The sequence below is a fragment of the Mus caroli genome, chromosome 1, assembly GCF_900094665.2.
Source record: "Mus caroli chromosome 1, CAROLI_EIJ_v1.1, whole genome shotgun sequence".
NCBI classification, from domain to species: Eukaryota; Metazoa; Chordata; class Mammalia; order Rodentia; family Muridae; genus Mus; species Mus caroli.
This window is the reverse complement of record NC_034570.1, coordinates 84,236,437-84,298,322: the sequence shown is the minus strand read 5'-3', so window position 1 is coordinate 84,298,322 and position 61,886 is coordinate 84,236,437. Positions and strand designations below refer to the sequence as shown.

Here is a 61,886-nt window from a genome sequence, read left to right as displayed (position 1 = left end):
TCTCTCTCTCTCTGTGTGTGTGTGTGTGTGTGTGTGTGAGTGTGTGTGTGTGTGTTTAAACCCAAGCTAGAAATTCCTTTCTATTAGTGTCTTTAGACCATTTACATTTAGTGTAATTATTGCTGTGTTAGAATATATGTGTACTCTTTCTCTTTCTGCAAAGTTGTATTTTTATTTCCTTGTCTTCCAGTGGCATACTTGAATATTTTTGATACCATATTTTTTCATTTCAATTACCCAAGTAATGTAAATTTAAGGAAAAATATGAATCTGGTTGTTAGCGTTTACAGTTTTTCATAGGTGACTTTCCTCTGTGCTCTGCTTAACAGCAAGACTGTTTTCCTTGAAGTGCTCTGGGTGTAGATGGGAAATATGGTGGCTTGTTTGGGGACAAGAAAGTTTCAGAGAAGTGGAAAGAGTCTCTAAGTCTCCTTCTTGGGAGGTCTCAGCTCCTTGCCTGCAGACTCTAAAATCTGCACAGTCTGGCATCTTTGAGGTACTAATGATTTGTGTATCATGGTTTTTATCTGGAATCCTTTTTTCTTTATACTTTAGGACTTAAATTTTCTTGTGTCTTTGATTTGAGCAGGAATTGCTTTTGATGACTTTATCGCCCAAGTTCCTAGAAGTAGAGGATTCAGATCCTTTGCTTTTCTTCTCGGAACAGAGCTGAGAATTTTGTTCAGGGCACTTTCATTTCATAAAATACCCAGGAAATATGAGATTAGAGTAGAGCTTGGAAAAGAAAGAGAAAGCAGAGGACCTGGTCCAAGGTACCCCACTGAGCTGGACATCACTGTTGACCATGGAGTTGTCCTGCTCTGGGACCTGGACTCTGTCTATCAGAGTTGCTCTAGATGTGTGAACTCCCTTGCACTAACACCCCTGGATGTGTCCAGAAAGGATGATTGTCAAATGGCCAGGAAGCTCTAAGCAGAGAATGAGTAATGCCAGGTGGTCGGGTCACACTTGTCCTCAGCCAGTTCCTTGGTAGTCACTTGAAGCAATGGATGGCAAGAAGTTCTTCATTGTTTTAACTTGAAGGTGTACAAGAAAAGTTTGTAGTTAAAATGTAATCCCTGAAGTCACACATTAATAGTGTCAGTGAGTGATTGGGGTTAGATGAAGGCACGCCTTTATAAAGGCATTGTTGGCTTCTGAGAGAGAGAGGGAGAGGCACACACAGAGAGAGAGAGAGAGGGAGAGAGAGAGAGAGAGAGAGAGAGAGAGAGAGAGAGAGAGAGAGAGAGAACACATCCATTCTGTCTCACCGTACACCATCTCTGTCTACCCACCCCAGAAGCTGGGTGAGCACCAGGACCATGGACTTGAACTTCCCAGCTGCCAGAACCACGAACCAAATGAACTTTCTTCTTTTGACCTTGTTACAGGTATTATGCTATAGCTGTAGAACATGGACTGAAGCCATCGAGTACTGTAGAATACCATCACAGGGCAGTGACTCTGGGTGATCAATTCATCTTTCCTCCCTACAGGGTTCCTTTACCATCTGACTTCCTCTCCTTCCTCATGGACTCTGTTCTTTTATCTCCCAGCTTGCCTAGGGTTCACATGCCACCGCTTCCCCCACCCCTGCTGCTCACTCCAGAGTCATATCCTTTTGGCTTCAGCTCTTGCAGCCAACAAGAGCAGCCTCTGTTTCCCAAACCCCTAGAGGACCGTGCTTGGCCCAGCTCATCCTTTTGATAGAGGCCACCCATGCCTGGGCTCTTGGCAGCTAAGTGGTTATCCAGAGTTCGCCTCCCTCCAATCAGCAGAGTGGGAGGAACAGGGATGGCTATGTGGAGATGGGGCTGTTTTCATGGGGGACCAGTGGGCGGGAAGACTGTCCACGTGGAGGAGGAAGACTTGGGGACAGAGAAAGGTCTTCTAATTCTCCCTCACCTTTAGAGTTCCTCAAAACGTACAGTGGGAGGAGATGGCTCCAGAGGTCAGTGGGACCATCCAACTAATAGAAATTCGCAGCTCCTTCCAACTGCTTAGCCTTGTCTGCCTTTGTTTAATCTGTGAATTGCTGGGTCCATTCCAATATGATAAAGAGTCACATTTGTTAATCTTGGCATCAAAACAGCGTTTTAAAAATCTGAACAAAACTAAAAGAGCAGTAAGTTTCAAAGATGTAAGGCCAAGGAAAGGGAAGGAGTATTTTGTGGATAGTATATAAAGCAAGGCCACTGAGCAAAACCCCTGTGGGCTGTGTGAATCTTTTACCCCACCATGGTGGGAAGGTGGGGTGCTTCCATCCAATCTGAACATGAAAAACCATGTAACTTACACCAGCACATGTTGCTGTCATAGGCATGCCCTGTCTAGAGCCATGTGTCATGTCCTTTCACAGGCGAGCACACTGGTGTCTCTGGTCTTACATTCAGCATATCAGTATGAAGTACAGTCCTTCCCACTCACTCATCTGTCAAACACAGCTGCACAAAATCTCCAGGGACCATGTAGCTCAGATCTGGGTGCTAATCTTGTCAGGGTTTCTTCTTCCCTCTGGACATCCATGCATCCCCAAGCACTGGCAGCAAATTATCTAGGGACTCATTTCAAACTCTGTTCCTCCCTGTCCATTATTCATTTTAGGGACAGCCCTATGGGTCGGGCTTGGTTTCCACAATCCCTTCTTTATAGATATGAATTGCTATTTCCTGGTGTTGTGGATCTCATGAAATCACAAAGCCATCTCTGGGCCTTCTTTCCAGGGATACATGGAGGCCTTCCCAGAGTCTAGGGAGGATGCGTGACCCCAGGGCTACAGCCATCCGTGCTCTAAGAATACTACACCCGGCTGCACTTTCCATTTTCCTCAGAGTCATTGTCAAGGTTCCCATTTGGCCATGGCCTCTCAAGATGTCAATGGGTCAAGAAAATTTTCTATGCTTTTTCTTCCTCTTTGTATTCTGTAAGCCTGGCCATTTTTAGCATCCATTGAACTTCTGTTTTTGATGGAAGTGCTGAGTATACATTTGTTAAAATGTTCTGTGTTGTAAGCTGATAGGGAATACAGCTCAAAGGAGTATAGGGTCATGGCTTCGGGAGAGCTTTGATCCCACATCAGCGGTGAGGCAAGCACTGAGAAGCGCTAGGTGTCCCGCTCTCCCTGTATCCCTGGTGGCTACGTGTGCTGCTCCCAGCTGCTATTGAGAAGGGGCACCATGACAGCAGCTCTGCCCCCATTCCATGCTAAAGAAATTGAGTCGTCCCCAACAATAGTTCCAAGACTCCTTACAACTCCCTTCTTGTCCCTTTCACTAGAACTGTGCTCCTCAAGAATCATGGTGACAGACTACTCAGCCAAAAAAGCAACTGCCACACCAGCGTGAGGACCCAAGTCTGAATCCTCAGCACTGACATAAAGCATTCAGATGTAGTATTGCCAGTCTAAGCAAGTGCTGGGGAGGTAGAGGCAGGCAGATCTGTGCAGCAGGCCAGCCTAGTTGAATTGATGGGGTCCACAAAAAATAAGGTGGCAGGCCAGTCAGATGGCTCAATGTGAGAGGTGTTTGTTTTCAGTCTTATGAGCTGAGTTTAATACCACTGCAAGACACTCAGGAGCCAATTTGGGCAGCCTTCTCTGCTCAGTCTCATTGAGACCCCATCTTGAGATGGATGCCTCTTGTCATGTCCTAGTCCTGCCTACCTCCAGTTCCATCAACTGTCAATCCCTACAGTCATTCCGTGTCTTTGCTAGCTTCCATACTGTCAGCCTGTCCCCACAACCCCCTATTACCACTCTCTATAGTCTTCTACCCCATGAATCCCCATATCTCATGGGTGGTGTTCCACAAACCCAAGAAACATCACACTTGTGGCATGTGACCTGCTCCTTGTCTTGGGCCATGCTGTCTTCTGGCCACATCCCTCTGGCCTCTGCTCTCTGTTGGCTGCCCTGTAGTTATCACAGCCCTCTTGGGCCACTACACCAGCTTCACCTCTGAGTCTTGCCGCATGGGTGGTGGCCAGTCATGGTGTCTTTTGCTCTATAGTCAACATCTGGAAACGTCACTAGACTTACCACGAACTGGACAGTGTTGGGATTTGAATCCCTTGGATTGTACTGTTTCCTAAAGGACATTCACCCAAGCTCTATGTGTAACCACACCCCCCTCCCCCAGTAAAACCTGAACATCAAATAGAGCTCTATTGACTCCATGTCCCACCACCTGCCTCTGAGTCATCACCAATGTCTTTATCTTCATATTCTGATAGACAGACCCTCATGTGGGACACTTCTCTAGCCTCTGGCCTCCTCTGGTGACACACAGCAGGTACCATAGGGCTTGAGCAGGTTAAAAGCTGTGTATTCTTGCAAGCCTGTTGTCCCAGGAAGGAGAGTATCTGTAAGCCATATGTCTCAGGGCATGAGGCTTTGCTCACAAGAGACAGTTTGGAGCTTCTGCTGTCTCCTGGCCTTGGACTTGGCCAGGCCTCTCTAGCAGTGGGTCCCTGAGCCTTCTCTGTTTCCCCAGCACTGTGAAAGGAGCCAGTTTTCTACCGCACACTCCCCACCATGGTTTACACCACGGATTCAGACTTCTGAAACTGTGAGCTGGGGTGAGCATTTCGTCTTTCAAGTTGTTTCCCCTTTTTTGTCTTTCTGCTTGTTTGTTCATTTGCCAAAGTGACTCAAATCAACACACTTTGGTTCCTAGGCCTGGGTCTGCCAGCACTGGTGTTAACACAGATGAGCACTGCTGGCTTCTAGAAGTTCCTACAACTATTAATATGTGGAGAACCAAATGCATGCCTCTCACCCTTCCTCGTCCCCTTTAGAGTGGCAAAATATTTCATTTCTGCGACCCTCTCAGCTTCCAAGCGTAGAGATGAGGACAGAGGGGACACGCGGGGCTGTGCAGGCCTCTTTATTGTTCCTGGGTGTGGAGCGTTATACACAACGCGTGGCAGTCACTTAGCTGGTAAAATATCTCAATAAATAAACAAATAAGCAACATATACACTGAACAGGGAATAGAAAACACGGCTAGCTGAGCAGGCCATGGAGAAGTAAAGAACAGGAGTATGCGGGCAAGAATTCCAGGCTTCCTCGAAACAGTCACGGGAGGTCTGGGGCGGGAGGGATCTTGGGTTCTTGTTCTGAGAGCCTTGGTCCAGTTTAAACAGGTTCTACAAGAATGCATTTCTGTTTTATTTAAAAATATACATTAAAAAAGGCACTTAGAGGGAAATACAATCCAATATATATCCTTACAAATGCATTCCTGAAGCTAGAACTTTCCAGAAAGATTCCCCCAAACTAAAACCCAGGAGGAAAATCCAACAGTGAGGAGATGAGGGCACAGAAGTCACTGGCAGGAAGGCTGATGCCCATCCCCTGGGTATCTCTGAGGAGGATGTGAACCTGGGTCTCTGTCCCCTGCCAAACACTTGGGCACTGGGGTCATGAGGAGCCACGAGGTTGTACAGGTGCCGAAAGTCACAGCCGTGGCCGCATCCAGTTCCGCGTGCGCCTGAGATGTGCAGGTGGGTCTGGAAGAGAAAGAGAGGGGATGAGATGTTGCCACATTTGGCACTTGGGGAAGTATGACCTTTATCTGAGGGAGCCTCAGGCTGCAGGTATGGATGGAGAGCTGGCTCTGTTTTACTTGTGCCACTCCCAATTCCTTCCCTCACAGAAGCTGGGCAGGGATGGACCTCAGTTCCCAGGCCCTGGAAGGCTGCTGTCCACACAGCACAGCACAGCACCATCTTCTTCTCAGGGCCACACACTGGATCCTGGGAGAGATGCTCACTTTAGCTTCCAGGGTGAGGCTGCTGAGAGGCTGCTGTTGATGGTGGCTGTCTAGGGTTAGGAGGGATAGGATGAGCATGCAGGAGAATGGACAGCTCTGGGGAGAACTGTCAAGACAGACAGATTTCTCTTTGTAAATTCTTAGGAGTCCATACTTAAATGCCTTGGAAAATAGTGATAGATCCCGAAGAAGTTGCATTAAATTGTGCAGAAAAATCCTATGAGCATTACAACCAATCCCTGCCCCCCAAAGTATAAATTCACACTTAGAATACCATAACCTCAATGCCTGGATAGGTATGTGATATGTGTGCATAGTGTATGTGTGGTGTGTGTATGTATGTATGTGTGTGTATGTGTTATGTGATGTGTGTGTATAGTGTATGTGTGGTATGTGTATATGTGTAGTGTGTGTATCTGTGTATGTGTTATGTGATGTATGTATATAGTGTATGTGTTGTATGTGTGTGTGTTATGTTTTGTGTGTACATAGTATAAGTGTGGTGTGTGCATGTATGTATTATGTGATGTGTGTGTATAGTGTATGTGTATATGTGTGTGTTATATAATGTATGTGCAGTGTATGCTTGTGTAGTGTGTGATGTGTGTATAATGTATTATAGTATATGATGTGTGTATAGTGTGTGCATGTGGTATGTGATATGTGTGTACTAATGTATGTGTGTGATGTTGCTTAGTGTGTGAGGAGTGTGTGTGTCACATGTGTACAGTGAGGTGCGTAGCATACAATGTACTGTATTTCTTGCTCCCCCATCTGTCAGTGAGATCCATGACTTTCCACCTCTACAATGCCATACAAATTATTTTTAAGCCATGTGAAGCGATGAAAACTGGGCCAGCAGGGCTTGATGCCAATGCCAGCTTATGAGCTCTGCTGTCACGTGATCTGGTGTATAAACCTTCTAGGGGTCACTTAGTACCACCCCTACTGGTGCTATCTAATGGTAGCATTTGGATGTGGTTAGCAGGTCAAATGTCATGCTCATGGAAGACACTGTAGTTACATGGCACATACCCATGAGCCCTGGGGCAATTCCCTTACACATACATATATGGGTATACATAGGCATCACATATGCACACTTATGGGTGCTCTGCTCAGCAGCAGCCTACCTTCCCTTAGTGAAAGCTGATTTTGAACCCAGCATCCTGGAGAGGGTGGAATGGAGACAGGCAGGGAAAGGGCACCTGCAGGAGGAATGCCCAGGTCCTTGAGGAGTCTGGAGGTTTTGACAACAGATCTCCACCACTCATCTTTGCCCACCTCAAGCTCACTGAAGATGGAAGTTGGTTGGTGAGCCAGAATAAGAGGGGGTGGCCATGAATTCAAGTTTGCTTTACCGCTGCACGGTGCCCAGAGCGAGGAAGACATGTGAGTTGGCACAAGCTGCTGCCAGGAATCAGCAACATGCTGAAAGTCTCATTCAGGTGGGTAATGACGCCACTAAGGGAGGGAATGGCCAGGTCAGAGCCATCCTCGGGCCTGCGGCAACAGCAGACACTGCATTTGACTTGTTACTGGCGGCTCAGAGCAGCACACCACATTGCCACTCCTTCACTGACCAGTGTGCAAAAGCCTCAGACATTCAGCAATACTGTTCCTGAGACCTGAGCTCTGAGAGGTGCTTCTTAAAGCTCCAGAATGCTTCCTCCTTCTGGAATCACAACAATCTAAAACATCTAAGATTTTCACTAAAATTAGGCATGCGCACACACACAGGGGCACACATACATACACAGATTCACACACAGACACACAGAGACATATATGCGCGTGCGCATGCACACACACACACACACACACACACACACACACACACACACCCCAACATGTGTTTGCTTGCTATCTCTTTCTCCCTCCTTCCTCCTTTTTTTTCAAGTTCAGAGCACTCCAAATATTTAAGCCTTTTTAAGTGGTCCTGGGCAGAGAGTCAAAGGCTGCTCTATTGGAGAATGTGGTTATAATTAGATAATTAATAGAGGAGGGGGAGGAGAAAGCTAAATGGAAGCCTTCCTCAGTGGGAGGAAATAATTACAATGGCTTTTGATATCTGAGCTGAGCCAGCCCTCCACGGGAAGCACAGGATGGTCCATGAAAAGCCAAGAATGGCAGGGGCTGTCCCAGTAGGGTAGGCTTTGGGGGTTGGCTTCATCTGCCGGAGGGGCCTGGGGCTCAGGCAGAAGCAAGTGGCAGGTTCATTAGTCTTCTTGACTGAGAGCCTCCTGGCCTAACCCCCTTGATGTCACCTTGACCCCCACATGTCTGTAGACATGGGCAAATGTAAAACATCTGGGCTCAAGATGGCCTCCCCACTGAAGGGCTACCCAAGCCCCATGCATGGGCCTCCTGTGGCTCACTCTGGCTCTGCCTGGCTCGAGCAGGCTGCAGAGCTGCAGCTGGACTGAAAGCAGGGTTCAGTGGTCCCTGAAGCAGACTCCTAGACACTAAGAAGTTCATAAGGGCCTCGCACTGGCCAAAGGAAGGCATGCCACACTAGTGAGTCTCCAGCAAGTGAGGCAAGGAGAAGGGATGGGAGGTGTCTGTCTGCCACATGTCTGTCTTTCCATTCATCTCTCTTTCTGTCTCCCATTCCTTCTTCCCTCCCCACTTTCCTGCCACCCGTGTGCACATTCATCCACCTTCTAGCATATGTGCTGAGTGTCTGGCATGTGCAAAGGATGGTGCTAGTTGCTGAAAAAAGCAGAGAAAGTGTCAGAGGATCTGACTGAAGAAACACACATATAAACTAGACCACAGTGGGAGACGCTGAAAACCGTCTTAAGGATAGACCATGGTTGGGATGCTGTAAATCGTCTCAATGAAAGTGCAAGCCAGGTGCTGCTGCAGAGGAGACTTACTCAACTGTCAGAAGAAGCACAAAGTACACACGTGCATGTGCGTGCACCCACATACATATGCATACACATATGTGCATACATGCATGCGTGCATGCACGCACACACACAAATAAATACATCTGGGCTTCTCATGAGACACTCCAAAAGGTGGAAGGGAAAGTGACCACAGACCATGGGTGTGGCTGTCATCTATAGTACAGAGAAGTCCAGCAGGCTTCCCTACCTTGCTTGACCTCTTTGCCCCTAGAATGAGGAAAGGATGAACTTTTGGCTCCACAGTGCCCTAAGGCCTGTCAAGTTTGTCCAAGTGGGTAAACCTCTGCCAGTCTGTGCCTGCCTTCCTGATTTCTACTTCCCGTACTGACACCCTGCTAGCCCTAATGCCAAGACCTTCTTAACTCCTGGTATTCCAATTCCACAGAGGTTGGGGAAATGGAAGGCTGAGTACAGCTGGACTAGAAGATGAGGATGCCATCAGACTACAGGGATCCCATTGCTCATCCAACTTGGGGGAACACTTGGGCTTCTAGAGAGCCTCATCTTCTACCTGGGGCCCTTCCCATCCTGAATGCATCTAGACACAACTTCTGAGCTGCCCACACCAACTACCAATGGGTGACTGGAGAGAGGGGATGGACAGCAGTCAGGAGTCCCTGAACTCTGAGTGAGCAATGATCAAGGAAGAGGACACATCAGGTGCACGGGGCAGAGACTTCCATGAGGAGCACACACTAGCACCTACTAAGTGGCCCCGGGGAAGGAGGTGCTTCACTTTGAGAGACAAATAGCAGGTTGGGAACTATCAAACAAGACTCCGAAGCCACAGAAAGCTTAGGGATGATGTGGTTCTAACCAAGGAGGTGATGACTGGACAGGTAGACCTTGAGGAACAAGCCCCGGGGTCAGTCACTGCTGAGAAGCCTCCCTGCCCTGAGATGGGCATTAGCCATTGAGGAGAGAGAGCGCAGAAATATTCTTCCAGCCAATAAAGAGGAAGTCTTCAGACTAAAGCAGGGACTTGGGTCTGGAAGGAAAACTGAACCATGCCACAAAGAAATTTCTGGATTCTGAGTAATAATAATAATAATAATAATCCTATGGGATTCAGACACAAAAAGAAAAAAAACAGTCAAACCCTCAGTGGCCTCCCACCCATGTCCCCTACCTGACAATTCTATAATGTTTGGAGCCTTGATGGGTAAAGGTAGATACTTTCTATAGGGAAGCTATAGGACTAACAGGAACCTCCTTGGGTATCCAGCTTCTGCCTCCATAGTATGACTGGAGATGACAGTACATTACCCACACTGCCAAATGGAGGGTGGGAAAGATGGGAAACTGCAGAGTCACAGTGGGATGGGCTGGGAGGCTGACAGGCTCTGGAGCTGCCTCCTGGGCTGCGGTACCCCTAAGCCCTGGCAACCCACGTTGTTTTACACCTTGCCAAAGTTGCAGCAGGGAAATGCCATGAGCCAGCACTCAGGCTGAGTTGCCCCGACCCCCATTTTAGCATTGCCTAGGCTGGCCTCAAATTTGCCAGTCTCCTGAATCCCAAGTACTGGGGTTACAAGCATGAGTGAGCCACCACTCCCAGATGGCCATTCTTTTCATGATTGCACTGCTTTCTCTACCAAACTCAGCAAAGAAAACTCAGGACAGGGGGATGGACCCATGACTAACTGCTGCCTAAAATAACCCGCTTACCCAAGGTCCACGTGATCCATATGAATAGGTAAACCTAGGTCATGGGATGTAACAGAAGCCACAAGCAACAGTAATTCCTACCTGTGTGATGCCAGCTATTCCAGAGTGCAAGCAAGAGAGGAAGTTTTCTATTTTATTTTATTTATTCGTGCCTGTTATTTTAAAGCCTCATTTTTAGAGCCCTTTTAGGTTGACAGAATGGAGATTTCCCATCTATACCTATTTTCAGTCACAGCCTCCCTCCCTCAAAACACAGCCAGACACCGAGGCAACTGTACAAGTACCAGAGGAAGGAACACTGACACGTGCAAACACTGTACAGCATCAGCAAATCTGCTTGGGCTTTTGTTGCTTTGGTCTGGCTAATGTTGTAGGTAGGGTTTCAGTGTGTATCCCAGGCTGGCCTTGAACTCTCAATCCTCCTAGCTCAGCCTTCCAAATGCTGGGATTACAAACATGAGCCTTGGTACTGTTTTTAAGGACTAGTTCCAAATGACCTAAAATGTTAACTTGTGGGTTCAGAATGAATAGCAAGCCATAAGGATGGAGGGCTGGTGCAAGTACCTACTTCATCACACACAGAGGTCAGGAGGAGAGATCTGTAGCCAGACCTTGGGCTAAATACTAACATCTACTCAAGAATGGGGAGGCCTTGGGGATGGGGTTCACATTCTCTGGGCAAAAACACTAAGCAGGACTATGACTGGACCTACCTGGAGGGTCATGGACCTATTGTGTGTGCCCTGGAGGTCATGGAGACATTTTCTGACAGTGCTCTGGCTAGCCAGGCTGCCATGGTGGTAGAAGTTCTGGAGGGATGGACTCTATCTCCTTCCCTAGCTGGGGCCCTATGCCAGCTGTGGTGATTTGAATAAGAATGCTCCACGGGCTGATATCTTTGCCCCCCTAGTCCCCAGTTGATGGAACTATTTGGGAAGGATTAGGAGGTGTGGCCTTGTTGGAGAAAGTGTCACTGGGATGGGCTTTGAAGTTTCCAAAGCCAGCACTCCCCTGTCTCCTTCTCTGAACACTGCCTGCAGATCAGGATGGGAAGCTCTCAGCTAGCGCTCTAATGTCATGCCAGTCTGCTTCTCACCATGATGACCATGGACTAATGCCGTGAAGCTGTAAGCAAGCCTCCGGTTAAACATGCTCTTCTAAAAGTTGCCTTGGGCATGGCGTTTCATCACAGCGATAGGACAGCCACTAAGGCACTTGTCAACAGCACATGACATGCACTTAGTAGCTGTCGAAAAAGGGACACAGTGAAGAGACCAGAGACAGCTTAGAACAGCTTCCACCATGCCTGGTGAGCAGTGGCTACCGACTTCAGGAGGCCTGGTAGGCCTGGACCAGGGTGGGCTGAGGGCAGCTCGGGTAGAGGGATTAGTAATGGTGGAAAGACAAACTTTGCAATGGCAGTGACAGCTCACACTGGGGAACAGTGGGCCCAGGTCCTGTCTTCTGGCCCTCATACTCGGTATTGTAGGGAGCCAGGTGAGCCTCATTACACTCAGCTGTCACCTGTTAGAGAAGGACAGTTGGTGAAGACCACACTGACATTACTAGGCAGAGTGAAGACACTACTGAGCCGACCCTCAGGCCAACCTTACTCCCCACCACCCCAGGGAACCTCTAAGGCCCTGAGACCAGGAGGTGATGCCTGTGTGTGTGCCTTCCCAAAGCTGGCAGTCAGAGTGTTTTCCTCGCCTTGACAGAGAGGCAGAAGAAACCCTGGGCTGGTGGTGCCCACCAAGCATCCCAAGGGGCCCAGGATGATGGATCATGCTCATGGTGAGCTGCCTGAGTCTGGATTCTGCAACCCAAAAGTAGGCACAGTGGCTGCAGAGTGTGACCCAGGAGGCTCTCAGTTGTCACTTGGGACCCCAGAACTACACCTACATGGATCAAAGTTCCCAGCTCAGCTAGGCTGCTTCTGAGCATGCACAGTTTGGCTGTTCCTACCAAGTAGCAGCTCAGCCCCATACAGAAGGAAACTGAAGCTGAGACCACCTCTATCACACAGAAGCTTAGCATAATGGCAAACACAAGACCATGGACATTTTGCAGTTCCCTGTCTGGGCCTGGCTCTACCATGACCACCATTCTAAGGTTGGGACAGGTCGTTTCAAAGATCTCAGACATTTAAGCTGTGGGTTTCTCAGGACAGTCTCTTTATGGGTCATGCAGTAGACAGTGCTGGCCACCCTCAGTGATCACCCACCCACGATGCTGGGAACAAGCACCAAGTCACCTTAATCAGCTAAAAGGGCTTCATTTCCTACCGGGTAAGAGATTCAAGGAGAGCTCGGGGCCTCTGAGGGGAGACCAGCTCTGGGCAGCCTCAAGCCTCCTGCCAGCTCCAAGCTACACACAACACACACACACACACACACACACACACACACACCCTGTCGCTGCCTCCCCCAGCAGGCTGTCATTTTGACAAATACATGTGCACAGACAGGGAAGAAGCAACGTGTTTTGCTTCCAAAGGCAAAATCTTCTTCCAATCCAGATCCTGCAGCCAACTCAGCTCAGAGTAAGGCAGGGCAGGGCAGGGCCGGGCCGGGCCGGGCAGGTCGGAGACATTGAATATCTGTAGTAAAGAGACCACCTCACAAGAACCGAGAGCCAGCTTAATCTGGATTCTTCCGGTGCTGGCAAGTTAGGAGTAATGATACTGGGTACTAGAAATTGGGTACTGGGTGCTAGGTGCTAGGAGCTAGGTGGGAGTGATCAGTGTAGATTTATGGGACAGGGGTGGGGTGTGCAGCAGTTGGGCTTCCTTCTCTCCTAGACAACGTGTCTGCCTGCACATACTTCCGAGAGGCCTCGTGATGACTCCGGTGGTGGGAAGGTTATACAGGTAAAGTTCAGAGCCACAGGAGTGGCACCAAACCCCTGACTCACCACCAGTCTGAGGCTTCTGAATTAAAACAGTAGCTGAAAGAGACCTTTCGGGGAGTTAGAAGATGGGGGGTGGGGGGCACTTCTGTGAGATGAAGGATGTCAGTGGGCTCTGGAGGAGGGATAGAGACAGGCTGTTCTTTCTCTGAGGCAAATATACATTGCCAAGCAATGGGCCTTCTGGGACTCATTTGTTTTTATAGTTTCCTCTGGGTGGCTATGCCCAGGCCCCTCACAGGAGATTTCTACCCTTCAAAGGGCTATTGTAGCACTCACCTACCTGAAGCAGCAACTGTGTGGTCTCCTTTGTGGGCTTCTGGTCCTTGACTCTAGAGAGCTGGGCCAGAGCTTGGCTGTGTATCTCATCAGACAGTGAGGAGGCTGTGGCACTAACCATAGGCTTCTACAAAGCCAGCCAGAGCAGAGACCAGGAGCCACCCTGGTGGCAGAAGGGGTCCTTTAACCCTCTAGGACATAAGGCTTCTCTACCACCCTGTGATGACCCATGGATGGCATTCCATTTCCTCCCATAATCCCAGATTGCATGTGATGCTACACAATTCCCCCACCCCCAGGCTGTGGATGGGGTAGGTCATGACTGTATGCTCCACTTTGGGACCTGCCGCTCTGATCCTGCTGCAGCTGGTGTGGTCTTGGAAAGGGTGAGCCCAGTGCATCTGTGCTGCCGAGACCTCTGTGTTCAATGGCTATTTCTGGGTGGCAGTATCCTGGCACTTTTGGACCCTCAAAAGAAAATCATTTGCAGGAAGAATTAGGGTGAGGTTGGGCAAAGATGGCCATATGGGTCTTCTGAACATCTGTCCCCTCTCTAGTTCAATGCATCTGTCTTGGGCTTGCCCTGTGCGACAAAAGGGAAACCCCTTATTCTCTTCATCATTCCCCTTCTCCATTGGGCTTGGCTGTCTCCTTCAGGGACTCCAGGCTGACTTTTTGGAATGATACCCCCAACTGGTGGTCCCAAAATAACCAGAGAAGGATCAGGTTTGCCTCTATCTCAGGGTCACTGCAGGGTCATTCTCTATCCACTGCCCATCAGTGACCCCACATCCCAGGAGCTAACTCTGTCCCTTTGTCCATCTCATGGGAGCTAGCATGGTAAGGTCAGACGCAGTGTCCTGCTGGCTAAGCCTTCCTATTTTACTGGTAGCCCCCTGCTCAGTAAAGCCTGCCTTTTCTTCCTCATGGGCCATCAAAAGGCTGCAAAGGGCATTTATTCCCTCACATCCGCACCACAATGAGCCAGATCACCAGAGGAGCTGAGCCCTTTCCAAGCCCCGCAGTTTTCACATCCAGGAACGACTCCTCGAAGTGACTTACGACTTCCTCGGATGCTGCTGAATCAGCTCCCAAATAAAACCCAGGGGAGAGAAAGGAGGATGAGAAACAGCTCCATCCCAGCCGAGTGGTGACAGAGGCTCCTTCAGGGACCATCTAATCAGACATTGTCGTCTCAGAGACAGAGAGAGCACAGGACACAGGTGGGCTACGATGGGCAGCCAGAACCCAACTCCTGGCCGGAAACACCATTTCGTGTGCGAGGCACAGGGCATGCAAGCATACACTCTGGGGCATTAACTCAGCAAATGCATTCAGATGACATCAAGGAACACCCGCCTGCCCCGCACACCAGCACCAGCTCAACAGAATCTGGAGGATGGTTGCAGGAGGGCTCCCTGGGGATGGGCCATGCAGAGATGACTGGGATTGTCCTGAACCAGCTCGCTGCTCGCTTTGGGGACAGATAGTACAATTCATTGCAGCAAACATGCCATAGGTATTTTAATGAAGTACTGTGGTGCTATGGTGCTGTGCTGTGGAGTCAATATGCATTACAAACACACACAATTCCAGTGTAGCACTGCAAGTTCTTGAGAGCCCTCAGCACTACCTGCACAGAGAAACAGGGCTTAGCCAAGCATGTGAATATGAGGCTCTGGGGTGGGCCAGTGTTACTTTGGGGAGGGGCCAGAGACACACGGGACTACATATGACAACCTGGAGACAGTGGTGAGTGTTGTGGGCACAGGCATATTGGATATGCACTGTAGAGCTATGTCTGGCAAGGACAAATGTGACCTGATGGTGAAAGAGGGATCCCTCAAGGGCCCAGAAACCTGGGGACACGAGACTCAACCAGGCCAACTGGGGAATCACAGAGGCTATACGGATTAGCTCACGCAGATCCAGGAGTTGCCTAAGCTTCCAAAGCAAAGCAGGTCCCTGGGTGTGTGTGTATGGGAGACAGTGGGAGGAGGGGGAGGGGGAGGGGGAGAGGGAGAGGGAGAGGGTGCAATATAACCATCCTCGTGAAAGCCAGGTAACTTACTGTGTTAGGATTTGATTGTTTGTTTGTTTGAGACAGGGTTTCTCTGTGTAGCCCTGGCTGTCCTGAAACTCATTTTGTAGACCAGGCTGGTCTCGAATTTGAATCTAGAGTCCAATTCTGCAGCTCTTTACTTCCTGCCTATGATAGAACTCACAGAGCAAGCTGCAACAGGGGTCTGGGAATGAGCAGACTTGTAAGGGATCAAGTGGAACAGTGGGAAGCATACAGGAAGGAGAACAGGCAGATAGCAGCCCAGAGGACTGATCTATCAACACAAGCTAAAGGAGGACCAAAGCCTGGACCATATGAGCTGGTGGGGGTGGGGGTGGGCAGAGGATGACCTAGGAATAGTCTCTATATGCAGGATACAACAGAGACAGTGCCTAGACACTGGTAGGTGTCCCCTTGGTCCTTTTTAGATGCTTTATTTGGCTGAGGCATGCAACACTCTCACCAAGCAGGTGCTTGGGGCCCTCATTTTAACACAAGCCTCCCTGAGGTTCTGCAAGTCTGTGCACAGCTTCAACGATGAAGTGTGGAGGGGCAAAAAGCAGGGAGGTGGAGGCAGGTGTCCAGCAATCCTACACAGTCACACAGTGCTCAGGGACACCGAGTCAGGAGAGCAGGGCAAGGGTTCTGTGGTCACTTCTGATCAGATGCTGTCACCTCAGGCCACTTGAGTGAAGTAGACAGATCCAGAAAGATGGTCATAATTGCTATATTTTAAAAAGTAATATGCCTGAATCAAATCCCACATTTATAAATGGTGAAATACTGAAACACATTTATGCATTTATTTTGCTTTCCAAACGGTTTTGAATTTTTCTGTATTTTCTTAAACAATGATTTTTTTCATAAGTAAGAGGCATCATGAGTGAGTGATAGCACATATGTGCACATCTCTGGTCCTATTTCTAGAGAAGAAAGCCTTGCTGGGTACCAATTATGGACTATGGGAGGCAGGATGCTCCTGGACTCCAGACTAATGCAGGGAGCCGAGGCGAGAACCATGGACCATGGGCCTGCTAACAGCAAGGACGACCCCCTGTGACATCAGTGTCAGTTCCTTAAGCACCTGCTTGGTTCTGTGAGGATGGCTGTCAGGGTGATCACCATCACAGAACTGCAGACATGGTCATGCGGATGACAGGCAGCCTTCTGACCCAGCAAATGGCATCCTCGATGGTCTTGCCTCCCTGGCCAAAAATGCCCAGGACATTCCACCAACACCAAAGGTCAGCTTCACTCCTGCAGCATCTCCTTCAGTGCCTCCTTCATCCATCTTGTTTGATGGTATGCACAGGGGTGGGATTGCCCTCCCTGGGCCTCCATGGAGGCCCAGGCTTCATCAGGCCCACTTCCATGTAGGCATCTCTTCACTCCTGCATGCCAGGCAGCTCAGGGACAGATCGGCACATCTCCCTCTGCAATCCTTGCCTCATCTATAAATTGGCAGTGTAACCTTCCCAGAAAGTGAGGAGACACCTGGCATCTGGCTGGTGCTCACAGAGGATTAAGAATTTTGTAACAAACAAGTTCCAGAGCAGTTATTAACACATGAGGCCACCAGCCCGTGAGGGAGGGGAGATGCTTCAGGCCACATGCACGGGCTTCTCTGAGATTCCAGGTACCAGGTCCTTCCTTCCAGGTACCTGGTACCTGGTACCTTCCCCGGAAGGGTTATGTAATATTAGAGACCACAGATGTGTGAACACAAGCAGACTCCTCTGTGAAAGCCATCACTCAACAACGCACACTGGCCAGGCAAAGCTAGCATAGCATTCTGCCCTAGGCCCAGAGAGCAGGGGCTGATAGGAGAGGTTGTCTGTCAAAGAACACAGCAGAGACTTCTATGCCTTGCCATCAGACATACTTGACACATAGAATCATCCCTAGGTATCCCAGGACCCGCCAGAGAATATCAACATTTGTGGACTCTTCAGTCCCTCGCATGAAATGGAACACTATTTTCTAACTACACGCACATCCTGCTGTAGACTTCAGTAAAAGAGGTTTCTATGCTTTAAAAAGAAAATACAACATGCCATAGAAAACAATCTTTTTCAAATATTTCCAGTCCTAAAGTGGTAGAATTTGTTTATAGGCAACAAGTACATACATATATATACATGCATGTGTAAACATATGTGTACTGCATGTGGACACCCATCTATATAGAAACACCATGTATAAAGGCATGTCTACATTCATGCATAAATGCACACATACATGCACAAACATATGTGGACACACACATTCACATATACACACACTCACTTGTGCACATATAGATACATTCACATGTGTGGCATACACAAAGACACACACACACAATTTCCTCTATAAAAAGGGCAACTTTTGACTCAAGTTCACTCTGGTTGCTATTGACTGAGTACACGGTTTGGAGTAGGGATTTTAAACTCATGTAGTCCTAACTGGCTCACCATCAGGAAGTCAGTGTGAATACAGGTAACAGGGTCACCAGCCAGACCCAGCATCTCTTCTTGGCTGGCTTCCACATTCCTCCCTCTCTGCCCCTCTGGGACTCCAGGGATATCTACTTGTCTGCTGCTAGGAGGAGGGTTGCCTGCACTGAAGCCAGCTGCAGCTTGGAGAGTGGGGTGTGTGGGCACACCCGAGGAGGGCATTGGGTTTTCAAAGAGCATGAATGGCCACTGCATGTCTAAGGATACCTCCAGTTCTATGCCTCTTGTGGACTTGCCCTGGGAAGTCATCTGTGGGATTCTTAGATGCACAAATGTGTCCTTGCATTGTGTCTTCCTATCGAGGGTGATAATATTCCTAAGTTTGAAAGTCAGAGGTGACTTTTATTTTGAATTATAGCAAAGTTCAGGGCTCGAGATACCAAACAAGATCTTGGAAACCAGCAGAGTGGAGGTGCCTACTTCAGCCTCCGCAGGCTCACTACAAACTTTCTGGCAGAACCCGGCCTGATGCTTTCGGTGGGAACCAAGCCTGTCCTAACTGCCCATTAAAAGCTTTTAATTAAGACTTGAACTGCATCTTAACATCCCAGAGCCAATTCTTTTGCCAAGACAGACCCCATGAATATGCAAAAATGGTTTTTAATGTCAATTTTATAAGTGGCTTCAGCCATCTACTTAAGGCCTTGATCCAAAAACCCACCTTCCCGCCCCATGTCTCTTTAATCAAGCTTGGTCAGTAACTAGATGTGATGCAGATGTCCTGTGAGGCTTTAAAGAATTCAGGTTGAATTCACTTTAAACAAAACACTGCCCTGCAATCAAATAAAAAGGATGAAAGTAAACCAAGAAGAGAAAAAAAAATCAACAAAACCCTCACCCGAGGCAGGACTCTGAAAATAAGCTAGTAAATGTGAACCACAGATAAAACCTTGAAATCGTGCTTATGGAAAGTGCAAGAGGAGGAGAACTTTTCGGCCTTCTAATCTGTGCTTCTTTAAGGAAATTTGATCTCGGAGAGCTACATCCACTGCTCACATAAAGTCCTGGGCGAACCTTGGAAGAGTTTTATAATTTGTGAAAACTGTAGTAAGAGGTGCCTTCCATGGCTGAGCTCCCGGGACGTGGATTTGTAACGGCTTGCTTTATTCAGCTCTCCTGGAGGATATGCATCTCACCCATCTCACCGAGCGAGCGAATGCAGCGACACAAGATTTTTTTTCAGGAGGAGGTGATAGACAGCAATGCATTATGGGATTGCTTTCCATTGCAGCGGTGCGGTTGCGCCAGGGTGAGTTAGGCCTCGACACAACAAAGTAAAAGCCCCTAAATGCTAAGGTTTAGTGCTGCACTCACTCAGTTCTGGCTTATTAGGGTTGGCACCATTCTGCTCTACACAGTCAGGCTGGGACTCGGCCGGACTCAACATCTTACGGCTGTGCCATGTATCATTTTCAGGAACTAAGGGCAGCAAGAGACATCAGAGTGATGCATGCCAGTTCTTCTACGCTTTAGCTGCAAAAGACCAGCAGCACTTCCTCCCAAGGCCCATTGCTTGGAACCAGTCACATGGCCCCACCCAACGTCAGGAATGGGGGTGGGTGGGGTATCCAAGCATGTTCTGAGACCTCCTGACAGATTTTCCAGCCCAAGCCTTCCAGGGTAACAGCGGTGGGCTGCCAGCTTTCTGTCCTCCTGCTGTGGCCGTGGGGATGAAGCTATAGAAACAACATTGGGAGTTTCTGTGTGACTGTGCTTACTGGTATCCGAGCACCAGTGCTGACCGCTTGCTCACCTTTTCCTACCTCCCATTCCCTCCCTCTAACTCCTCTGCCAATCTCTTCACCGCCCCCCACACCCCCTACCTCCTGGACATCAAACAACAAGGCCAAAGCTCATCACATTAGGATGGAGGCATGGAGTCTTACGAACACCTCACACCCCTGACAACCAGAAGACAGCCCAGGAGCATGCTTGGGATACAGGGTAAGGTGAGCTCATGATGGGAAGACAAAACAGCCAGACAGGGTCATCTCTTGCATTCCTCCGGCATCAGAGAGTCAGAAATCCTGCAAACCTTGTCCTGTGAACAGAGATGGCATTTTAATGTGTTGCAAAGAAAACACATTCTCCTTAAATAGTCTACCTGGGGTTTAGGATGTTGTAATTGGTTGGTGGAAGACACAATGAGCCATGGGAAGAGCTAAACCACAGGCCCTGCGGTGGTTAATCCATAGTCCCACTTCACTCTCAGTCTGGAACGCAGTCACCAGAAGGACCAGACAGGCATAAGATATGGGGACCATTCTGTTAGCTTACGATGGAGGGTCACTGACAGTCTTCATGGGGAAACCCCCAGTGGTTTAACTTCTAGGCTGAAACTCTGATCACAGTTTACAGATCAGCCCCCTCTCAAAGCACACCGGAAGTGAGAGGTGTCTCAGTGGTAGGTACCAATCTCCAACCAAGACTCAGGCTTCCCTGAAGCAACAGAGGCCAGATCTTCAGTCTCCTCCATTCACTATAGGTCACAGGCCAAATCAGCTTGCAACTGTCAGGGTTTTTTGGTGAGGCCCCTGGAAGAGGCTGTTAACCAGATGAGCTGGGCCCTTGACCCTACAGAGGCCTGCCATAGCCCAGGACATAGAACCAGTGATGCGAGGGGGAATCGGGTACTGCTCTAAAGCCCAGGTCAGGGAAACCCAGAGATGTGGGGCACTGCCTGGCAATGATGGCTTAGCCTTTGACCATCTGCCTGATTTGGACAGGATCTGTGGACCCCCTGGATCAAAGAATAGGGAAATGTGATTCCCAGGGACAATGTGCCTTCAGTCCCATTGAAGTTGTACATGACCTCCACAGACAAGCTCCTAGCTTTGCTCTGCCTTCACCCATGCTGTCCCAGGAACCTAGATGGACCTGTGAAATGACGGGTGAAGGGGGAAATGTTCAGACAGAGATCTTCCTCAGGGAAGAGTAAACTGTTGGCTGAAAGCCCACCCTGTTTTGCTATGCTAACACTGGGGGAAGGGACTCTTTTTTTTCAGGGGACATTTCTAGCACCTTAATCTCAGCCATGTATGCCAGCCCCCAAACAGAAGGACTTACCCTGGGGCCCGTGCAATGGAACCTCAACCTTGAAGTCAGCTCATGAGTCATTCCAAGCTTAGAATCTTGTTTTGTATTTAACCCTCAGCATCCTAGGTAGGGCAGTTTCAGAAGCCAGCTTTGAAGGTCAGTGTGAATACCAGGTAATGTGCAGGGGAGCCCCTGGGCTGGGCAGAGCCTCCCACTCCTCTGTCTGGGGAATCATAGGATCTCACTCCAGCAGCATGCAGCAAGGAGACCTGAGGTGACCCTGGGTACCAGGACCCCAGAGTAGAGGTGAGGATGCACAGGTGGCTATTTGATGAAGGTGAGGCCCACACATCATCTCCCAAGCACTGTAAGTATCCACAGTGCCTTCCTTCTAGGGAGGGACTAGGCTGCCTGGCTTCACCCTAAGACTCCCGAGAGGAACTGAGAGGTTGGGCGGGGGGGCAGGGAGGGATTCAGATAAGCAGAGTGATGGGGAGGTTGAAGGCAGCTAATGCTGGGTGAGACAGACTGAAACCAGAGCTGCCAGCCTTATCAGCCATCAATCACTGAAGTCCAGCTGATTCGAAAGGGAAGGCCAGCCAGTTATGTGCATCACACAGAGGCAAAAACAACAACACCCTTGGCCTATCTCCTCACAAGGATTAGCATCTGACTCCTTTCCCAGGGCCCTCTCTGATGCCCATGGAGCCGGGAACACATCTTATTCATCTCCCTCAGTGGGCTTGGGACTCCTCCCCTGCCAGGCTTCTAGAAAAGTCTTTGCCTTTGGTGCTAAATGTTCCCCCTGATACGGCTTCAAAATCCTACACCTTCTGGCTCTGCTGGAATTAGGAGGCAGGGAGTGCTCAAAGCACTGGGCAGTCTCTGTCTCACGGTGTATATAGCTCTGAGTATCTCTATCCACGATCCCTTCCCACTCTGTCTTTTCTCTCCTGCTTTTTCCTGTTTAATGTCAAGTAAGCCAGCCAGGCTCCTCAGGGACCCACAGCTGCAGAAGCAAGCAGGAGTGGATTTTAAATCAGTAGAGAATTTTAGAAGTGAGTCAAATGGAAAAAAAAAAGCTGGTATGTGACCCTGGGGTTCTGCTGCTCCCACCCAAGTGCACAGCATCCACCCCGTATGTGGTACCCTGTATGTGTGGATCTTTGTGTGCACAGATCTCTGTGTGTACAATGTTCCCACTGTGGGTATGGAATCCTATGTGTAAACAACTCCCACTGTGTGTGTGGATCCTCCCCATGTGTGCACAGCTCCCACTATGTGCACAAGTCCTTGTCTTTTTGCAGCTCCTACTGTGTTCATGGATCCTCATTTGTACATGGATTCCTATGTATACATACATTATCTTTATGTGTATAGACATCTATGTGTATAGATTTTCTTGTGCATGAATTTCCCTATCTGTGCAGACTCTATATGAATTCTCCTAAGTGCCCCCTGTATCCCTTTGTACTCGTACAGAGGATGACATATTACTCACAGAGCATTTCCACAGGAGGAAAGGATCAGAGGGGCCACCCAGTCTAGACAATAAGACAGGAGTCAGTAAGCACCGGAGCCTCTCCTAGGTGCTCCCAGCACTGCTCCAGTGAGCAAAGTACAGAGAAGGCTGAGGCACAGCTCAGTAGTAGGGCACTTGCCTAGCATCTGACTCCTTTCCCAGGGCCCTCTCTGATGCCCATGGAGCCGGGAACACATCTTATTCATCTCCCTCAGTGGTCCTGGTTTGCATATGTAGCCTCTCAACCTAGATTAATAAGTAAATAAAATCATTAGAGAGTGGAGACTCAGGTGCTCCAAGCCCTTGCTTAAGTTTCTAGAATTAGCTGAAAAGCCAAACAAAGGAAAAGAATCACAGAAGGACAATACATCCCTCTCGTTCCTAACTAGGAGGACCAGTGTTGGGAGCTGTTTGTGAAAGCTTGGCATTTACTATCTGTCTGGAGGCTTTGCCTTAGCAGTCCATTCTGGGGGGAGGTGGGGGAGGGATACACCTGGCTTAGGAAAACCTGATCCTGGGTGTCCCAGCTCTCTGGCAGACCAACTCAGAAACCATGGTTATAGTTTGTTTTCAAAAAACCTTTGTCCTCGGAGGACTTTCAAAATTGAGTTCTTACCTCTGGGGACTCCAAACAGACCCCCGCCATCCCCTCATCACAGAGTAAAATCAGTCTGGAGGCTGTAGCACTCTCCTGCTCCTGCAGCTCAGGAGTCTTGAGTGCTTTTACAGACCATCAGCTCCTGGTTGGGAGGCAGGGTGTAGAAAGAGGCACTCAGTCAGGAGGCTGACTGTGGGAGCTGTTAAGGAGGCTGGGATGAGAGCTACGGGCTGCAGTTCCTACATGCCTCCCGAGGACTGTCTGTTCTGTAAGGCAGGGCATCCTGGCACAGTGAGGGACACTGGGTTTTTGTTTCTGCTGAGGCCACAGCATGAAAGTAGAAAACCAGGCTGATGTATTTTCCTGCCTCCTTTCTATCTGATGGCCTTGAAGGTTCTCAGAAGTTGAGTCAGCACAGGTGGACTCCCTCTTCCTCACCCCTGAGCTACACAGGGGCTGGAATTCCATGACCGCCAGGCCACACCAGAGAGCTGAGTTCATCTGGGATAGTGTTGTGGGCTTGGAGCAAGACAGGTCCCAGAAAAGTCCCTACATCAGGCTCTCTATATGACCCTTCAACAAGTGGTGTGGTAGGGTGTGTGGGGATAGGGAAGAGGGGGCATTAAAGGCTGGCATGGCTGGGAATCCCAGGCCCTCAGAGGGAGACCCTTCTCCTCCGTGGATCTGGAAATCCCTGCACACCATCTGAAGGACTCCATAGCAAAGCAGCTTGCCTGGTCTGATGCAGGGCGGAGACCCCAAACTTCCCCAACCTTGCTATTCTCTTCAGATAACAATGTTCCTGGAACCTACCTAGCCCTCGTAAGAGCCCCAAGAACTCTCTTCTCTGGGACACTACTTTCTGGTCCAGGCAGGCTGAGGTCATGACTGAATGAATGAATGAGCAAAGGAAGGAGTGAGCAGGTGGTTGGGACAGTGGTGGGTACAGGTAAAGGGAGCCACCTCTGCTGTCATCAAGGGGCAGGCTCCCTCAGGTGCGGCTGGTGAGAGTCGAGCCCTGGGTGAGTCTGGCCAGTGACCCACACTTACTTAGCATGATGCTAAATATGAGTAAGGATTCAATATGTCAGTGGCCTAGGGTTGTATCTGAGGCCCTCTCTCTGCGAACACACAGCTTGCAGCCTCCCCAGAGAACCCACTCTTGCCAGCTTTGAAGCAGACCACCTATGGTCACTGTTCATCCCAGGCTCTGTTTACTCTGCTCTTTATAAAGCATCTCTGTTCATTACCTGCAGCAATCCCTTCCTTACCCCATCTGCACCAGAACATAATCCTCCCTTTGCATTTTCAGGGAGCCTCCTGTGAGTACTGACTGGCAGACCAGCTCCCCAAAGCAAACACCAGCACTAACTGGGCTCCTGGTCCTCATGGGTATGGTTTTCAGACAGGCATATTGGTGTAGATCAAGGGCCATGGGGAAGTGGGAGGCAGGATGTCTAAGGTACTAGGGTCTGGCAGGGAGGGCACACATGAGCGAGGTTTGTCATGTATAGCAAAGGGATTCTGACAGTTGAGGATACTCATTCTTGGGAGAATGGCCCAAGACTGTCCCTCACTAGCGGAGAATCCATTTTCAAGTTCTTCAATAACTAAATTTACCAAGACAGGGCCAACCCCAAGCCTTTAAGAAGCTGAAGCCAGGTAAGGCAAGATTAGACCCCAGTGAGCGGAGGGAGCCAGGCAGGCTGTATTGTCTCGAGATGGGTGGCTCACACTCTGGCCTTTCTGTGTCTGGGGAATCTCCTCCAAGCAACGCATCCAGTGTGGTGTGGTCATAGGAGACTTGTTGCATTGTGACTTCACGTTTTATTACCTGGCCCCTAGAGTGAGGTCACATGCTCCTACATTCAACACGCCCCTCCTTCCCGCTGTCTGCAACATTAACACTTAAGCATTCAAAGGCAGTCAGCTCCAGAAGGTGGCCTGCTATAAAGAGAGGTGCACAGACTCCCGCTATGAGGCCTGCATCCTTCTGTCTCCACTAAATTTGTCCCGGTGGTCACAGGGAGCCAGCTACCAGAGACTGTTTGAGACTTAACTCTGTAGTCGCTCTTGTTCTTGGAGGAGCGTGCTCCTTGGGTGGCTTCTTCTAATGGAGCAGACTCTGCAGCAGGGTGGAGAGCACCTGGGAAAAAGATTGCCCCCCCCCCACTTGCTACATCAGAGCCAAGGGGCAGGAGCTGACCCAGATCCCTCCCAGCTGGGCTCTGACGATCACCAGAGCCCTGCACACCTAGCAGGTCTATGGATTCCCATGGCCTTAAGAAATTCTGCCTCCGCTCCTGATGGGTGGGTGGGAGGCTGCCTGCTTATGCTTTTCTGGATGCTCTAAGGGACTATTTGCTGGCTGCCATTGAACTGAGGCTGGGGGGGGGGGTTGTAAGGAAGGCCCAGTGTGAGGCTAATTGTGCACGGTAAGGTGAGCTCTGACAGAGCAATGGTGGCCCACTCACACCAAAGAGGGCTAGGTAAGGGCTAGGAAATGTCGGGGGTGGGGAGAGCACCCAACACAGAGCTTACCAGCCTCTCCTGGCTGTCCTTACCCTTCTGTCTGCTGAGTACCAGCCCATCATACTGGGACCAGTGCAATCCTTTCTACCCAAGGGTTTGCACTGTCCCTTTCACCCTAAGCCAGCCTGTGACATGACAAGTATTAGCTTTCTCTGGAGGACTCCATGGCTCATGCCATCCATTTTCTGTTTCCCAGGATGCATCCAGGTGTTTTACAACACACCCCTGAAACAGCATCAGCTGTAAGAGACAGACCGCTCCTAGTTTCTCTGCAAAAATCTTGGCACCTCTGTTGTCCCGACTCTCAGAGCTGCCTGAGCACAGTCTTGCCGCTTTGAAACTGTTATCTATGTGATTTGGTAAAGAAATGACGTGCTCAGCGCTGCGTTTCCACACATCCCCACTGTAAGCAGAACTGATCCTTCAAGGTCGTGTTCTGCTGTACGCCCGAGAAACCTGCCCCATCCCTCCTCAGGCAGATACAAGATAGTATCTAAATTTTCTTCTGTGTTGTATCATTTTGTCTGCATGCACATGTGTGTGTATGTGTAAAAGCCATAGGATAAACCAGGTGTCTTTCCTCAGGCTCTACCTACCGTTCTTTTGAAAAAGGGTCTCTTACTGGCCTAGGGCTCACCAAGTAGGCTAGGCTGGCTGGCCAGCAACCCCTAGAGAACTACCTGTTTTCTGTTCCCAGCACTGGTGCCCACACCACCACCACCACCACCACCACCACCACCACCACCACCACCACCACCACCACCATACTTGATTTCTTTTATTTTAAAGTGAGTTCTGGGGGGTCTGAACTCAGGCTGCCCTTCTTGCAAGGCAAACACTATTTACTGGCTAAGCTATCTCCCTAGCTAGCCCTAGTCTTCATTTCTGTGGCTGGCATCTTTTTGGCTGACAATAAAGAGCACTTAGCTATTGCTGATGTGCATAAGAGAGTGTTGAACTCTGTCCTAGGTAAGAGCTGAGTTCCATCACAGCTTGCTCATGGGTTCTACGGATTCTGAATAACACTTGTGTTGGTGCTAGGGCGGGGAACAGGGCTCCTGAAAGGCAACTGTATCATCTACAAATATTTATTTATCATCTACTGTTTGTCTTCAGGACTCCATCAGTTTTCAGTTTCCATGGAACTACTTTATCTCATTATTATTATTTTTAGATTAGCATGCAAGGTCTTAGAAACCACTGTGGCATTTTTGAATGAAGTGTGCTTTGTTGATTCGCTTTCTCCCTTTCCATCCCCCGTGGAATTACTTTAAAAGACAAAAACAATCTTGCCAGACACCCCTGCTGACTCAAACAGAGCCGCTTGCAGGGACAGGAAGAGGCTCCTGTTAGAAGGCTGAGGTTTCAAGTAGCAGAGCCTGCTGCAGCGCAGAGTTGCCACCCAGAGCTTCAGGGCCCTGAGTTCACCACAGTTACTCCCTTTTCTCACCATGGAAGTGCTGACTGACAGAAGTGATCAAAGAACACGAATTCATCACACGCTCTTTAGCACATTTTGCCAAAGTGTTACAAACTTTGTAAATATATCAATGTTAAACTACCTTTTTGTCCCATACAGAAACCCTCTTATTTCCCCAATGATGATATATTCTTTAGAAAGATTAATACATTTCTTTTTCTTGCAAATGACCTAGAATTTAAACTTCTGAAGAAGTTGATTTCTCTTGCTTCTGTCAGGTCCCTTGCTGGCTTCGGGAGAAGCCAAAGTGAAGGCTCTTGTGGGCCCACAGGCTTCTCTTTCTCCTGATGTAGTTTCTGCTATGTTGACACATCCTAGGGAAGACCTTTGTTTCTGCAACTGCTGCTGAAACCCAGTTCTGCCTAATAGCAGTGTACATGGGCTAGAGGAATCAGGACTCAGCTAGACACAGGTTCTCCCAGGTGGATGTCTATCATCCATAAAGCTCCTGCTTACCATCTGCTCAGGCTTCATGCATCTTATGCATGTATGTATGTATGTATGTATGTATGTATGTATGTATGTATATGTATGCATGCATGCATGCATGCACGTAAGATGTTTTCTTTTTTAATTGTGTGTATGCCAGTGTGCATGTGGGTATAAGTGCCCATGGAGGCCAGAAGAGGTTGCTGGAGCCTCTGGAGCTTGTGTTTTTGATGGTTGTGAGCTGTCTGGCATGGGTGCTGAGAACAGAACTTCAATCGTCTACAAGAGCAACCAGTGTGCTTCACCGCTGCACTTACTTTTGAGATAAGGTCTCACTGTGTTTCTGAGGCTGGCCTGGTCCTTACTATGTAATTGAGGCTGGCCTTGGACTTTATTTATTTGCTGGGGGTGTTTTTGGGTGCACATATGCATGCAGTTGTGTGTGCACATGTATGTAAGTAGGACAGGTCAGAGTGTTCTTCTTCAGTTGCTCTCTACCTTATCTTTTCAGACAGATCCCTCCCCGGATCTCTCAGTTACTTTTGAGCCCCCGGGATCCCCCTGCCTCTGCATCCACGGTGCTGGGATTGAAAACACTTTCACCACGCCACTCAACTTTTGCGTACAGGTTCAAGGGGTTGAACCTGGGTCCTCATGTTCCTGCAGCAAACACTGCCAGCCGAGCCAGCTCCCAGCCTCTTACTTTCGTGTTCCTGCTGGGATTGCAAGTGAGCACCAGCACACTTGGCTGTGTCTCCTAATAGTGAGCCTCTTGGCAGTAGTAGTAGACAACAGTTAGCTTGTAAGGGGCACAGATGACCACTAGGTTTCTTTTTTTCTTTCCAGAGTTATGGAGCTGGAGACCTGAACTCTAACCTGAAGCCTGGGCCCTTCCTGCATCCATTTCCCTCCAAGCCCCAACAGACAGTGCTAGAGCCCATGACCAGCCACCTCCTTTGTCTGTCTTTCTCTATTGCATCAGAATCTTCTAAAGTAAACTTTCACCCAGCCAGGGCTGTGCAGGGCCAGAGGGCTTTGCCAGGGATCTGTGAGGTAACTTTCCATCTGTTTATTTATGCTTTGCTACTTGGGGACAGGGGGAGAAAGGCACAGGGACCTAGGAGTCCCAGAAGCTAAGCAGAGTGTCTGACATCATGGGAATTTGTATGGCCTGACTCACACTGTCCCCTGGTGAGGGAAGTTCACAAAGTGCCTTTGGCTCCTGTGTCACCAGGAATTTGCAGTGTTGCAGCAGCTGGAAGCCCAGCCCTTACAGATGGTATGAGATCCCACAGTTTCCAGCCACATGGAGCACACAGCCACGGGGACCCTCTAAGGAAATGTTGGTCAGCATCACAGGGTTTTCCAAATTCCCTCTTTCATCTCTTGGCCAAGTCTACCTTTATCCAGTGGTGGAATGGCTGGAACTCTTCTGTCCCAGTGGGCAGTACAGTCAGCGGGGTCCTGAGATGACCTTTTCTTCTGCTAAGTCCTGAAGGGGACATCCCCCCATCCTGTCCTCAAGGCTCCTTGAGGGACTTCTGACTGCCATGTTTCAACCCAGTGAAGAAAAATGGAACTGAGTCCTCTGTGGCCCAGGAGAGTGACAGATACCAGCTGCCCTGCCTCCCGGTTTGCCCTGTCAGATCAAACCATCTCAAAAGAGGTGATGCCAACAACTGTCTTCCATAGCTGGCCCCTTCCAGTGACAAGAACACTGTAAACCCACTCAGGCTATGATAGGCTGTGGTTCTTTGTCCTAGAGCCGGTGCCTTTCCTGTGGATTTCATTTCTGCTTCTCTGAGAAGTTATGAACAGAGTCTCTGTGAGGACAGTTGGTCACGGGGGGGGGGGGGGGGGGGGGGGGGGGGGACTGGTGTGATAAAGAGAACGTGAAACCCAGAACATAGATGCGAGGGTCCACTCACATCTGGAGGATATGTCAGGGAGTCCAGTGCTATGCAGACCCAGTTGATACCTGGATCACCGTGTGATACAACAAGCTTTGTGGACATCCAGAAGCATGATAGAAGAGCATACTGTGCTTATAGCCACAGTATTCATGAAAGTCAAAAGTGGGAAGCTGGCATTCACAGACCAGTGACTGTATAATGCTATACAATATGAAATATCGTTTAGCCTTTAAAAAAAATGAAATCTCGGCATAGCTGTAACCTGGGTGGACCATGAGGCATATGCTAACTGAAGTAAGCTAGTTACAGTGATAAATCCTGTGGAATTCCTGTCATAGGAGGTCCCCAGAGGCAGGAACTAGAATGGCACCAAGAGCCAGGGCAGGAGATGGGAGTTAGTGTTTAATGAGGGTGTAGAGGCGGGTGCTTCTGACAGTTGTTACAGTGTGCGATGAAATTACTCACCTAGCAAACAGTGCAAGCTTGGTCAGTGCCCCAGAACCACACACCTAAACACTGTAAGGATGGCAACCTTTACATTGTGTTTTATAATTGCAAACACGGAGATGTCTCTGCCATGGTAACTGGAAAGCAAATGACTCATGGTCAGGGTCTCAGCAACAGGCCTTGACCATCTTCACGCCCTCTCTAACTTTGGCATCACATCCTTAGAAGAGTCTCCAGTCAGAGTTCCTGGAACAGTTGTAGGTGTTCAGGGTCAACTTTGTGTCCTCGAGTGCCAAGGTCAGCCCAAGGGAAAGCCAATTCTTTTACCATCTGAACTTTAGTCCAGGGAAATGGTGTTCTAGGTAAGACCTGGCTAGGCCATGGTCTGTACTGTAGGGCTGGAGCCAAGGCAGTGTGGAGGTTTGGTGGGTCAGGAGAGTGACTGCATGGATGTCAGGTCTCCTAGCAATTTCTAACCTGAATCAGAGCTACTGATTTTCAAAAGAGAAGGCTGAGTCTGTACATCAACCAGAGGCTCTGTGTGCATGAAGAGAAGGAGAGGCATACCCAGGGAGCAGACATGGGGTGCCAGCACATGCCCACAAAACTTCTAATATTTGGACAGTTAGCTCAACAGGTGACCAGTGCCGCCTCCATCTACAGAAATCTTCATGGCATGGACTCATGACCTGATATACACTGGGGACAGTTTAGAATGGCCAGTCTTACTGATGGAGTCAGGCTCTTGGCCCTTGTGACTTTGGGGTTTGTGAAGTGGGAAGCAGGCAAGTTGTTCATCCACAGACCAGTGACTATGAATAATGCTGTACAATATTAAATATGATTTAGCCTTAAAAAATAAAATCCTGGCATAGCTGTAACCTGGACGGACCTTGAGGCATATGCTAACAGAAATGGCTCTCAAGCCTGATGGCAGAGACAGAGGACTGGAAAGACAGGGCTCTTAGTTCCCTCTGGGACGTCTGTGATGCTCATTTGATGTCGCTGTCCCCAGAACCAGCCTGGGAACAGGTTCACTGCTATATACCGTCCCAGGACCATGTCAGCAGCACACTCTACCCTTGCTGTGGTCAACTGAATGTCATGAACATCATTCTTCCTAACTTTCATATTGTTGGATATTAAAATGCCCAACTTAATCTGTCCTGTTATCTTGTAACGGCAGAAAATACCAAGGAGGGACATAGCAGAGGATGTGCTGCCTTATGTCTGGACACTGGTGACTGAGAGCTTTGGAGCCATTCCTGCCATAGTTGGATGGCCTTCCCCTGGATGCTGGTCTAGACTCCTCCATCCATCCATCCATCCATCCATCCATCCATCCATCCATCCATCCATCCATCCATCCATCTGCTGACAGGTGTCTGCCTACAGTGACTGCCTTGGCAGGATATTCCTTCTCTGGGTACCTGAAGAGGCTCCTCCATGACCAAGCCATCTCTCAAATGCTTGCTGTTGTTTGATTGTTTGGTTTTGCTAGAAGATTCCTCTTGGGGGGGGGGTGAGGTGGACTCTCACAGTGGTTGGCATTTGTGCATCGCTGAAGGTCAGCCGTGTTGTGGAGTATCTCATGGGCTTTCTTTTTATTTCTTTCTCTTTGGAGAAATGTCTATCCAAACTTTCAGCTCATTTTAATTGTTGAATCTTTGGAATTATTTATATATTCTGGATATTAACTCGTGTGTGTGTGTGCATGTGCATGCATGCATGGTGTGTGTGTGCGTGTGTGGTCACTAATCTGGAAGCCAGAAGTTGGCATCAGGTTGTCTTCCTCTGTTCTTCCCTATCTTTTTATTGTTTGAGACTCATTCTCCCATAGAACCATGAAATTCACTGTCCCAGCTGTGAGGTCCGTGTCTACTCTACAGTTCTGGGTTTGCCGATGTTTTCCCCCACATCTTCCTCAGGTTTTATGTGGGTGCTGGGGAATTGAGAAACTCTATTCGCAAATCACAGCAGCAGCATGGACCAGTCCCCCTTTCCCCCCTTGAAACTGATTCTCACTGCTCTAGGAGCCATTTCCCACCCCGTGCAGACCAGTCTTTCTGCTTACCACAAGTGGGACTCAGCTGTCTGTTGAGTCCTCCCCAGACTCATCTTTTGCAAGAAAACACTTCAACCATTTGCTTGCCGTGCGCGGCTGCTGGCAGTCTGCCATCTCACCGTTCCTTAAGCCTCTGTTGCCTGCTCTCAGAACGCTGATCCCATCAAAGTCCCCAGCCCAGGAGACTCTGCCAGGCTAAGCCACCAAACCGCCTCCTCCTTTGTCCTACATATCACCAAATACTATGGTAACACCAGCCTTGCCACCACCCTAGGGAACACAGAACGATTGATTCCTCCTTGTTTTTGGCCTGCGTCCCCGATGCCCACCGACCCCTTTGAGACCTGCCTTCTGCCTCTTGAAACTCACTCTATCATAGACTATTCTAGAGCATGACATCAGCAGAGGCTGCACTGAGAATGTAGCTGGTCACAGATGCAGTCACCCAGGGTTGCCTAGATGCCCATCCTTCTCCTCCACGTCCCAGGAAATGTCTTTTGGGTTGTATCTTGGAAAGGGACCAGTGTCTGCTATGGCTGTACCCCTGAGTGCAGTGGGCTGAACCTCTTGCCCTGCAGGGGCTCCCCATCCTGTTTCTGGAGTAATCAATCAGACTTGAGAGCTTTCCCTTTCAAATCCTGCCTGGATCTGGAGTTGGATGGAGCCCAGGGTGTACCACTGTCAGATAGCATCTCCCAGAAGAGCAGGTAGAAGCTTGGGGCCTCTAAATCAGTTCCTGCCTGAGCTCTGTCTTAGACTGTTATACTCAATGAGTTCCCAGGGCCTTTTCCCCAAGGCACCAAGAGCCAGGTGCAGGAAGCCACAGCTGAGCCAGCACACCCAGACTCCGGGGGCTGGTGTGGGCAGGACTGAGTCTTCAGTGGTCATCACACAGACAGGGAGGTGACTTGGCACTGCTATCTGTCTTCTCAGCCTGCTGTTTCTAGGGGGATCTTTGCTTCTGTTTCATCTATCCTTAGCTTGTTTGCTGAACCTCCTCCACACCAAGTGTCTGACACTGCCTTCTGCTGATCTTTAGCTCTGGCCCATCTCCTGTGGGTTTTGGTCATCCTCCTGCTTGGTCCAGAAACCATACCCAAAGCTCCCCTGGCTTTCTGTGGGATAGTTCCCTTCCAAACCATCTTACACATCCTCCGCTGAGCCTGATGAGGGTGGCACACCCTTATCAGTTTCTAGTTCTCTGCTCTTGGCCCATGTGAAGCTTCACACGAGCACACACACACATGTCCGGCTGTGTGTGGGACTCAGCCACCCCTCTGTGCATGCAGTAATGCCTCAGGTGCTCTCCTGTCCAAGGCATCACTCGGTGCCAGGCCTTCTGCAGTCTGGGGAAGGTGGCCAGATGTGGGTCATAAATGACTCTGGAGCCAAAAATGGCGCTGCCTCAGAGGCTCTGTGGCTCTCGCCTGTCCCAGAGACTGCTGGCCTCTTTGCAAACTTTATAAGCCCCAGTACAGGGGAACCCCAGGGCCAAAAAGGGGGAGTGGGTGGGTAGGGGATTGGGGGGTGTGTATGGGGGACTTTTGGGATAGCATTGAAAATGTAAACGAGGAAAATANCTAATAAAAAATAAATTAAAAAAAATAAATAAATGACTCTGACGGGCACGCGGGATGTCATAGCTAAGGACTATCACTAGAGGGCGTTCTGGGGCCAGGGAGCTTAGGTAGTTACAGTAGATGTCCGGGATGACCAGAGCTCCCCCATGGGTGGACACTGGAAGCAGGTGCTAAAGAGAGTCAGAGGGGTGTTCTAGCTAAATACAGCAGAGCAAAGTCACAGACCGTGGGAATGCCATGTTTTAGGGACCAGCACCTGGATCCCTGACACTCTAGTCTCATGGGCCCTGGGCACAGTATGAACAGGGCATGCTCAAGGTAGCGCAGAAGCAAGACGGGGCATGGCTGGTCAGGTAGGTTCAATTGCTGGGCAGTGGGTGGGAACCAGGGTAAAGGAGTCAACACGTGGAAGGTAATACCAAACGCTCGGTGGGACACAGCTCTTGTTACTCCAGTAATAGTCAGCTCAACGTGTGGATAGGAAGACCATATGAGGAAGAGTTGGGGAGGGTCCACACAGTCCTGCTGAGCACCACGAGGCAGGGAAACCGCAAGTGTTCCATAACTGGGCAGGGCATTTTGATCATATTTGACATCTCCCTTGTCAATCTGACGGGATTTAGAATCACCTAGGAGATGCACCTCTTTGCTTGTGAGGACTTTTCTGGAGAGGTCTAACTGAGCATTGAAGACGTCTCCTAAGTGTGTATGTGGCAGTATTCGCTGGATGGAGAGGGGGTCCTGGACAGAATAGGAAGGAGAAGGGGGCAGACACCAGCATTCATCTCTGCTTCCTGACTATGGATGCCATGTGGCCCTGGCTGCCTCCGGTCCCGGCTGCCACGCCTTCCCCTCCATGATAGTCTGCAGCCTTGGATGGCCCAAAGAAACCCTTCCTGAAGCCGCTTCTGTCAGGCAGTTTGTCACAACAGTGAGAAACAAATTCAACAAGGCCCAGCAGTGGCAAGTGGACCTGTGAGTTGTTACTTAGTCTTACTACACATGGAAAGGCGGTCTGCCACTGAGGGTGTCAGTGAGCCTTCTAGCAGGAGAAAAAGCTGACATGTCTCATTGCCACCGTAGGAAGACAAAGCCCCCAAGCAGCATACAGCAGGTACTCTGTGATTGGCTCTCCCCTGACCCCCAATCTGCAGACATAGATCTTCCCGGACACACGCTCCATCTCCCCCTGTCAGTGAGCACAGGAAACACCTGAGAGCGGCTGACAAGAGTTTAGAAAATGCCAGCAAGTGCCTGGCTGTCCCCAGGTGGGTTGTCACCCTTAGGGAGTACACATAGCAGCTGAGATGGATGGCTGCCTCACATTTGCGAAAATGTATTTTCCTAAGAACTGGGCCATATTTCATAAGGGGAAACAGAATTTTGGGGCAATGTGCTAAAAGCAGACTACCTGGGTTCGCTTCCTAGCCTGTGCCCATTGCTATCCATTTTCTGGGGACCTCAGTTTCCCTGCCTGTGAAATGGAGGAAGTCCCAGCCTCCCTGGGCCTTTTTGAGGATATGTGATGGAATGGTGGAGACCAACTGAGCCTAGAGCAGCCCCTCTGGCCATTTGCCCTTGCAGGGCAATGATGCCTGTGTCCCCAGGAACAACAGAAGAGAAGGGACTCTGCTACCTTCCAGCCAGATCCTCTGAACCTTGCATGCTTAGAGAATCCAGGAGTCTCTGATCTTGCTTTTTTATTTTTTTAACAATTTTTTATTAAATATTTTCTTCATTTACAATTCAAATGCTATCTCGAAAGTCCCTTATACCCTCCCCTGCCCTGCTCCCCAACCCACCCACTCCCACTTCCTGGCCCTGGCATTCCCCTGTATTGGGGCATATAATCTTTGCAAGACCAAGGGCCTCTCTTTCCAATGATGGCTGACTAGGCCATCTTTTGATACATATGCTGCTAGAGACACGAGCTCCTGGGGGGGGGGGGTACTGGTTAGTTCATATTGTTGTTCCACCAATAGGGTTACAGATCCCTTCAGCTTCTTGGGTACTTTCTCTAGCTCCTCCTTTGGGGGCCCTGTGTTCCTTCCAATAGCTGTCTGTGAGCATCCACTTCTGTATTTGCCAGGCACTGGCATAGCCTCACAAGAGACAGCTATATCAGAGTCATGTCCCAAAGGTCCAACCCCACCTCAAATTCCATACTCAGGATCCTGTGGAGGGAGAAGACAGAAAGAGGGGATCCCACCTCCATGGTACTCTGTTACTCGGTGCTCAGGAAGGGGGATGGGCATCAGTGTTACCCAGAGTCAAGGTGCGAAGCCTGGGAAGGCACAGGAAGGGAAGAGTGGGAAGATGACGGTGGTTTATGTGCCTAGGTAATCCAGGCATGGACAACCCCAGAGCAGGTGTCTGTGGTAGTTTATCCTAAGGGTATCCTAAGCCCCACCCCCACCCAAGACCTCAACCCACCAGGACAGCAGCTTCCTGAGTACCCTCTGGTCTGTTTCTGCCTTGTTTGGCTTTTGTTCCGGTGAGGTCCAGCCTTCTCCCTTCTGATCTTCCCTTCCTCGGGCTGACCTGGCTTTTGGGCTGGGTGGGGCGTCCTCAGAGCTGGGAGCCGCCTCCCACCCTGCACCCCAGGGACCAGTCAGACTTTCCTGCTTTGTTTATTCACAGAACCAGGAGACACAAGCTCTGCTCTGAGTCACCCTGCTCCCGGGGCACTGATTCATGGAGGAGGCCCCTGCAGGGGACTGACCCCAGCCATTAACTTCTTGCTTCTTTGAGATCTCTACAAAAGGAATCCGTGGTTTTGAATCAAGGATTAAGGTGCAGGCCTGTGAGTGTGTGACATATTTATGGCGGTGAGTGCTACAGAGGGAATCTGAGCGTGGGAGAGCTTGCCCCTCACCTCTAGCCACTTCCCGCCTAGCTGATGGAAACTCACAAAAATGTCAGTCATTACTCTGAAAAAAAAAGATTTGGTCATCTGGCAAGTGTGGTCCTAGAATTTGCCAGAAGTATGCGTCAAATGTGTGAAAGAAAACAAGGATAACAAAAATTAGATTACAACTAAGGACTGCAAAAGAAGACACAAGATTCAGAGCCTGGTTGCTCTCCAGCTCAGAGAGGGGCTTGGTCTATGAAGGGGCTGCAGAGGGCAGGTCCCAGGAAATGGGATGTTAGGAGACCCAGGTTGGAAGTTAAGCCCACATGGAGTCCCCAACCCTCCCAGGTCCTAAGCATGAACCATACACAGCATCAACTGTAACCTAGGTGCTGAGTGAGTAACCTTTTACCCTACAGAAAGAAGGGCAATACAAACACCTGCAGGTGAGTGGCTACCTTCCTGCTCCCAGGACTGAGGTGGCTTTAAATGGCTGTTCTCAGAATGGTCCAGGAGAGTGGTCAATGAGTTCATTGAGATGTTTTGCTTCCTTGTCTGTTTTCTGCTTGCCTCCACAATCTGCAGCAGCCAGTGACTGGTGTCCTCTCAAATGGCACCCCAGAGGACTGGAGAACACAGAGAGGACCCCAAGTCTTGAGGTTAGTCTGCTGGTGGGAAGATGGACACATGGGGATCTCTGCCCTAAACCTGAACAATCAACAGTCAAGGACCTCACAGAGGATGGCAGATGGAGCTCAAGATATGGCCTCACAGTCATAACGGCATCCCTGTGGTCAAGGGGAACCCGTGAGCTACACTATTGACCTAAGGCAGCCTAGCTAGCACACTCTAGAGGAATGCCCCAGACTAGCCCAACAGTCACTGTGTGAGGACAGGGACAGGGGTGACCCATGGATTGAGGAAGACATGACAATATCCCTCAAAAGGCCACTTTCTGGGTTTTGTTGTAGAGCCTGCAGTACGCTGGGCCAGTGCCCTATCACCCAGCCACCTTCCTAGATCACTTCAGTAGGATGCAGAGAGGATGCAGAGAGAAAGTTCGAATGCAAACCCATCCCCCTGGGGAGCAGTGGCTGAAACAGTGTGGTGACGGCATTGTTTCATGGAGGTGAGCAGAGCAGTTTAGTTGACCTCTCCTTTAGGAATGGGTGCTGGTGGGCCTTCTTTGTCTTTAAGAACCTACTCTGTGTCCATGCACCCAGACAGCAAAGGTGATTCAAGGCATCTATGGGGTATTTAGTAAGCAAGCATGTCCCAGACCCAAGCTCACTGTATATGGTTGGTTTCAGGCTACTTCATTGAGTTACAGTCTGAGGGGTTTTCTACTTTGTATAGTACAATGGAATGAAGATTGGGGCAGGGGGAGTGTTTGCATGGCGTTGCACTGTGTGGTTGTAACCGTTCTGTTTTTGAAATTGATTATTGTTCCCTTCTCACTGTGTCTAATTTACGGTTAAACACTATTGTGCTATCATGGCTTTCCATGGCTACTCCTTAACGGTAATCTTGCTACTGTTATGAACTGTAAATATCGGATATGCGGGATGTCTGATATTGGAACCTGAGGGGAGTGACACCCACAGGTTGAGAAGAAGTTGCAACCACTGATTTAGAAGGCTCCCTAGAGGCAGAGTCACTGTTCAAGGGATCCTAGCTGGGATGTATCTCAAGGGTAGAATACCTGCCTTCCCCAGCAACAAAAAAGCTGTGTGAAGAGCAGTAGCTTGAATAATCTAGAAAGTGTGCTGAGAAGGGATATTTTCAACGTTAAAACCTCTGACTCCCAATGGAGGAGCTAGAGAAATTACCCAAGGAGCTAAAGGGAACTGCAACCCTATAGGTAGAACAACAATATGAACTAACCAGTACCCTGGAGCTCGTGTCTCTAGCTGCATATGTATCAAAAGATGGCCTAGTCGGCCATCACTGCAAAGAGAGGCCCATTGGACTTGCAAATTTTATATGCCTCAGTACAGGGGAACCCCAGGGTCAAAAAGGGGGAGTGGGTGGGTAGGGGATTGGGGGGGTGGGGGGGACTTTTGGGATAGCATTGAAAATGTAAACGAGGAAAATACCTAATAAAAAAATAAATTAAAAAAAAAAACAAAAAAAACCTCTGACTCTTCTTAGGCAAACTGCATGAGTTTTCTCCCAGGCCAGAGATGGGGGGCGAGACTCACTCCCCACCTCCCTCAGTTCTGAAGGTGATCACGTTTGTTCCTCTCAATGAGCCATAACATCTGCCAACATTTAGAGTTTCTTGTATTATCATTGAAATCTCACACTTTCCTTGGGGTTTCTTTTCTGTTGTGAACATGTAGTTTTGCTAATGTTTCCTACTGTGTAAGTCACCATCTAGTATGATTACGGGCTGATTTGATTATAGATATGACTAGAGTATGATTTGTCTAGTTAAGCAGGCCAGAGGAGATGTCGCTGGACACAGACGGAAACAGCTCTATGTTTCTGGAAGCTTTTCCTCATAGCTGTTTGAAGATCTCACTGGATATGAAACATCGGATAGCACTTTCTTCCTGGTTCCTGTTAAACTTTTGATTGACACGTTGTTTGGCCTATTATAGAAGACTAAGCTTTGGTTGGGTGGAAGTCACTCTGTGGGACCTGCCCTGTTGCACTTAGAATGGGCAGCCAGAGGACCTGGAAATCAGAGGGGCCATGGACTGTCACTGTGGGGGACTTGGAGGACAGTGCCTTCAATGTCCTGGTTGTGTTTGGCTATGAGGTGGCAGATAACTACACCTTTACTCAGTGAGTCATTCATCTCACAGATCCCCAGTCCTGTTTCTTTATGAAAGCCATCGCTTTGGTAGCACCATGCATGCACTCTAGTGCTGAGATGTTTGTGGAAACCCAGGCACTGCTGGCCCTAACTTTGGCTGGATTTTGAGAATCTGGGCAGGAACAGCTTCCTGCCCACCCTCGGGAAGCTGACAGCAGAGGAAAGCCACTTATCTTGGCACAGCCCCTCATTCCTCTCTGCCCCACCCCAGGCCAAGTGGAATACAGAGAGATCCCAAAATGTAGGTGGAAACAGAAGGGTCGGCCTGAGGTCCTGGATAAGCTATGCTGTTGGCTTGATGAGAGAACTGGATCATTCTACAATGCAGACACTGGGTGGTCTTGTAGCCCCTCTGCTCCTGCCTGGAGTGGGCTCCTCTGCATCTGTGGGGCTCTAAGCTACAGATAGGTGCTCGTTTGTTCACCAGGCACTGCTCACCCGCACAAGCAGCATACGTGTTCTCTCAGGGATGCTGCTTGTTCCTCTTTGCAGATGCTCAGGAGAGACTCTGCTATGCCCGTCCCTGCTCACAGGCATCCATGTACCATCACTTTCCTCCTGTGACTTCCAAATGGCTCTTGGAGATGCCCTATAGGTGGTGTGCGTCAGGTCAGCACATTTGGGCTTACATGCTCCCTCCTGCCTTGTCCCTGTCACTGTCCCCAAAGCAGGGGGGCTAATGGGAAAGAATGCACTATGTCAGCTTCTCCTTCAGCTACTTGTTCCTAGAGAACTGAGAGCAAAGTCAGTCTTCCCGGTGAGTCCCTAAGAAGAACATGGATTTTGTCCCTTTGAGGTCCCATGCTGCATCCAATAGGGATAGTTATCTGCCACATCATAGACAAACACAACCAGGACATTGAAGGCACTGTCCTCCAAGTCCCCCACAGTGACTGTCCATGGCCCCTTGGCTTCCAGGTTCTCTGGCTGCCCATTCTAAGTGCAACAAGGCAGGTCCCACAGAGTGACTTCCACCCAACCAAAGCTTCGCCTTCTATAATAGGCCAGAAACTATTTCCACAAAGATAGAGAACCTGAGTTAAGTCCCCAAAGCCCACACAATGAGAGGAGAGAACGAACACTCACAAGTTGCCCTCTGACCTCCACACATGGGCTATAGCACACTCTCACAATAGACCAAGAGACAGACAGACAGACAGACAGGTGATTGATAAGATTTTATACATATACATATACATATACATATACATATACATATACATATACATATACATATACATATACATATACATATACATATACATATACATGTGTGTGTGTGTGTATAGTTTCTAAATGTAATAATTTTTAAAAAAGGAATAGTATTGGACCCTGACTACAAAAATACAGAGCCCTCCTTTCAATCCCTCTTGGCTGGGTGGCTGTGACAATGTCTCAAGGACACATGTGGAACACAGCAGAGTTAACACATCTGGGAGAAAGGGGGGAAAGGTGTGAAAGGACAACCTAATGGCTTTGAATGACATAATGCCACCTTCCTGGTGTCCCTTCTGAGGACAGCATCTATGCAGCAGACATGTAGAGATCTTCTATCCTTGCTGTTGCTCCAATGCTTGGAGGGTCTCTGGATCTAGACACCAGCCTGATATGGGTTTCTCTGCAGGTAGACAGACTACTCAGGGTGAGTCTGCCCCTGTCACCAAGATGGGCAATGCAACCTCTAGGCACCCCACTGCCAACGCACCAAGTGTTTCTTGCCCTTGTCAGTGGGTGGCCCACACACTTGCTCTTCTATATCCCATCTGTTGGAGCTCAAGAACTCAGGCGAGCTTTGAAAGCTGAGAGAACTGAGCAGACACCTGGCTTCGGTCAAAAGTAAAAGAAGAGAATGCTACCAGCATTTCTGAAGTACAACTTGGGGACATAGTGGAATACACAGAATACAAAATTGGTGGTTTGAAACACTTTTAGTATTCCATAACTATAGAATCGAATGCATTCCTGTTGTGGAGACACCAGCACTAGAACATTCCAGAACATTTTTTCTCCCTCCATACAGAAATCCCACACCTGTTAGCTGCTCCTTCGGCTTCACTCTCACAAGTCTCTGACAGCCTCCAGTCAGTTTTCTGCCTGTATAGACATTTCGTATAAACAGAGTCACGCAAACTGTGGCCCAGAGTCACACGAGCTGTGGTCCCTTTTCTACTTAGTGCTTGGGTATCATGTGTTTTCAAGATTGACCCCAACCGTATGTGGGTGTGGTCTTACTGCATCTGGGTGAAACTCATGTTATCTGCCCCTTCCTGAGCTGATGGACACCTGTGTTGTTCCCTCCCTCCAGCTGCTGTGAACGTCTCTACACACACACACACACACACACACACACCCCACACCCCCCCACACACGTTTCTGTTTGCACTCCTGTCTTCATGGCTTTGGGTTATGTCTTTGTGATGGAGCTCCTGGATCAGATCGGCACTTAAGAGATTTTGTAACTGCAGGGATATCAGCAACCCACCATTTTACAAGTGGGGAAACTGAGGCCCAGAGAGCACCCCACTACCACCTCAGAAAACTGCAGACCTGGGAACAGGAAAGTGTTCCTTACCCCATGCCCGACTTCGGTGTCTCATTCTAGGTCAGATGTGCCAGACACGAAGGAATGGGTTTTGCCGAAAAGGCCCCTGGAGAACCAGCTTGCTTCCTACAAAGGCAACCAAAGAAAGCCTTTGGTTTCTGTCTAATTAAACTTTCCCAAATTAGAAATATACCACGTCAGAAGTTTCGGAGGGGAAAGACTCACACGTGATTTATTCTGGAAACAATGACTTAAATTAATTGCAGAATCCATTGTGTGGAGTCAGGCCACAAGCATTTAGCCGTCCTCAGGAGCTGAAACTGACTGCTGTGCTCAGGGAAAGCACCACATAGGAGGGACGTATGTGGCACCCGGGGACAGACACGCAGGGAGCTTTGCTTTGTCTTCTACTTACCCTTTCCCTCTCTCTGGGCAGAAAAAGTGAACGGCATAATTGGTGCTAAACAACACTCGCTGTAAGTACAGAGAGACTCACAGCACGGGCCACCCGACCAGGAGCCTAGTACAGAAAAGCCTCAGGATGGCATATTCTGTCATCAACCAAAGTCCTGCCACTCACGTGGAAGGTTGCTCAGCTGGGTGGGCTGGCTCCCCTTCGAAGAGAGTGTTGATTCCGTTTCCTCCTCATCTCCGTTGCCTGCTGGCTTTTGAAGCAACGGTGACCATGGGACTGCACTTACAGTTACTAAATCCAGGAAAGGACAGCAAACCGAATCATGACTTCCATTTCCTCTCATTAGCCCCGTGGAGGCCCGAGTGGTCCTGAGCTCCCACCCAAAGAGGGACTGTTTTCTGCTTAAGGCCATAGAGATGCCGGGGTAGTGGGATAGCACTTTGCACTCAACCCGGGAGGTCCTTTCTGATGCTGCCTTCACTGTCTGGAAAGGGTCTTTTTGCCCTGCCTTGGGCCACTTGAGCCCACTTCTCTCAGAGTTTCCACTCCTGCCCTGAGAATATCTGCTTTCTCTGGCATCTAAGGCCTCTCCCCGAGTCCTGACAGGGTTTTCAGAAGTAGGACCACTGCTGTAGATTTTCTGATTCCCTTTACAGAACAGTGTTGATGCCTGAGAGCAGACAGGAGGCCAAGGCTCCCAGCCTTGCAGAGCGGTCTGCCCTGGGCCAGCCTGGGCTCATGGGACTGGTGAGGCTCTGTAGTGCTATTGTTCTGTGAAGGCGTTGGGACTTGTTCTCATAGAATTCTTCTGAATCTCACTGGTTCTCAAACTTCCTAATGTCGTGGCCCTTTAATATACAGTTCCTTGAGTTGTGCTGAGCTCCACCATAAAATTATTTCATTGCTACTTTATAACTGCAATGTGCTACTGTTATGAATTGTAATGCAAATATCTGACATACAGGAGATCTGATATGCAACCCCTGTGAAAGCTTGGGGGTCGAGACCCACAGGTTGAGTGCGTCTTCTCTGAGGAATTCTGAGCTAAGAGGAGGTGCTGTGGGCAGCAGTGGAGCGGAGCCTGCACAGCCTTAAGTCTTCTGCTCCTTGACTGGAGCTCCTGAGTCCCTACTGTGCTCCACCCCCGTAAATTCTGAGCACTTTTCCTACCTCCTATCTCAATTTTCTCTACTACTTTGTCCATCTTGGAAAAGTGGACTCTTTCTTATTATAAATAGTGGCACAGTAACATAATGAGGTTCCTAGAGACACAGGATGAAGTAAAATTGTCTCGGATCTAACTGACACAGAGCTGCTCACTTTTAATGTACAGTACACAGAGAGAGTACGTGAGACAAGCTGAGGGGTCTCCAAAAGGATCAGGTTCCACCAGCTCTTTAGAGAACGTCTTCCATCCTCATAAGACAGTTCAGAGGGGAATTATCTGCAATAATTTGACATAGACATACCCCGAAGTCTATGCTGCCCTTATAGTGCAGCTTGCTTATACAGCATGGAGGGGCCGTTGGCCACATAGAATCGAACAACTCCATAACTCAGCTCCACTGAGGGAGTTACCTGCTCTGCCACACCCTTGGGTAGCACCACGGCTAGTCCCCTGTTGCAGTTTGAGGATATAAGCAAGTCATTTTGGAAGAGACAGATCCACAGAATGGGATATTTCTGGACTCTTAGGATACAGACATTGATATCTGATTGGGGCCGTTTTATTTTGTTACTACTATTAATAGTAACAACAACAACAACAACAACAACAACAATGAAAAAAAAGCATCGACCAGCTAAGGAGGGGAGTCTGGGTGAGCAGTTCACAGAACACGGAACTCCCAGGATTCTGAAATGACAGGATCCTCCCAAAAGGTGTGTATACCCCTTAATCACAGCCGTGTTACCCCAGTGAACACAAGGCCAGCCTTTGGGATCTTCTATTGCCTTTGTATGGGAAACCTCACTGGGACTCGTGAAAATCATTTTTACAAAGATGATGTCATAGTTAAAGAGTCAGCAGGTGCACTGGGTCCGAGGATGGAGACAGACTTCTCAGAGGTAGGGATGGTCACAGCCGGAAGACTCAGTGACCAGGTCCTTTACTGAAAGGTTCTGAGCTACATGTAGCCACATAAGCAGATCCACTTGAACAGGAGAATCCTGGAAGCCAGGTCTGGGCCAATGGATTGCAATAGTTAGAAGCCAGCGTATGTCTAAGTCTGTGATTCAGAACTAATTGATTTCAGGAAAAGCAATCAATTCCCAATGAAGAAGCCATTCACACATCAACCCAAGTATAGCAATAGAGGCTCAAGTTCAAACTAAAACCCAAACCAAAACAATCAATCAATCAAACAAACAAACCAACCTTCCTGCTCTTTTCCCTCCCATTTTGCAGACATTTAGGCTTGGTTCACAGAAAAATAGCAACAATGATTTTATTTAGCAAGACGGGCAATCTCTTTAAGAATAAGATTGAGTTTCTGGAAAGTGGCGCAGCCAGCAGCATAGGGTTTGCCAAGCCTGCCAGTGACCTGGCCCGATTCACTAGGGGCACCCACCCTCTTAACCCCTGGGGTGAAAGTCTTAGGAAGACCACTGACACTTCTACCCTCCAGGGGAGGCAACTGCTTGTTGAGTTCTGATCTCTCTGAATCAGTCCACCTACATACCTGAGATGTCCTAACGGGAATGTTCATTACTAGATAAGATGGAAGGAAGCTGGCTGCTAGCATTTCTGCGCAGAGAGTGTTAACTCGAAGTGCATCGCACAAAGGAACCCGAGAGGCAGCAGAGTGCCAGCGTGTCAGCTGCAGGCTATTTCTTCTACAGAGTCTGTTTATTTTATAAGGCAGCCCTTTCCTAGTGTCCAAGCAATGAAGACTCCCTAGAACCTTCTGAACAGGGGTCACAGAAAGGCTGTGTATGGGGGTGCTGGAGAGATGGCTCTGGGGTTAAGAGCACTGGCTGCAGGGGCTGGAGAGGTGGCTCAGTGGTTAAGAGCACTGACTGCTCTTCCAGAGTTCCTGAGTTCAATTCCTAGCAACCACATGGTGGCTTATAACCATCTGTAATAAGATTTACTGTCATCTTCTGGTGTGTCTGAAGACAGCTACAGTGTACTCACATAAATAAAATAAATCAAAGAGCACTGGCTGCTCTTCCAGAGTACCCAGGTTTGATTCCTTGCACAAATATGGTAGTTCACAACCATCTGTAACTCTAGTTCCAGGGGATCTGACGCCCTCTTCTGGCCTCCTCAGGCACCAGGAGCACACACAGTACACTGACGTAGATGTTAGCAAATTTCCAACACACAAAATAAAAATAAAATTATTTTAAAAGGCAGGAAGGCTGGGTGGCACTTGTCTGTGCAACAATGGGAAATGGCACACCATAAAAGTGTGGGTCTGCCTTCTTTCTGAGCCAGGAAGGCAGCAGAGGGATGGAGCTCCGCCCTCTCCCTAACAGCTGGCCAGAGCTGCCTTCGCTGACCCCCGGAACCTCTGCTTTCAGTCACACCACCAAACTCAACCAGAGGGAGGATGTCTGGTCTCAAAGGGTTACTGAAAGTCAAGGTTTCCTTTAAACCCACTCCTCCCAGTCACACCACAGATAAGCAGAAACACAGATAAACTCCAGGACGTCTCCTCGCCCCCAAAATGTGTTGTCAATGAACATGCTCTTTGGGCAGAAAGTGAGCTAGACAGGGGAATTTAGAATTGCTGCCTATGTTCCACTCAGAGTTCAACCCTGTCCTTCATCAAAGTTGTAGAAAATTGAATCACAGAGTTTGAGGGGTCAATCATGTCAAAGATGCTTTTCCTGAGACCCCAGAGGTGAAGTCACAGTTCTAAAGAGGCAGAGGCTGGGTTGTCCCAATCTCTGCTAGGTCACATGATAAAGGGAAGCAATGGAGGAGCCACAGCTGAGCCCTGAGACACTTCAGAGACAGGGGAGCTAGCTCAGCCCTGTCCTGTCTCATTCAAAATCACAGGACCTTGACAAGATTCTAAGCAAGAGTTAGGGACAATAACAAAGCATTCCAAGCTGCTCAAACTCTGCTCAAAATAACTGTTTTCAAGAAGGGCTGGAGATTTCCTTCATGTTGAGGGAAAGTCACATGCTAGCCTCTCCAGCTTCGGATCCAGGGCTCCCTTTGATGTGACAACCATTGGTAATCACCGACTCGGGGAGGAAAAAAAAAATCCCACTGTGCCTCAGTTTACATCAGCATGAAAATTACAGCCTTAACATCACATTCTCGTCCCAAATAAACACTCAATTAAGGCGTAGTTTAACGTAACCAAATCACATAGGAAGGCTTGCTATGAAGCTACAGAACAGGGTCACAGAATGTGTTCTGAAGACAAAGTTCATGATCTTCGATCTCATCCCATATCTCTGTCTCTGCCTCTCTCTGTCTCTCTCTCTCTCTCTCACACACACACATACACACGAACTCTGAAACTTCAATATTTATATTACTCTAAATCATCCTTTAGAGTTGTGTGTAACTTTGACGAAAGCCAATATGGTATTAACATCCTCAAAAGCAGACGCATGCCCCTTTCAGACAAAAATGTCTGCAAATCCATTTGCGATGTTCTTTCTCTATTAGTCTAGAAGTCAACTCCTTTTGGAATTAATGCCCACTGTCTGGAACACCACTCTTTGCTTGGGAACTTCAAATTAATTATATCTATATCAAGACCTCACATTCTAGATAGAAGTACAAGAATACAAATGAGGAAAAAATGTAGACTGTCATGTAGATTTTTTTTTTAGTTTATTACTCAGATAAAACAGTAATAGTTCCTTCTGAAGTTGGCCCATTTAAAGACAGACTAATTCTTATAGAATATGTTTACTTTTATTTTTTAAACTGGGAAGGTATGGGTTTGGGATTGGATAAGATCAAAGTATATGGTGCAAGAAAATGTCTTCATGAAACATTTTCCAATGTGTGAGAGATGATTATATGCCAATAAATAGTTTAAACATTTTAACTTAGAGATCGTATTAATTTTCCAAGGAGGTTCTGTGGTCTTACTCATTTCTCCTAAGGATGGCATCTTCCCAGACTCTAAAATTTCGTAGCCCATAGATTATCTTCAAGTGTTAGCATTTTATTCCTGCATGTGCATGTGGGGTATGTGCATGTGGTGTGTGTGTGTGTGTGTATGTGTGTGTATGTATGTGTGTGTATGTATGTGTGTGTGTGTGTGTGTGTGTGTATGCATGTGGTGTGTGTGTGTGTTCCATGCCTATCAGTTTAACCACATGTGTAGGCTCAGGTGATCAGGCACAATATCTTTTGCAACAGCTTCTGACTGTTTAGTTTCACCTCGGCTTTGGGAAACAGCCATCCATCTGTGTGTCTTAGATCCTGTTCCTTCTGTAATCAGGCTCCACTTCATGGCCACAGTAACTTACCCACCTCTTTGAATTTTACAGCCTCCTCCGTGAACTCACTGCTGGTAGAGAACTTTGCGTTCCCTTCGCTTTCTGTAGCACACTTCTGCTTTCCCAAGAAAAGACGCAGACACACACGGACATTCACAAGGCTCTCAAAGACACCAGGGAGAATGGAGGGATGCAGGCACTAGCCTGAAAAGTGCCCCACGAGTGCAATCTTTAAATTTGGCTTATTTTAAGTCCGTATTTAAACTCCAGTTATGAGTTACAGTGCCCTGTGCACAAAACATGGACCTCATGATTTCTCTGCCAGGCAAAATTAGCCCTGCATCTGTGCCTTCTCCTCAGGACACAGTGAGTGAGGCCGGTGGAAACTCATTGGAAACTCAATGCTTCCAAGCTTACAACCTGCTTGAAAGAGAGGTATTTTCAGACAACCTCGGTACACTTCAAATGACTTCAGAAAGCCACTCTAGCCTCTCCAGTCACCACACCGGCCAGATGGGAGGCAGGAAAACACTGCTGATCTTTAGGAGGGTGGCTCCCACCGACAACTGTAGGAAGTTCCGTTAGACCATCTCATTTGTACCTCACGTACCTCAACGGTTCAGTTCGATCTTCTCAACAAACAAAAGCTCCGCCGGGATTGTGCTTTTCAGTTCCTCCCCGAGCAAGTTTTATTTTGAGACTAGCTAACACCCCGGATGCAGCAAACACCTCCATGATGCAAGCTTCCAGGGGAGAGGAGAGGCTGACATGGGTTGAAAGGTGAGGGAGACACATATTCTGTCCACAGGAACCAAATGTGCTCAGAAGGAAAGGAAAAAAGGAAAGGAAAGGAAAGTCCGGTCGTTGGAGATTAAAACCTGTTGAAAAGCCGTGCAGAGTCAGCAGAACGAGAGACGAGGCTGCCTTAAACCATGACCAAGACGGCAGAATAAATAGTGGATGAGAAATGACTGTCTTTCTCTGTTCTGGACCAGGTGACAGCGACCCTGCTCAGAGGGCTCCTATGTCTCACAAACACACTGGACCCCTTCTGAGGCTTCTTTCAGTTATTTGAGTCCTGCTGACTGGGAAGACCCCTGATACTTAGTCTGAGTTTTAGATCACCCAGCCAAGAAAGAACTTTACTATAAGCTGGACTTCATGGGCCAGGCCATTTCTCTCCACTGTCAAGGACGATTTAAGCTTTGTGTCGTTAGTAAAAATATGTCACAATAGACATTTAAAGTATATACAGTTCACTGAAATGTCTAGGTTCCTCTCCCTCCAGGGCTGTAACTAATGTTCCTTGGAAATGTTACAGAGAAATAACCAGTTACAATTAGCAACATTTCTAGGAGATTAAAGTAATTACAATTACATTTATGCTCCTTAAGAGGGATGGGTTAAGAATAAGAACATAAAGGTGCTAGTTAGCACGACCCTAATAAATCAGACCAAGGCAGGTCCAACATCAGTGAGTGCATCAAACAGGGACACATTCCCTTGGAAAGAGGTCCTCTGTGCGGCCAGACACCAGTTAAACCCACTAGCCTTTGTATTTGATTATTTGAAAGTAAACAGGCCTGCATCTTGCTTTCCAAACCAATGTGTTATCTGATAGTTTAATGCCTTTTTGTCCAAATAAGCTCTTAACATTTTTCATTTGTTTATTACAGATATTGCATTTTTGGATTTTAAAACATATTTGATTGCAAACTGTGATTGAATCAAAGTTGTTGAAGAGAGCAATTATCTTAAAATGAATTTTAAATGCCCCCACTAAATTCTTGCATCAGGGTAGGATCTCCTAGTGTTGGCTTTCAATAATTTTCGGAAGGACTATCTTAACGATAGGTCTGTTGACATTTCCCTTAAACAAATTCTATGTGTGTGTATAAAAAAGATGGTGCATTTCATCTGTCTCGGCTCCCTCAGATGTGTTGTAAACCATGGCGGTAAGAGGGGTGAGTGGAACTTAACTAATGGACACTCATAATTTAGGCAGCAAAAAACAGAATTAATGTATTATCCCTCTGAAGCTTCGAGTACTTTGCCAACCCAAACTTTCTTTCCTAGAGAAATACGTGATTGAGACAATTCCCATCTGTTTTTGACAAACACAGGGGAAGATTCCCACAAGTGACTCTGTTAAAAGCTCTTCTTAAAAACTATAAAATAGTCGTATCCCAGAGGTTATTTCATGAAAACAGTTTTTTGATGACAGAAATAAAGGATTAAAAAAAAGAAAGAAAGGGGGGAAAGAAAGGAAAGGAAGAAAGAAAACAAACCCACTGTATGAGACCAACATTTTGTGGCCACAGCAGCAACTTTCAAGATACTATAAAATAATAAAAGAGTAAATAGATGTTTGGGACAATGGATAGTCATGTTAATCTTGATTAATCCAAATTGTTTCTGTGTTAAGCGGAGACTTTCATTAAAAAAAAAAAACCACACACACACAAGATGCGTGAAAAACGAAGGAAAATTAAGTGGGAAGAATTTTCTACACCACGATCCCCTCGAAGATGGAAGCAAGGCCTCAGGGAAGTAGAGCCTGCAGGGTACTGCCCCTGGGGCTGCCTGAGGATTTGGGAGGGGTCTGCTAAGCAGCGGGTGCAGGACATGATAAACGCTCTCTGAAACACCGGTCCAGTGCTCAGCTGTGCTGAGGTGCCTTCTTCCCAGGCAAGGCCCTGCTCACACTGCTTCTTCATCCACACCCACCCCATACTCAGACCTGTTACCCAGCCTGAATCCCTTGCCTCTGGGTCTTTCCAAGTTCAAGGATGGTGGTACACTAAGCACACAACTCTAAATATGATCCACCTGCTTGCCGGCAGCCAGAGACTCCATGCCGCTACATCCACCCAGGCCTGGGCGCTTGAGGGGTCCATACTTTTGGGGCGACAGGGGTCTACTGCATTCTTGGCGCCCAGCGATTTGCTCCTCTGTGAACCTGGAGCCCCAGCGCTGAACAGAAACCTCTCTGCCGCGCCAGGGGCCAGCATCGTCTTACGTACTGAGCCGGCTAGGGCTTGAACGCCGTAGCATCCAAGGCGCGGGCCGGAACTGCGGATCAGAAAGAGCGGATTGTCTGTACCACGCGTGGGCTCCTCAGCTCCATAGAATGAGCGCGAGGCAACAGGTCGGCCACAACCCAGCGGGCATCGCATCTCCTGGCCTCCGCTGGCCTAAGGAAGACGTTTTGACAACCGCTCCCCACAGGGTCACCCACAGACACCCATCCACCAAAAATGGAAAGTGACCATTTGTCCAATAAGTGTATTTGGACCCTGCTGGGGAGCCACAGGCGGGTGGATTCCGAACTGATACCCCTGGCAAAAGATCCGGGCGTGCCCCCGGGGTAGGAGAGTTTTCTCAGGTCGCGCCAACCCTTGCAGGGTGAGGAAGTTCACCCCATCCCTGTGCGGTTGCCTGAGGTACCTCCACGAGGAGAGATACACTGGCCCGTCCGCCCACCCACCCGTGCGTCGTGGATGCCCAGCACACGCAGCACCTACCCTGGCGTGCGGCTCCGGAGGTGGATGGCACGGCGCGGCGCTAGTGGGAGGCGGACATGGACCACGCGCCCTCCATGCGCCACACGGAGAAGGCGTAGCTGAGACGCTCGTGAGCCACGTAGCTGCAGCTGGTCATCTTATTGTCCATCTCGTCGCTCTGGAGAACCTGGTAGAGGAAGTCTATGTACCTGGCGGCCAGCTTGAGCGTCTGGATCTTGCTGAGCTTGTCAGAGGGGAGCGTGGGGATGATCTTGCGCAGCGCGGCGAAGGCCTCGTTGAGCGACTGGGTGCGCTGGCGCTCGCGCACGTTGGCCAGGATGCGCTGGCTCTGCAGCTCCTCGAAAGACTGCGCGCTCGGGCTGCCCTTCTTGCCGCGCTTACCCGGGGTCGGGCTGCCATCTTCGCTCGATTTCTTGCTGTAGCGCCGCTTCCGGCCGAAGCGCTTGGGCTGCCTCTCCAGCTCTTCCTCGCTGGTGCCCAGACTGTCCACGGGGGACACCGGCGAGCTGGAGCCCTCCTCCATGGCGCCCGCCCGGCGCGCGTGGGGCTGGGGGGCGCCGAGCGCACGCCACTGGCCAAGCCCGCGGCCGCCGAGCACAGGCTCCCGGGTCGCTATCAAAGGCTCTGATTTCGAGGCCGGCTTGTGCAAAACCGAGGTCTCCGGGAGAGGAAGTTATTCTAACTTTTTTGGAAACTCTATCCCGGCTGGGTTGCTAAATAGCTGTCAGGAGCGAGGGCGGCGCGCTGATTGGCCACCGTGGCCAGGGGCAGGACAAATTCTGGGGCCTTCGCCGGCCGCCCCCGCCCCCCCGGGGCGGCACTTTCAGTTTTGTCTCCTCTTTTTTCGGCCCTGACTGTGGCCCGCATCTCGGAGGCCAGGTCCGCGCGCTCAGCCTGCGCTCCTACCCCAGGCGCGGCCGCTAATCAGCGGTGCTGACCCCTAAGTTCAACGGTGCCTGCCTTTGTCTGAGTCTCCTGGAGCAGATTTGGCCCTGCCAGGGTTCAGGGTCTCTGCGAGGGGTGGAGGAGGCAAGTCCAAGCCCAGATGTGCTCCGTGGACCAAGGACGCAGCTGGGAGCCTCTTGGGGCGCGCACTGAGACCTCGGCGTCTGCAACGCGATCCTGCCCGCAGTGAGTGGAGCTGTGCAGGCAGAGTGCCACGACCCGGGGCAGGGCAGATACTCGCCTGTTGGCAGAGATGTCCACCCCTACGATCTCGCCTCTAGGATCCATAGAGACGCCGCCCGGCTCGGGCCAGAATGCAAGTTGGAGATCCTTTTTCAATCCCGATTTTCTGGGCTACTTCAGCCTGGACACGTTTTCAGAACCTGCCCCCTAAATGCTTTATAGCTTAGACATCACAGCGAGCCTCTGCGGGAGCGCCCATGTGCCCGCCATGCCTGCCTACCTGACCTTGCCCTGAGTGTTGGATCCCGGTTTGAGGTTCAGCCTCAGCCTCTGTACTGTGCTTCACTTGCAGGCGGGTGGTGGGCCCAGAACACTGAGACTAGGGAGAGGCTGAACCTGTCTAAAGTCCCCTGCCCTGGGCACTGATGGACAGGGCAGGAGGGCTCAGGATTGCAGAACATTGGGCCAGGCCTTGGTGAACAGACATCACGGACCCCGGCCCTTTGCCATCTGGACTCTGAGCGCCGAGCTCCAGCCAGCGCGTTTGAAGTGCTTGGGGTCTCTTTGTTCACCAGGCAGCTCTAGCTGGGGCCTGGAGGTGGTTTACAGCTTCCTTGCCTTTGAACCTATTCCCAGGTGACCCGGGCTCAACTAGGCCAGGCTTGAGCATGGCTGTCAGAGAAGCCCTGTGATCAAGGGCTAACTAGGTCTTATTGAAGTTGAACCTGAGGCCAGAGACTGCTCAGCCTCAGCCACTCCTGGGGGCAGTGGGGAGGGCCCCTGATGCGGGGCCCTCGGGTTAAGACCACTGTCTAAGGAGCTGGAAGGGCTGTGTATGCCACTTCTTGCCCCCTCACCAAAAGCCTGGGTTCTTCACCTTTGGGGACATGCAACACGCACCACTGGAACAATGCTCTGTGGAGAGCAGGCCCACTCACAGAGGACTGTCACAGCTCTGTGGCTCCTTAAACATTCTCAGGCTTCAGAAGGGTAGTTAAAGGTCTCCTTCAGCCACAGTGCCCATTGCCAGGCTGACTTGCCTTCTGGGAAGGCCACATTTTATCCAATGTCTCTTTCCTTCATCTTTAAAAAATTCAAAGTTCCTTTAAGGAGCAAAAGAACGCATCCAGATCCCAGCTTCCTGCCTGCATGGGACGGCCTTTCCTGGGACTTCCGGGTGGAAGGCATAGGGTGCAGGCATGCTGGGTCACGTTTGGGTGTATCACTCAAACGGGTGAGGAGTCTCCTGACCTGGATCCCCTTTAAAGTCCAGCTTAAATAAATAAATCAGGTGATACTGTCCTCCCTCTGTAACCAAAGGGTGTTTTCCCAACAGAAGCCTTCTGGTGCCCAGCCCAGCCGCCACCCCCCTCCCCTGTGTCTGTGTTTCTCTTTCTCACTGTCTTCTCCTCTCCCCTCCTCCCTTCCTCCACCAGGCAGAGGTCATAGTTGAGAGGGAAAGGAAAACAGCCCAGCCAAGAAGCCTGGTAGGTCTCAAGCTGCCTGCCCAGGCTCAGTTCAGCCAGAGGATGGGGGTGGGGACATTGCATGGAACATAGAGCTGCCACTCAGAATGGGGGCTTGCCTTTACATAGGACAGTGGTTCTCAGCCTTCCTAATGCTTCGACCCTTTAATACAGATTCTCATGTGTGGTGACTTCCCACACCAACCATGCAATTATTTCATTGTTACTTAATAACTGTAGTTTTGCTACTGTTATGGATAGTAATATAAATATCTGATATTTATATCAGATATGCATAAATATCCATATGCAGGATAACTGATATGTGGACCCCCCAAAGGGGTCAAGACCCACAGGTTGAGAACCACCGACCTGGGAGCTAGCATTAAAGATTTCCCCTGAGGCCAGTTGTAAATTCCCAGCCAGCAACTCACTTAGGTTTTTGCTCTTCTTCTATGTTGATCTTTTCTATTTTAAACACTTTTAACAAATCAGAAGTGTAAAGAGCCTGAGAAAAAATCTTGCTGGTGGAATTTGTAAACCTCTCTCTTGCCTTAGTTGAAACTTAAAAATAAGGCACAGACGCACACCAGAGTCTCTCCGATGTTAGGAACGGGATGGCGGGAGGGTGACTAGCGGCCTTCTCTCTTCAGGTGTTTTGAAATGAAGCACTGATGAAAAAATGAGCCAGCTTGGGAAATAATACTCTGGTTATTGATATCACCTGATTTTTTTCTTTTAAAAACCAAGTCATTAATAAGGCTAATAAAACCGAAGTATTAATAACACAGGAACAAAATGTGTTTGTGTGTGGGTATCCACCAGACCACCCAGGCTCACTCAGACGTGTGTGTGAAATATCATGCAATAAGGGTCCATGGGCACACATGCAGTTCTTGGTATATTTATTCATTATCGATGTGGAAAAATCATGTCAACGCTTCTTTTCGTGTATGTAAAAATGTGTACTTTGTTTCACAGGACTTCAATTTATTAAATAAAAAAATATAACCTGGAGTTCTGAAAGCTCCTTCTATTGCCTGCTCTCTTTCGGCCAATGAGTAGGGTCAGGCACTCTGTTTTCACAGTGAACTAGATGACTGCTGTCTGGGTGTTAGGGACATTGTTGCTGCTGTGACCTGGGGATTGTCTTCAATGCTGGGATGCCACTGTCAGACAGCTCGTGAGCTTTATTGGGATAATAAAATGTATGCTTGATACTCAGGAAAATTTTTCCCCACATTCCCCCTCCCCCTGAAGCTATATAAAGAGTGATAAATGGATACATTTAAATGCTACTGCAAGCTGCAGGTACACTGAGCCTACCTGTGGGCTCCTGCAGACTTAGCTAAGAGGTGAGATGTGAGATCAGATATGTAACAGAGCTACTGGGGAACTGGTGGCTTGTTACCTTCTCTTGAGTTGAGAGAGGCAAAGAAGCATAAGTAGGTGACAGAAACCAGTGTTTGTGTAAACAAAACAAAACAAAACAAAACCAGGATCTGTGGCATTTATCAAGAGGTTGAAGATGCCTTCTTGGTTCTTTCTACATCATTGTTCCTGGCGGTAGCTCACCAGTGATTTGCACAGCAGGAGAGCTTTGGGTACCTTTTTAAATCACTGTTAGACATAGCAGGCACTGAATGGAACACTAATTCCAGAGGTGAGCTCTTGAGAATTATGTCAAGCTGGTAGCTCATCTCTGTTAACCGCAGGAGTCTTTGGAATTGCTTTGCTGCATGTTAGAGCTGTTTGGGAATCATGCTGGTTGCTTACTAACAATGCTATGTCACAGGTGGTGCCCTACTTAGCTGGATTTGCATGCATCCAGGACCTTCCCTGAGCGAGCATCTGCCTGGCCAGAGCTCATATGCTTCTCACCCTAAAAATCCCAGGTTGAAGCAAGTCCTACCCTGATTGACTGATTCCTAGAGAGGAGCCTGACAAGTTCCAGAAAGTGATAGCATCCTAGAGCCAATCCCCTGCCTCCGCATCACAGCAGCTGCCAAGGATAGAGTCATGCCCAAGCTACAGACTATAGATAGGAAGGATTCTGCTTTTAGAACTCCTTCAAATGGCTGTGTGCTACGACCTTAAGCAAAGGATGCTATCCTGTGTTTTCGGTGTTACCAGGATTGAGCCCAGTGTCAGGGTGGAAACATCCCCATCCTCCCTTCCATCCTCCCTTCCATCCTCCCTTCCATCCCCCCTTCCATCCTCCCTTCCATCCCCCCTTCCATCTTCCCTTCCATATTCCCTTCCATCCTCCCTTCCATCCTCCCTTCCATCCTCCCTTCCATCCCCCCTTCCATCCCCCCTTTCATCCTCCCTTCCATCCCCCCTTCCATCTTCCCTTCCATCTTCCCTTCCATCTTCCCTTCCATCCTCCCTTCCATCCTCCCTTCCATCCCCCTTCCATCCCCCCTTCCATCTCCCCTCCCATCCTCCTTCCCTCCTCCCTTCCATCCCCCCTTCCATCCCCCTTCCCTCCTCCCTTCCCTCCCCTTCCATCCCCCTTCCATCCCCCCTTCCATATCCTCCCTTCTATCCATCCTCCCTTCCATCCTCCGTTCCATCCTCCCATTTCTTCTTGGCTCATCACCACCTTGACTTGTGGAATTTAGAATTATCTAAGAGACAAGCCTCTGGCAACATCGGCAGCTTTTCCAGAGAGGTTTAACCGAAGAGAGAAGGTCTCCCTTGACATGAGTGGCACCTTTCTCAGTGGCTGAGACTCTTGAAGAGGAGAAAGCAAGCCGAACACCACCGTCTCTCTCTGCTTCCTGACTTTAGCCAGCTGGCTGCCGTGCCCTCCTATGCTGAGCCGACATAGACCCTTCTTCGCTTAGATTACATTTTGCCAGGCATTCTGTTAGGTGGATAAGAAAGACAACTAAGATGCTTCTCGGTATTCATGTTTCCAGTGAATGAATAAAATCGCCACTGTTTCTATGTCAGCTTTCATAGTCGTATATGTTTGGGAGTCAAGATTTCCAGTGACAAAGAAAGCAGATGTTGATATTTAATGTGAAGAGATAAGTCAGTGATTGTGCCAGGTTCAGTGGTATTGGGGCTCATCTTTTTTTTTATTAGCAATGGGCATCCTGGTCCTGACCCCTGGGAAGGCCCAAGATCATTGACCTTTCTGCTATCTGCCGGAGTGAACAATTCATTAGTCGAGACCTGGGGCCATACTGTGCCATGTAAGACTGGTGCATCAACAGGGCTCTGTCCTAGCCTTCTTGGTCATGTTAAAAGGAGATGTGATGGTCTGAATAAAAATGACCCCAATAGGCCCACATAGGGAGTGGCACTATTACGAAGTGTGGCCTTTTGGAGTAGGTGTGGCCTTGTTGGAGGGGGCATGTCACTAAGGACAGGCTTTGAGTTTTCAGATGCTCATACCAGGCCTAGTGGCTTACTCTCTCTTCCTGATGCCTTCATATCCTGGAGTAGAACTCTCAACCATTTCCATAGCACCATGCCTGCAGGCCACCATGCTTCCCACCATGATGACAATGGACTAAACCTCTCAACTGTAAGCCAGCCCCAGTTAAATGCTTCCCTTTATAAGAGTTGGCTTGGCTATGGTGTCTCCTCATAGCAATGGAAACCCTAACTAAGATAGGAGGAACCTCAACATGATTCCACAGGTCAGAGCAGGGCAGGATGGACAGATGGACTTAGAATGATGCCCATGGATAGAAATACATCAGATACATCAAACTCATGAATTGTAATGTCAGTTAAACAAGTCCTAATGGTCACCATTGGCTGCTGCTAGGAACTTGGCTCACAGCTCTGGGAACCTGTGTGAATAAAGGGGAGTCACATGCATGTAGCCCAGATTTTCTTACCTAGTATACTTCAACATCACGGAGGAGCTTCTGGGGGGTGGGGAAGGCTCATTCTAAGGAGGGCCTTCAATGGGTGAGGGCCCTAGCATGGTGGGCTCACACTAGCAGCATTCTGCAGAACTCTAGTGGGAGAATAGGCATGGAGATGTAATGGAGAGAGAAGCAGCCAATCCCTTGAGGATTAATAGACCAGTTCTCCCAGTGCTGGATTGTGGGGCACCAGTTCCAGGAAATCCATGGTGAATATGAATGGATATAGTTCTATCACGTGCTGCTGCCACCGCCACCACCGCCTCTGCTCAGCTACCAAAGGACCCCTTGCACCTTTGACCACGGTGGGTAAGACCATCCACGTCTGGAGCCACACCCATACCTAAGGAGTGCCCATACCCCTGCACTGGAAGCAAACTTGCGGTAGGAGTTCAGGTCTGGTGCCCTTGATTGCAGATAATCAAAGGATAACCTGGACCTGCTTAGCGGAGAAGGGATTTGTTTACTTATTTATGTGGGTATCTTGGCCTTGTTCTTGATTCAGGCTTGGCTACATCCAGAAGATCGAATGGCTTTATCTCCCATTCCCTTCCCTTTCCCTCAGCTCTGCTTGCCTCCTTGTGGGATCTCACATCTGACACGAGAGGCCTGGCCCTCCAAGCTGAAACCTGACTGGCTACACTTCAGGAATAAGGGCTGTCGTTGCTCTTGTAAAGCACAGACAGGAGGGTGGGCTGGTATCCTGCTGGCAAGGGGAGCCTCAGAAAGAGACACTAGGCTGGTGAACAGTGTATGGAGGGTTGGGAACCATTGAGAGAGGTGGGTAAGGCTCCTGGGCTCACATAGTACCAGATACTGAGTGTAGATTTCCTGATCGTGATAGTGGCAAGCAAAGAGGTGCTTGAAGGAAGTGGTGGCCATAATTGATTTGGTTTTGAAGACAGATGCCAATGAGAAAGCTGTTGTGGAAGGCAGCCAAGTATACTCATGTGTGGGAGGGGGAGAGGAAAGCATGTGTATATGTGTGCATGCCCGTGTGTACATATGGGGAGGGAAATATAGTATGTGCCAGGTGTGTTTATGCATGTACATATGTGTGACCACACGCATGCATGCATTGGAGGGGGAGTGTGTGTCTGCAGCTATGTGCACATATGTGTATTTGCATGGTGTTTGGAGGGTGAGGTTTCAGAAAGGGAAGCTCAGGGATTTGACTGCTCCTGGTGTGACAAGGATGCCTGAAGCTTGGCTTGGTTTATGAGGCCATATTGATGCATCGCAGGGCAGCAACAGTGTCTTTGCAATGTTCTTTAGTTGAGGCAAGAGGGTGTGCAGCTTGCATGCCGTTTACCGTGTAAGACAACAAATTCATGAGACTCGGCTACAGCACTAACTCCACAGAAGGGCAGGTAAAGGACCAAGAGTGGGAGCACAAGAGACTTGATTCTGCCTCTGCTATTGCGGAGGACAGCCTTGGATTAACCCTTTCAATGCTGGGCGACTCAGTCTCCCCCCCTGTGAATGAGCAGTCTACCATGGATAACCAGTTTCACTCAGTGTGAAGGCAGCCTCTACTTTCAGAAACGGAAACCTCTGTTGGGGGATCCCAGCAGGTCCTGGGGAAACACAGAGTGAGACCCTCCCTTCGCTGTCTGAATAAGTGCAGGGGACTTAAGTGGCCACACATGCCCAACCCTTGTAAAGTCCTGCTCCAAGGTGGCCTGACCATAAATGTTCCTGAAAGGTCATTTGAATTCATTGTGCCCTATATTTTATAATTACAAATTATGGCCTCTCTTCCCCATGACAATTTTGAGCTTTAGCAGACCTTAAATTATAACTTTATATATGTTTCAAAGCAGTCTTCAGAAAACTCTAAATTCATTGAGTTTAAATGTGACTTAAGCTGCCCTCACTACTTACCTGACACATTTAATGCCACGAGTTGAGAATTACATTTGCGTGTGAAAATTCTGATTGCACCCCAAATGTAAAAACACACCAAAGACATCTGCAGGGGAACAGTCCTAGGCATGTGGCAAATTCCTCTTTTATAGAGGTCACCAGAGCAGCAAAGGGTGTGCTACAAGCCTCCCCAGAGTGACAGAGAAGGAGACACAACTGGATAACCTTGGTTAAAGTGCATTTGTATGTTTGTAGGCCTGTGTGATTGCACACTTGTTTGTGTTTGCCTGTGTTGTATGTACTCGTATGCTTATGTGTACATGTGTGTTTGTGTGTGTTCACATGTGTGTTTCTGTGTATGAAGTTCATGTGTATTCATGTCTCTGCATGTTTGTGAATGCCTGTGTTTCTGGAAAGAATGTGATGGCATTGAACTCCCTTAGATCATCCATGTTGGACTCTTTTTACATTTATATGCGTTTATTATCTTTCGGTGAGTGCCATGGTACACATGTGGAAGTCGGTTCTGTCCTTCTTCCTGTGTATCAGGGAATTGAACTCGGTTCATCAGGCTTGGCAGCAAGTGCCTTCACCCAGTGAGCCATCTCATCCACATGCAGCCTATTTCATTTATTTATTTATTTTGCTTATTTTTTTTTCTGGTATTGGGTTTGGAATCACACCTCTGGCCTCATCTCTAGCCTTAACCTACGCATGGTTTTGTTTTTGTTTGTTCTTTCCCAAAAGCTTTAGGAATTCACTTGATTCTCCTATCCTGATTTAATTTTCATCTCTCTCACAGAGGAGAATAATTACTGCCAGCCCACAGGTACCGAAGCCTCAGCCCCATCCTGACACTCAGGGCATTGGGTTTCCTCACACCAGAAGCATATCACAGGGTGGTGACACCCGCCTGCCCCAGACTTCCTTCTATATGCCTTCCACCACCATTTCTCCTCCTTCCTCTTCCAGAAATCTCTCACATTTAAACTCCAGGACATACCTGGCCCTGGGAACACTCTCTAAATTCTGAGTATAAAGTCAAACAGGGTTGAGAAAATGGCTTCACAGATATAAAGGTCAGCCATGGCAGGGTGAATGTGTAATCCTTGCCACCTGTGCAAATGGGAGGTGGAGACAGGAGAGTCCTGGAAACTCTGGGCCGGCTAGCATGGCATGTAGAGAAGCCAAGAGACCTGCTCCCAATCAAGGTGGAACTGGAGAATCAACATTGAAGGTTGTCCTGTGACTTGTACCGTGATATACATACACCCACACTCACATGCACAAACATGGGGACACTCATACTTCATACACATATACATGTGCACACACATCTCGAGTTCAAACTGGCTCTATCCACTTTTTGACAGATCAGTATGTACACACACACACACACACACACACACACACACACCAAGAACACTCCGGGATGCCAGCTTAGGAAAATGAGAATTCCTTTAACTCTCTGGGCTAGGCTTCCAGCTCTCTATCTATTTTGCATTCCCCCGCTGGTACACTGCAGCATCTTAGCACCCTGCTGTATACTAGGGTCAGAGAGGCACAAGGTCTGCAGAGGCTGAACAGTAAGGAAGGAAGCATGTGTAATAATGGTCTATTTTGTTTTAGTGCAAGGAGACCAGAACACTGGGTGACCTTCAACAGAGACCCCAGAACTAGTATTTTGGTATATAATCAAAAGGGTGCGAGTACTGGAACCTTCAAATAACTTGCTATTTTCTTTATGCTCAAAGTTAATTCAGTGAAGAGGGATAGAGGGAGAGGGAGGTGAGGTGAAAAAAGAGGGAAATGGAGAGTGGAGGCAGAGGGAAGGGCGAAAGCAAGTTGATAAGGAAGGTTTGATGACACCTGGTACCAAGCAAATAGCCACGGGGTACCTGACTCACTTTCCTTATTTCCTCTCACTGTCTTGTGATCTTGAGGGTCCACTTTCATGGCAGACAGCAGGAGCACAACTCCCACTTTCTTGCATTGAGAACAATATCCTGGCCACTTGCTCACTGTCATGCTGTGACAAGACACCACGACCAAGGCAGCTATTAGAAAAAAAGCCACTTAACTGGGGACTGCCTTATAGTTCACAGGGTGAGGGTGTTATAATCATGGTGGGCAGTATGGCGGCATGAAGGTAGGTATGGTGCTGGAGAGGTAGCCGAGAGCAACAACTTGACATAGTACACACACATACACACACACACACACACACACACACACACACACACACACACACGAGAGAGAGAGAGAGAGAGAG

The 61,886-nt window shown here is 48.9% G+C and overlaps 1 protein-coding gene across 1 annotated transcript; it reads right to left on the bottom strand.

Moving 5' to 3' along the window:
• Positions 1 to 4,870: 4,870 nt before the first annotated feature.
• Twist2 (twist family bHLH transcription factor 2) lies at positions 4,871 to 51,960 on the bottom strand. The gene is made up of 2 exons (XM_021172557.1): positions 51,268 to 51,960; positions 4,871 to 5,508 (listed from the first exon to the last, which is right to left on the bottom strand). The coding sequence occupies exon 1, from the start codon at positions 51,788 to 51,790 to the stop codon at positions 51,308 to 51,310; it is 483 nt and encodes a 160-aa protein (XP_021028216.1). The 5' UTR covers positions 51,791 to 51,960; the 3' UTR covers positions 4,871 to 5,508; positions 51,268 to 51,307.
• Between the last annotated feature and the right edge of the window lie 9,926 nt (positions 51,961 to 61,886).

Excerpts from the sequence above, each read along its gene's own strand:
- Twist2 (XM_021172557.1), bottom strand. The coding sequence starts at position 51,790 with ATGGAGGAGGGCTCCAGCTCGCCGGTGTCCCCCGTGGACAGTCTGGGC.